This window comes from Sciurus vulgaris (assembly GCF_902686455.1).
Source record: "Sciurus vulgaris genome assembly, chromosome: 15".
Taxonomy (NCBI): Eukaryota; Metazoa; Chordata; class Mammalia; order Rodentia; family Sciuridae; genus Sciurus; species Sciurus vulgaris.
In genome coordinates, this window is record NC_136476.1 from 78889293 (window position 1) to 78961381 (window position 72089).

The 72089-nt window shown below is 39.4% G+C and overlaps 3 protein-coding genes across 3 annotated transcripts; all 3 read left to right on the plus strand.

Annotated features, from left to right (window-relative positions):
• Nucleotides 1-20213: 20213 nt before the first annotated feature.
• Nucleotides 20214-28270, plus strand: LOC306645581 (olfactory receptor 1L3-like; the record flags this gene model as incomplete). The annotated part of the gene is made up of 3 exons (XM_079113485.1): nucleotides 20214-20482; nucleotides 23825-24767; nucleotides 28262-28270. 3 exons carry the CDS (start codon nucleotides 20214-20216, stop codon nucleotides 28268-28270), a joined length of 1221 nt encoding a protein of 406 aa, XP_078969611.1.
• Nucleotides 28271-48406: 20136 nt separating this feature from the next.
• On the plus strand, nucleotides 48407-49342 carry LOC306645758 (olfactory receptor 1L6-like; the record flags this gene model as incomplete). The annotated part of the gene is made up of 1 exon (XM_079113845.1): nucleotides 48407-49342. The coding sequence occupies one exon, from the start codon at nucleotides 48407-48409 to the stop codon at nucleotides 49340-49342; it is 936 nt and encodes a 311-aa protein (XP_078969971.1).
• A 15606-nt stretch (nucleotides 49343-64948) lies between these two features.
• On the plus strand, nucleotides 64949-65884 carry LOC306645756 (olfactory receptor 1L4-like; the record flags this gene model as incomplete). Its single annotated transcript, XM_079113843.1, has 1 exon — nucleotides 64949-65884. One exon carries the CDS (start codon nucleotides 64949-64951, stop codon nucleotides 65882-65884), a length of 936 nt encoding a protein of 311 aa, XP_078969969.1.
• Nucleotides 65885-72089: the final 6205 nt, after the last annotated feature.

A 72089-nucleotide genomic window follows, 5' to 3' on the forward strand; every position in this document is an offset into this window, starting at 1 on the left:
AAAACATTCAAAAAGCTAAACTTTCAGGGCAAAAGTATACACACACAGTAAGTACAGATAGATACAGATGACATGCATTTCTTCGGTCTAAGAAAGAAGAAATGGAAACTCAGATCTCTTAGTATGCACTACATGGTGGAGAAATGGTCTCCCAAAGAAATCCAGTTATGAATTTTTACCAAATGCAGAGCAATAATGCTAATTTGCAAAGCAAATAAACCCTCAAACAGAAAATTAAAATAAAAAATCATGCTAAAATGGGTAAAAACATTGGGGTACCTTATAGAAGCAAACGTAAAATTTCTCCTCAGGGACTTACAGACTCCAATTCATATTAGTCCATAAATAAAAATCAAAGATAAGCTCACTGGTCAAAATTATAAAATACACATGAAATTCATTATGATAATAATCAGCGGCAACAAACAGTAGATTTAATCCCCTCTGACATCATAAAATTAACCAATCTGTTAGGAATTATAAATTACACTTAAAGTACTTGTTGTCTAAAAGAAGGATTAAACATAATAATAATAATGAAGGTATTATAAAGATAAATGAAACAAATTTGAAAAAAAACCCAGAAAGAATTACTAGAAAATAAAAATGTGCACATTTAGAAGAAAGATGCAGAAGAAGGAAGGAGGGTGACCTGAAGACAGCGCAAAGTAACCAAGATGTGAAAAGAGGATTAGGAATTGCAGAGAGAAAATGAAAGGACTCATCTGCATCAAACAACATAACTTTTCCTGTATGCATACATGAATCCACCACAGTGAACCTCAACATCATGTACATCCACAAGACCAGGATCCTAATCAGAATAAAATATATTCCATGTTTACATAAATATATCAAAATAGATTGTACTGTCATGTATAACTAAAATATATATATATATATAAATAAATAAAAACTGGTATCCACATGCAAAAGAATGAAACTTTAACTTACGCCATACATACAAATCAGTGCACATGGTTTAAAGACCTAAACATAAGAACTGAAAACCATAAGACTCCAGGAAAAAACACGGGAAAACTCCTTGACCATGCCTTGGCCAAGATCCTTCAAAAGCCAAAATAACACCAGGACAATCAAACTAAAAGTTTCTGTACAACAAGAAAACAGAAAATATAATGCAGAGATTTAGAGAAAATGTTTAAGAAGAAGAAGTATAAGGAGCTCACCCTCAATAGGAAAAAAAAAAATCTGATTTAAAAAAATGGGCAAAGGATCTGAAGATCCACAAGAGGCCAACAGTTATATTAAAAAGTGCTCAATATCACTACTCATCAGTGAAACGCAAATCGAAGTCAGAATGGCCACACTCTCCTGTCCACTGCAGCGTGATTCACAATTGCCAAGAAAGGAAAACTCAAGCACCTTCACAGCTAAATTTTTAAATGCAGCCTTCTCAAATTATTCCCTTGCCCTGGCAGGAGCCTGAACGTGGTCCCTTCCACAGCATCCTTTAAGAATTTGAGTAATATTTTGCAACCCATTTTTAGTTTCCAAATGCATTTTCTTAAACTATCTTTTTAGTATTGATCCCTAATTTAATAGCAATCTGTTCAGAGAATTTAATCTCTTCGAGGTTAGTGATTGCTTTGAAGCTCTGTGAGACTCACATTGTCACCTGATATGTGCCTAAATGGACCTGTGGCATGGAAGGACAGCCCTGAAAACTAATAATTTGTAGAAATATAAACACATTTGGCATTCTTGGTAGATGAAGGATAAATTATTCACTTTTAAATATTGTGCTATTTTCACTAGTCATTTACCTATACTATGCCCCACTTAAAAATAGAGACTCATGCGTTCATAAGCTAAGTCTCCACAACATAACTGAAGACGACCAATTGCAAAATGTTAGAAAAGTATAACTGGTATGAATTTTATTAGCATGCAGAATTATCATGATGATTTTGTTTGTTTGTTTCTGGGTTTTGGTACCAGGGATTGAACCCAGGGGCACATTATCACTGAGCTACATCTCCAGACCTTTTTATTTTTTGAGACAGGGTCTTGCCAAGTTGCTGAGGCTGGCTTTGAACTTGTGATCCTCCTGCCTCAGCCTCCTGAGTTACTGGGATTACAGATGTGCACCACCATACCCAGCTTCTATTCTTTTTCTAAAATAGACAAATATAATAAAATTCTAAAAATATGCATGAGAATAATTAGTATTTATTATAGTAGTTACCTTTGGGGAAAGAGGAAAGACAGAACCAAGAATGAAATAGCAACTTGAGATTTAATTGTATCTGTATTGAAAACAAAAAAGGCAAAACATGAATTTTGTTAAAGTTGGGGGTTTAACATATGTAACCCATTTTCCTATATGGTGGAATTTTTCCTATAAAGATATAAACAGTAAAGGTAAGAACAAAAACTTGGCCATAAGAACTTTTTTCTACTGGTTATCTTCATTTATTCCTTCTAATATTAAGCACACCTTTCCAACTCAAGATAACATCCACCTCAGTTAACTAAATCACACACTCAGTACATCATGGAAAATCCAGAATTAGGTAATATCTATCTTAGAACTAGTGGAATCAGAGATTTACCTCTGAAGAAATTTTCTAACGCATTAGAGAAAGCAAACAGAGGGCCCAGTACACGTGAATCACAAGCATCAGACCTGTGCACTGGGCCCTGAGACTGCCCTAGGTTGTCCTTCCCTAAATCCAGGCATGTCCCACATTTCTGATTACTGTTTGTTTCCTTGTCTTGCCATAATAAGTTCCAGAGTGAGCTTATGATGGCAGCTCTTACTTTAGACTGATTTCAGGAATCCAGAGTCAGAGAGAAAGTTTTCACGGGGTTCTGAAACAGAAGAGAGAAATCCTCAATATGACTAGAAGAGGCAAGGTGGGGCATGTGGCTCAGTGGCAAAGCACTTTCCTTGCATGCACCAGGCCCTGGGTTCAATCCTCAGTACGGTGAAGACAGCAATGTATAAATAAAACCAGAGCAGAGGAGATGGAGGTAGAGCACTCTTCACTGCCTGTGAGTCTTCAACCTCAGGAGTTCAGTGTTAATTAATTGCAGTGCTTGACTCATGCTGTACTGTCTTTATTGGTTCAAACGTTGCTTGATTGCTTTCTCTCTTGGTTGTAAGGAGCATATTTTAAATGCACATTAATTTACTGTCCAACACAGAGAGTAGAATGCTGATGCTGATTCCTGTCTACTTGTGTCAACCTTCTCCATCACTGGCCTTGCTACCCTTTGCCTGAGGTGGCCAACCTCCAGAATCTTGAGGCAATTATTCTCTTGCTCTGTTTATATGTGTCTGTAGTAATATACATCTATGATTCGATACATCTATAGATATTCAAGGAAAATATTATTAATTTTTAAATGATCTTAAATTTATGAAAAGGCAATAAGCTTTAAGTCATTTGACTTCAGGTCTCAGTATTATATTACTTAGATTCACTGACATTATTGGATATAGCTGTCCTTCACTTATTTTTCAGTGCTATAAAATAGCCCTTTGTATGAATACACCACAATGCATGTATTCCTTCTCTGTGATGTCTTTTTGGGTTATTTGCTGGTTTCTGCTACACTGAGGATGGATACAAGTTGACAGTTTATATATCAGTGCTCCAAGTTACTACCATTCACAAATGGGCAAGTTTCTTGACTTGAGTCTCAGATTACTGAACCATAAAATGGACATGGAAACTACCTTTGCAAAGTTATTGGAAGAATTAAATAAAATGCTTACTAGTGTTTCAAAATTATAAATAATTTGTTCCATTTTATATATTTAGTATAATTAACTTAGCTTTCTAATAAAGTGTCTTACACAATTTTTGCTTCCAAAGTTATTGTTGAACAGTCCTCACCATATCCAATGATCTGTAACAACAGTAGCATTAGATAATAACTGTGGAGCCCTTTGCTATGAGTCAAATACAGTGCAAAGCACTGCACATGTGTGACTGTACTGAGCCTTCGATTCTGTACGTGACTTTATTAAACCTTCAGTTCTATGAGGCAGGCACTGCTTTATTATGATCTTATGTATAAGAACGCTGAAGCATAGAAAAATCAAGCAGTTTGCTTCATGTTATACAGCTAGTCACTGGCAGAACTGCCATTTGTGGACAGAAAATTGGACATCCTGACCACTGCTTTTTCATTTTCCTTCTCCACTAATGAGTGTCATTATTAACACCAAACTTACTGGTATTTATTTTTTTCAAACTCCATATCCAAAATTATTTTTCTCATACAGCACAATTGTTCTTTTAAATAGCAATTAGTGACTATAATCCATGCTTCTGGAAATACTTGAGAGAAGAGAAAAAAGAATGCAGTTTTGGATAATTGTTCCGAATGCCTGAATTTGCCTATGGTTGCCAAAAGACAGTTTTGGCTGAACCAAGTGCAACAAGTTTCATAGGATGTCCAAGATTGTTCATTTATTTACCATCTATTGATTATGAATAATCATCTATTATATTGCTATTTATCTCTAACTTGTGATGAGACATTAACACAAATAATACTAAGACCCTGCCATAGGGAAGCCACAGCATAGGAAGAAAGAAGAATAAACACTGAATACAAAGCAGAGCAATGAGTGACATGATGAATATAAGCATAGGGTCTTGTGGAGCTTCTCTGGAGCTGACCCCATTTCAGCCTGGGATGGTGGGCTGAAGTTATAAAAAGATTCCCAAGGAGATAACCAAACCACAACAGTGTGTGAGGTCTCACAACTCTTCTTTTTAGCATGAAAACTACCCTCCACTTTACTCTGAATGAATACCGGTGGATGTACTCTAACCCGTACGTGCGTGTTCACGTGTATGTGTATGTTGAAGACTATGTGACAAATTTTAAAAAATAATGTTCAAAAGGAAGAACCTAGTCCTAATTGTATGTGTCTCTTGAACTTTCCTTTCTAAAGTTCTATGCTTCTCAAAAAGAAACTTGTGCAATTCTCCTTGAGAGATGACCAAAAGGCATGGTGAGGTTCGGAGACATAGAAATGAAGATATGATGCAGGAAAGAAAGAACACAAACAGAAAACAAAGGATGCAAAGTGCTGGGTGAGTGAGGGTGGGAATCCTGAGGAAGGAGATGCAGACTGGGTGGATGAACTGAAAGAACCAAAGGACACACAGAAGCAGAGGACAGAATGGTGGTCCACCAGGGCTGGGGTCAGGCAGAGGGTTTTTAAATAATTTTTAGAAACCATAAGGAAAACAAGAGGAAGAATTTTTGAAATGAGAAGAGGCAGAAGTATAACTGAGGATAGGAATTTAAAGAAAATTATTAGGAAAGAAACAACTAGAAGAAATTCAGATTTTCCAGGAAAGGAGAAGGGCATGTGGGTGCTGAGTGGGACACAGAGGTGAATGTGGACAGGAGAACAGGAAGGAGGGGTCGTGGGAGGCATCAAGGAGAGAAGGGACGGCTGGGGAGCAGAAGGAAGCAGGGATGGCAACCAAGGGGAAGGGTGAGGAGAGCCAAAGGGATGGCTGTGAGGACGTAAAGGAGAAAAGATGGTGTTGAGCATGGTCGGATCCAGAGAGAGATAGGTTGTTGATAGAGAAAGGCAAGACATGGCCAGGAGGAAGCAGGCTGTAAAAGGAACGCCTCTCACCCTGGATCGACTCTTGCTCCAGCCTCTGTCAGACCTTGGGGATCTGGCCATGGTGCTGAAGGGCATACCAGGGATGCACCTGGAAATTAGGACCAGTGAGGCCCAGTGACATTTGTAAGTCGTGGGGCCCAAGGGATCTTTCCCCCAGAGATGCCTGGGGGCGGCCAGGGATTCTACTGCCTATCCCATAAATCAGGAAAACACACTCTCAGAAGGCTGAAAGCTCCTCAGGTCCCGTCCAATGACTCTGCCACTAGTGCTAATGGACAGAGGAGACAATTTAATTAATGCCCAGGCACCCCAAGGACAGACTCTTGTGTCAAGTTACCCCAATGAATCTCATGTTATCACCCTGTTATCTTCCTATGATGCGACAAATAAGGTATGACATAATGGTCTCAAGAGGGCTTTGGAGTCAAGTAAAACTGAATATGCTCACCATTTACAAGCTCATGAATCTGACAACTAATTAATATCTCTGAGCTCTATTCTATTTATGTGTAAGTTTCAAATAACACTTGATTTTTATAATGATTGTTTTGAGTGCTAGAATATTATATAAGAAGTGTTCAGCATAAATTCCAACAGGTAGTAAAGACCTAAATAATAATTTCTCTTGTTACTGTCACTGTTGTCGATACAATCATGATAAATATTGTGCAGCCAAAGTGAATTTGGGTTCTTCAGATGTAACTAAGATGCACTATGCGTAGCTCTCTGCCTCTAGAAGGAAGAGCTGTGATAAAGTCACCTCCAGATCCAATGTCCAGCCAGCGTCTAGCACAAAAAAAATCACTCAGGAAATTGATCAAGACTAGATAAATAGATAGTGAATGACAGTCTTTCTGCCATTAATCACAATTAAACATAATGAAATGCCAGATCTTGCCAATCATTCAACACAGTGTAGGATTAAATAAAACTGATAGTAGTTTTTCTCTTTATTTCATTTGTTTTCACAGTCAATTAACTAACCCATTCTTCCATCTGTGTACCAGGTTAAATGCCTGTAATTCCTAAACATAGGAATAATACAATGTATTATTAATGTTTTGATAATATTAAAATGGTAATACCAAACACTTATAAGCACTTGAATCCTGGCAATATATAAGTGGGACAGAATAGGCACAGTGCTCATGCAATTACATCAGGGGAGACAGGATCCTGCCCTGTGCTCTCTGACAGCAAGAGCTGTCTTTGACTCTGTAGACCTCTGTCCAGAAACTCAATTAGTGAAATTCCAGAGTAGGCATTTATATATTTTATTTGCCATGGAAACTGAAATGAAGAATAACATAAAAATGAGATCATCTAATTTTAATGCTGTTAAAGAATTCTAAATATTTTTTATAAAGAAGAAAATTTTATTTTTTCTGCAGTCTAAAGGAGGAGAATTCCAAGATAAAGGCCAATTCCTTACAGGTAACACAATGTAAGTTTCCTCACATGCAGAAGTGACACAGGGTAAAAGGAACCTAGTTAGCGCTCTCCAGTCTTTCCAAAGGTCACTGGTTCTATTTGTAAGGGCTCCTTCCTCATGTTTTAGTTATGCCTCTTTGTTCTTCTTCTCTTTTTAGTTATACATGACAGTAGACTTTATTTATGAATCTAACATGACTTTTCTAAATACTTTTAAAATGGTTTGTCCCAAAGTAACATGAAATGATTGTCCAACGTCCTTTATGTCTGTTGAACACTTGAAATCTCTTCTTTGACACATTTCAAATTAAATGAAATCAGGAAACAATTATAAAAGCTTGTATCTGTTGTAAATCCAATTTTGAAATAATCATTTCCATTAATTTTGTTCCATTCCTAAGTCATCCAGCAAATTCCATGTTGAATTTAGAAGTGTTTCTCTACACCTGCCTGAAATGAAGATAAATTGAGATATTGTCTTCCTATTATTGATTCAAGAAATAAATTGAGCGAATAGTGATTATGTGGAGTTAGGTAGTAGTGCAACTTACTAGATTCTTCTAAAAGTTAATTAACATACATTAAACTGATTTTATATGATTGATTACTGGAATAGTTTAGGCTAAGCATCAGGTTTTATTATCAGAAACTAAAAACAAACTTGACATTTATAATTTTAAAATAAGTATTCCCTTTCATTGGTGCATACTAATCATATAATGAGTTTCATTGCACTGTATTATACATGCACATAATGTCATTTGATCAATTTCACTCCCCAGTATCCCCTCCTCTCTCTTCCTGATCCCCTTTTCCTACCCAAATGGTCTCCCCTCTTTTTTCATGAAAACTTTCTTTCCTTTTTATCTCTCTAGCTTCCACATATGACAGAAAACATAAGACACTTGTCTTTCTGAATCTGGCTTATTTTGCTTAACATGATGATCTCAGGTTACATCCAATTTTCTACAAATGACATCATTTTTTCCTTTTTATGGCTAAATGAAATTCCATTGTATGTATATATACAACAATTTCTTTATCCAGTCATCTGTTGATGGACACCTATGTTGGTTTTATAACATGGATATTGTGAAACATACCACTATAAACACAGGAATGTAGTATCTAAAGTATGCTGTTTTTAATTCTCTTGAGTACATACTGAGGAGTGGTGTAGTTGGATCATATGGTAGTTCCTTTTTAGTTTTATTGAGGAAACTCCATACTGATTTCCATAGTGACTATATAAATTAACATTTCCAACAACATTTACTCTTTATCTTCCTTTACATTATTGGCAAAGTTGAAAACAGGAAAAGATTAAGTTCAGAACTGGACTTGAATTTCAAATCTTCATTATTAATGACACCACTACTGATTTAGTTTCATTTAAACAACATCATCTTTTCCATAAATTAGTATTCTTATTGTGACATATGTCTGCAACATTATATTTGAATTTGTGTCTTTATTACAGTTTTAGAGTTAAACTGGTATATTAGTAAATATATTTGTCCTTATAATTTTTTCTTCATACATCTTCTACTAACTTTAAAATTAAACACCTTAACTGAAAAGTTTTTGTGGAATTCATATTTCCTTTTAATGTAATCTGTATAGTGCTTAAGTTTGATGACTATAGTTCCAGATGACTTATCAAGGAGTAATTCAAAATTGACCCTCATTAGATTAATGATATGGCATAAGTCCCCAGGGACCAGAAGGGTGTAGAGGAATAACTTCTATCTCTTGATTACTCAAGTTGTAGATTATGGAATGTTGCAATCACATAATCACCATGAATAAGTCCAAGAACTCTGCTCCACGCTGAGGGTGACTGATAGAAGGTATTTTTTCCACAAAGTGGGAACTGTTTTGAGTCCCAGCACCACTATGTTCAAAGCAGCCAAAGAGAAGCTCAGGACTAAGACCAGCATCATGCTTGTGAGGGATAGGAGCTGAGGAGGAAGACTTGGCCGAAAACATGTGAACTGACCAAGATGAAAAAGGAACACTTTCCTCAGAGACAGAAGAGTTTCTGAGGAATATGAGCAGGAAATGGTTATGAAATAAGAGAGTCAATGTTTGCTGAGTGCTGACCGTCTGACAGACACCCTGCTAGGTAGGACATGCTTTCTTCAGTTCATGCTCCAAATGCATTTTGGGACAGTGCCATAAAAGACATATAACTTAGTGTTTAAATTAACAGGACAGAGGTTGTAATCCCAGCTCTAACACCAACTTTGTGATCTTCCATAAATATTTTAATTTATAAGTGCCTCAATTTTCTCATATGCAAATGGGGTTATAGCCCTGGCCTTATAACACAATTACTATTTTATAAATTTTCATAAAATGTTTAAAACAAGAGTTGACAAGTACTAAACACAATTTAAGAGTTGCTATTACTATTGGAATCCTTCAGCAGTAGGTACTTGAGAGTCTCTGCTGTCTTGTGTAAAGTTTAAAAAAGATCAAGTTCCTAATCTGTCTGAAACAAGCCTTTCCCTAAACACCTACCATAGTGCTCTCCAGTGGCTGAAATGGAGTTGTAAAAACATATTTCTCCATCTTCACAATACTTACCTTTTTATTCCTGGAGAAATGCATTCTTGTTAAGGAGAAAGGGTTTTTAAATGACAAGAATAGTACTTAACACACTCATGGTCTGTTACTCAGATAGTAAGGAAAGAGCTCTCAGTTATTTGAGAGCCTACTTAGTTTAAGAAATTCATTCATCTGTGTATGTTTAATGTACTTATTCATGCACTACAGTTACACTTAATAGTGGGGTTCATTTTGACCTAATCATACATGCATGGAATGTAATTTGCTCCATTTCTGTCCCCAGCATATTTTCATTGACCATCAATTATGGGCATGGGATTCTGGAAGGCATTGAGGATACAAGAATAAAAGATCAGATGTAATCTCAAGTATCATGTAAACAATAAAAGAGAAGTACAGTTAGGGATGAGAAAAGATTTTTTACCCCACTTCACAGAAGCATGACTGAAACTATGAAAAGGAATAGGTCTTCTGTGAATCCTCACAAGTCCTGGAAGGTACAGAGATTCACTTACAACAGCTGACTCCACTGCTGTCCACTAGACCTGTCTTCTGCATGGGAGCTCGGTGTCCTTCTGCATCAAGAGCACCCCTCTTCTCTCTGCTGTGATTATCCCTTATCCCAACAAAACCCTTCCTCCCTAAAGCACAATCCTCCTCTCTAACTGAAATTTTGTACCCTTCAATCAGCCTCTCTCCCCTTTCCTCGAGCATCCCACTCCCAGCTGCTGGTCACTGACCCTCTTCTCTTTCCTTCTCTGAGTTCAAATCTTTTAGATTCCACATGGTAGTGAGATTGTGTGGATCTTTTTCTCTGTGCTTGGTTTATTTCACTTAGCTTTGTCCTGTGGGTTCATCTGAGTTGTCACAAATGGCAGGATTATTCCCTGTTTTAAGGCTGAAGAGTATTGCACAGAATGGTGACTATAATAAATTGTCATGACCAGCGCAGCCAAATTCTCTGATCCAGCAAGGAGCCAAGGGGGATTGGAAAATAAAGATTCACAGACACAGATCTTGAAGAGTAAGCTGGGATCAGGTGGAGCTCTGCTCTCTGATAGAGATGCAGATCTAAAAAGTTACACCAGCAATCTTTATTTATACATGTCTCATTATCGGATTAAAGACTATGCAGCCATGAGAGATTTCAAGATGGCAGACTAGAGGATGGCTGCATTTCATGTTGCTCAAGGACTCAGGATTCAAGAAGAGGAGATATTGAGAGACTTGGGACCAACTCAAAGCCACCGGTGAGGAGGCGTCCCGGATGGGGCAGTAGTCCCGGAATGCAGGGAACTTTGTGAAGTAGAGCTGCCCAATGAGACACCTCTCCCCCTGCTGGAGCAGTGAACATGGACAACTGGGAGCATGGTAGAGGAGGCCGCTCAGCACAGCGCTTGGACTCGGAGCAACCACTGGGGCTCTGGATGGCTGCCCAGAGGAGGAGCGGCGAGGAGAGCTGTTTGGACTCAGAGCGACCTCTCCTGAACACCGGGGGCTGCCCGGACGAGGAGGAGGAGGAGGAGTGCGGCGGGACGCTTGGACTCAGAGTGATGCACCAGGGCTATGGGCAGCGGCCCAGAGGAGGAGGCATGCGGTGAGTTGTTGGGACTCAGAGCGACCACTCCAGAACACCAAGGGGGGAGCTGCCTGGAGGAGGAGGAGGAGCACGGGTCAATTGGACTTGGAGTTACTGTACCAGGGTTATGGGTGGTTGTCGGGAGGAGGAGGTGCACAGTGAGTTGCTTGGACTCCTAGAGACCGCACTGGAACACCAGGTGGCTGTCGGGAGGAAGAGGTGTGCGGCGGGTCGCTGGGACTTGGAGTGACGGTAGGAGGCTCCAGGTGGCTGCTCAGAGAAGGGGCCGCATAGCCAGGTGATTAGGTGCAGAGCAGGACCTAGGCAGCTTCTTGGTGGAAGAGCTGCACAGAGACAAGCTGAGGGGCGGAGTGAAGTTTCCAGGACTGCGGGCAGATTCTCTGAGAAGAGGCAGCCTAAGGAGACTTGTCTGCAAAGGGTGAGGCTCCCAGGCCCAGGAGGTAGGGCCGGGCCCCTGGGAACGTTGCAGAGGAAGGCAGCCCAGGCCAGGTGGTGGCTGTGGATTCAGGGGAACCTCTAGGAGGGAACTGACCAGTGACCTCCCCACCGCATGAGTTTTCCCTGCCGGGTGAGGGAAAAGGACGGTAAAACACAAGGACGGTAAAACCAGAGACACAGGCCCAAACAGGCCTTGCCTCAGCCCGCAGCCTAGTTCCTCTTTGGATGACCATTGGTCAACAAGTGGAGGCACCTCTGCCCACTAGCAGGGAATATACCCCACCTGAAGGCCACCACCCCTAGAGAGGCAGCTTCCTTGTGGAGCACCGCAATCAACTTCCTCCAAGGCTTCAGCCTACTGAAGGCTAAGAGGTGATATACTAGAAATCTTCAGGAACATTATAAGTCAATAGAGGAAATCTCTAATATCTCAGCGGTCCACTGATACCTGAACAATATGAGAAAACAAGGGAAGAAAATGCCCCAAACAAATCTACATGTTACATCAATAAAATCCAATGACAACAAGGCAGAAGAAAACAGAAAGAGAGTTCAGAATGTACATAATTAAAATGATCAGGGAAGCAAACGATGAGATAAAAGAGCAAATGCAGGCATTGAATGATGAGATGAAAGAGCAAATGCAGGCATTGAATGATCGCACCAATCAACAGTTAAAAGAGCAAATACAGGAAGCAAAAGATCATTTCAATAAAGAGTTAGAGATATTGAAAAAAAACAAACAGAAATCCTTGACATGAAGGAAACAATAAACCAAATTAAGAACTCCATAGAAAGCACAACCAATAGGATAGAACACCTGGAAGACAGAACCTCAGATATTGAAGACAAAATATTTGGCCAAACAGAGAAGACGGTAAGAAATCATGAACAGAATCTCCAAGAACTATGGGATATCATGAAAAGGCCAAATTTAAGAATTATTGCAATTGAGGAAGGCTTAGAGAAACAAACAAGAGGAATGAACAACCTATTCAATGAAATAATATCAGAAAATTTCCCAAACCTGAAGAATGAAATGGAAAATCAAGTTCAAGAAGCTTATAGGACTCCAAATACACAAAATTACAACAGACCCACACCAAGGCACATTATAATGAAAATGCCTAACATACAAAATAAAGACAGAATCTTAAAGGCTGTGAGAGAAAAGAACCAAATTACATTCAGGGGGAAACCAATGCGGATATCAGCAGATTTTTCAACCCAGACCCTAAAAGCTAGAAGGGCCTGGAACAACATTATTCAAGCCCTGAAAGAAAATGGATGCCAACCAAAAATCTTATACCCAGCAAAACTTACCTTCAAATTTGACAATGAAATAAAATCCTTCCATGATAAACAAAAACTAAAAGAATTTACAAAAAGAAAGTCAGCATTACAGAACATTCTGAGCAAAATATTCCATGATGAAGAGATGAAAAGCAAAGAAGCAAATCAGCAAAGGGAGGAATTATTCTAAAGGAATTGTTAAATAAAGGAGGAACCAAGTCATGTCAAAAAAAATAAATAAATAAAATTTAAAAAATAAACCAAATGACCAGGAAACCAAATCATATCTCAATAATAACCCTGAATGTTAATGGCCTGAATTCATCAATCAAAAGACATAGACTGGCAGATTGGATTAAAAAGAAAGATCCAACAATATATTGCCTGCAAGAGACTCACCTCATAGAAAGAGATGCCCATAGACTAAAGGTGAAAGGATGGGGAAAAACATACCATGCACATGGACTCAGCAAAAAAGCTGGGGTATCCATCCTCATTTCAGATAATGTGGACTTCAAGCCAAAGTTAGTCAGAAGTGATAAAGAAGGACATTTCATATTGCTTAAGGGAAGCATATATCAACAAGACATAACAGTCATAAATATCTATGCTCCAAACAGTGGCTCATACTTGTATGTCAAACAAATCCTTCTCAAATTCAGAAACCAAATAGACCATAACACAATAATACTAGGTGATTTTAACACACCTCTCTCACCACTGGACACATCTTCCAAACAAAAATTGAACAAAGAAACCATAGATCTCAATAACACAAACAATAATTTAGACTTAATGGACATTTATAGAATATACCATCCAACCGAGAGCAAATACACTTTCTTCTCAGCAGCACATGGATCCTTCTCTAAAATAGACCATATATTATGCCACAAAGCTAATGTTAGCAAATACAAGAAGATAGAGACACTACCTTGTATTCTATCAGATCATAATGGATTGAAATTAGAAATAAATGAAAGAGTAAAAAACGGAAACTACTCCAACACCTGGAGATTAAACAATATGCTACTATATGATGAATGGATAACAGAAGATATTAGGAAGGAAATTAAAAAATTCTTAGAGGTAAATGAGAACAAAGAAACATCATATCAAAATCTCTGGGACACTATGAAAGCAGTACTTAGAGGGAAATTTATTTCATGGAGCGCATTTCATAAAAGAAGTAAAACTCAACAAATAAACGACCTAACACTACAGCTCAAAGCCCTAGAAAAAGAAGAACAGACCAACACCAAAAGTAGTAGAAGACAGGAAATAGTTAAACTCAGAGCTGAAATCAACGAAATTGAAACAAAAGAAACAATACAAAAAATTGACAAAATAAATAGTTGGTTTTTGAAAAAGTAAACAAAATTGATAAACAGTCAGCCACACTAACAAAAAGAAGATGAGAGAAAACCCAAATCACTAAAATTCGGAATGAACAAGGAAATATCACAACAGACACGATTGAAATACAAAACATAATTGGAAGCTATTTTGAAAATCTATACTCCAACAAAATAAAAAATTTCGAAGATATCAATAGGTTTCTAGAGACATATGAATTGCCTAAACTGAACGAGGAGGACATACACAATTTAAATAGATAAATTTCAAGTACTGAAATAGAAGAAGTCATCAAAAGCCTGCCAACAAAGAAAAGTCCAGGACTAGATGGGTTCTCAGCCAAGTTCTACAAAACCTTTAAAGAAGAGCTCATTCCAATACATCTCAAAGTATTCCATGAAATAGAAGAGGAGTGAACCCTACCAAACTCATTCTATGAAGCCAATATCACCCTGATACCTAAACCAGACAGAGAAACATCGAGGAAAGAAAATTTCAGACCAATATCCTTAATGAACATCGACACAAAAATTCTCAACAAAATTTTAGCAAATCGCATACAAAAACATATTTAAAAGATAGTGCACCATGATCAAGTGGGTTTCATCCCAGGGATGCAAGATTGGTTCAACATCAGGAAATCAATAAATGTCATTCACCATATCAATAGACTTAAAGTCAAGAATCACATGATTATTTCAATAGATGCAGAAAAAGCATGTGATAAAATACAGCACCCCTTCATGCTCAAAACACTAGAAAAAATAGGGATAGTGGAAACATTCCTTAACATTGTAAAGGCCATCTATGCTAAGCCCATGGCTAATATCATTCTAAATGGTGAAAACTGAAAGCATTCCCCCTAAAAACTGGAACAAGGCAGGGATGTCCTCTTTCACCACTTCTTTTCAATATTGTCCTTGAAATTCCAGCCAGAGCAATTAGACAGACCAAAGAAATTAAAGGGATATGAATAGGAAAAGAAGAACTCAAACTATCCCTATTTGCTGATGATATGATTATATACTTAGAGGAACCAGGAAATTCCACCAGGAAACTTTTAGAACTCATAAGTGGATTCAGTAAGGTAGCAGGTTACAAGATCAATGCTCATAAATCCAATGCATTTTTATACATAAGTGATGAATCTTCAGAAAGAGAAGTTAGGAAAACTACTCCATTCACAATAGCCTCGAAAAAATTAAAACACTTGGGAATCAATCTCACAAAAGAGGTGAAAGACCTCTACAATGAGAACTACAGAACACTAAAGAAAGAAATTAAAGAAAACTTTAGAAGATGGAAAGATCTCCCATGTTCTTGGATAGGAAGAATTAATATTGTCAAAATGGCCATACTACCAAAAGTGCCATACAAATTCAATGCAATTCCAATTAAAATCCCAATGGCGTACCTTACAGAAATAGAGCAAGCAATTATGAAATTCATCTGGAAGAATAAGAAACCCAGAATAGCTAAAGCAATCCTTAGCAGGAAGAGTGAAACAGGGGGTATTGCAATACCAGATCTTCAACTCTACTACAAAGCAATAGTAACAAAAACGGCATGGTATTTGTACCAAAATAGAAAGGTAGATCAATGGTACAGAATAGAGGACATGGACACAAACCCAAATAAATACAATTTTCTCATACTAGATAGAGGTGCCAAAAATATGCAATGGAGAAAAGATGGCCTCTTCAACAAATGGTGCTGGGAGAATTGGAAATCCATATGCAACAGAATGAAACTAAACTCATATCTCTCACCGTGCACAAAATTAAACTCAAAATGGATTAAGGACCTCGGAATCAGACCAGAGACCCTGCAGATTATAGAAGAAAAAGTAGGTCCAGATCTTCACCATGTTGGTTTAGGACCAGACTTCCTCAACAGGACTCCCATAGCACAAGAAATAAAAGCAAGAATCAATAACTGGGATCAATTCAAACTAAAAAGCTTTCTCTCAGCAAAGGAAACTATCAGCAATTCGAAGAAAGAGCCTACAGAGTAGGAGAATATCTTTGCCAATCATACTTCAGATAGAGCACTAATCTCCAGAATCTATAAAGAACTCAAAAAACTCTACACCAAGAATGCAAATAACCCAATCAACAAATGGGCTAAGGAAATGAATAGACACTTCACAGAAGAAGATCTACAAGCAATCAACAAACATATGGAAAAATGTTCAACATCCCTAGTAATAAAGAAATGCAAATCAAAACCACCCTAAGATTCCATCTCACCCCAATTAGAATGGCGATTATCAAGAATACAAGCAACATTAGGTGTTGGCGAGGATGTGGGGAGAAAGGTACACTCATACATTGCTGGTGGGGCTGCAAATTAGTGCAGCCACCCTGGAAAGCAGTGTGGAGATTGCTCGGAAAACTTAGACTGGAACCACCACTTGACCCAGCTATCCCACTCCTTGGCCTATACCAAAAGGACTTAAAATCAGCATACTACAGAGATACAGCCACATCAATGTTCATAGCTGCTCAATTCACAATAGCCAGACTGTGGAACCAACCTAGATGCCCTTCAGTTGATGAATGGATAAAGAAACTGTGGTATATATATATATATATATATATATATATATATATATATATATATATATATATATATATATACACACACACACACACACATACACACAATGGAATATTACTCAGCCATAAAGAATGATAAAATTATGGCATTTGCAGGCAAATGGATGAAATTGGAGAATATCATGCTAAGTGAGATAAGCCAATCTCAAAAAACCAAAGGATGAATGATCTCGCTGATAAGTGGATGATGACACATAATGGGGGGTGGGAGGGGTTAGTGTTAGGGTTAGAGTTAGGATTAGGGAGGGGGGCAAGAATGGAGGAAGGAAGGACTGTATAGAGGGAAAAGAGGGGTGGGAGGGGTGGGGGGGAGGGAAAAATAACAGAATGAATCAAACAACATTACCCTATGTAAATTTATGATTACACAAATGGTACGCCTTTACTCCATGTACAAACAGAGAAACAACATGTATCTCATTTGTTTAAAATTTTAAAAAAAAGACTATGCAGCCATTATTCTTTGTATTCAGGAAAGTTACAGAAACTAGGACATCCTCTGTGACTTTTCCGTAGTTGCAATCCACAGTTGCAAAGTGCAATGTTAAGAGCTTTGTGTAGCTCTCAAGAAAGTCCATTGTTAATAGTTACTATAAGGCAGGCTCGAACTGGAGAAGCAGAGTCGGTGAAACATTGTGTCTGTCTAGCATAAGAGTTCCTTCCTTCCTGGGGACTGTGTGCCTGAGATCAAGGTCAGAGCTGTTAGGACTCTTGCCCAGGGCCTCCTTATGACGGGCATTGCCACCACAGCTAAGCATCCTGTGCCCTTGCACAGGAGCATTCCCATGCACCAGGCATGCCACAGCCATGAGGTCATCAGAGACCCCCAATCTCAGTCACTGCTCTCCCATCCTCTGGCTCTCCACAATAAATAATAATGCAATATTAAGTCAAAATAATCCTAAAGGTTAATTTTAAATGTTTGCACCATAAGAACAGTAAGAATAGTGGGAGAGGTGTGTATTTTCCATGTCTAATAATCAATTCTGCTGTCATTTATGACCTCCCAACTAGAGAAAACTGCTCCCACTAGGAAAGCATTCTTTTCTTGGTTTCTGACATTCCTCATACCAGTGGTCATGTCTGTTTCCTTTGCCTTCTGGGCTTCTAAGTGCTGTACCCCTTACCCACCCCAGGGCTCAGTCCACAGTCCTCTTCAGTCCACAGTCCTCTTCTTCTTATATACTCTCCTAGCAGGTAATTTTGTCCAGCTCCGTGGATTCAAATATCATCTACATTTTGTTGTTCCTGACTTTTCTGTCTTCAGAAATTCTCTGTGCGCCTCAGGGCTTATCCAACTGCATATAAAACATGTCCACTTGAGTATTTAATAGATACCATAAAATTAACATGACCAACCAAGTCTATCAGACTCACATTTCCTACACCAAATCTTCCCCACTGAGTAGATGACAACATGCTCTGTCTGATGTACATTGCCCGTTTCCTCTCATTTATTGATTAATCCTTGCATCATCCAATTCAATTGCCTCATTTCTTTTCTATTATTTTTCCCAAGATTTATTGAGAAAAATAAATCCACCCATTTTCACAGTTTATCCTTGATTTTTTTCCCTTGCACATTACATCTGGGCCAACAATATATCTAATAGCTCACATACTACAAACATAACCATCTTCTCCTGGTGTTACAGCCACTGTACAGACTGTTTGCTCCTATCTGTTATCAGTGGTCTGCTATATATTAGGGGGTTGCATAAGTGTACAGATAGAATAATTGCATCACTATGAATATTGCAACTGAGAGTTCACTATGATTCGAGAGGTGACTGAACTGAAAGGAGTGTTTTAATTGCCTCCTATTCACCCAGTTAAAATATTACTACTTATTATGACTTAGTGACCCCCAAAAACTTATGTGTTGAGATAATCATTTCAGAGTTGAAATGACTAGATTGAGAGGTGTAAACTAAACAGTGGGTCAATACACTTGAAAGGATTAACTGAGTGATAACTAGGTAAATATGATATGACTGGAAAAGTAGGTCATAGGGCATGCCCTTTGAGGGTATTTTGTCTCTGGTGAGGACAGTGCTCTCCCTTTCTCTGTCTCTCTCTCTCTATCTCTTCCTCCCTTTCTCCCTCCCTCCCTCCTTCCTGGTTACCATGTCCTGAGATGCTTTTCTCTGTCTCACCCTTCTGCCATGCTGTTATATCTCACCTCAGACCTGGAGCTACACAGTCAGCCAATCATGGACAGAGATGTTTCATCTCTGAAACATGAGCCAAAATAAACTTTTCTCCTTTAAATTTTTCTTATCATCATGTCTTTTGATCACAGCAGTGCAAAAGCTAACTAAAGCAAATTGGTACTGAGAAGTGGGATCATAGATGTGGCTATACTGGCCATGTGGCTCAGAAGACTTTGGAGCTGGTTTGGAGAGGAAGGAATTTTGAAACATTTAGAAACGTTAGCTAGAAAAGCTTTATAATGTTGTGAACAGAGCTTAATGGGCAATTCAGGTGGGAGCTCAAAGACCAGAATGCCATTAGAACTATAGACAATAAAGACTATGCTCACAAGATTTCACAGAAGGAAAACTTTTGTAAATTGTACTAGAGATCATTTGTGTACATTCTGGCAAAGAAGTTGTCTACATTTTGCAGATGACCTGAGACTTTCTGTGAGGTTGAATTTAAAGTTGATGAACTAATTAATGTGGTGGAGTGAACTGCAAGGCAGCACAACATTCAGGCAGTGGTATAGATATTGCTGATAGTTTTTTGCAAAATTTACCATGATAATCAGGAGCATAAAGCACAACAGAAAGATTTTTAAAACATGTAGGTTAGCCATAAAAGTGAGAGTAAAACTGGAGCTAAGTAAGTTTTGATAGTGAGAGACATTATAGCCACTAAAAAGATGCTAAGTACTTTGCCCAGAGACAATAGAAAATATGAATTGCAAGCATTTCGGGAATTGGAGAGACTACACCCATCTCAGACTGAAGGGTATAAAAGTAAAAATTTCTTTGAAAGGATGGGGGCAACACGCTTTCACAGGGGGTTCTAGGAAGTTGCTTTATTGTGTAAAATTGTGCAAGCACTCACAGCTACTGCAACTGTGATCTCAGGATGCTTGGCTAGTGCTCAAGATCGTGGCAGACCTTGACATCTACCATGTGGTGCTGGTTCTGCAGGAATGCAGAATGCGGAAGTTAGGGAGTCATGGAGGCTTCCACCAAGATTTCAAAGGAAGGCCTGGGAGGCCAAGCAAAGTGTAGCAGGGTTGGAGTTTCTGCTGTCTCCTGAGAAGGTGATGCATGAAGATGTGAAAAAGAATATGAAGCTGCAATGGAGACCAAGAGATGCCATGGAATATCTACTAAATAAAGCTTCAGGAATCATGTGGGCTGCAACCAGCAAAGCCATCAGGGTAGAGCTACACAAGCCCTTCAAAAAGAACATCGTAATGCCCCAGATGCTGAACATGGAGCTACAGGACTTGTGGGCCACGCTGGATTTTGCTCTTTCTTTCATCCTATTCCGTTCTTTTATGCCCTTGTTTCTCCCTCGTCAAATGGAAATGTTCGTTCTGTACCATTATATATTGGCTATATGTGACTTGTTTTGATCTTTACTCTCCTAAGAATTTTCCTGAGTCTCAAATGAGATTTTGGACTTGGACTTTTGGGCAATGCTGGAACCATTAAGACAATAGTAACTCTTGGAAATGGATTACATGCATTTTTGCATTTTGAGATGGGCAGTACCTTTAGAAATGAGGTGCTCCCCAAAAGCTCTTGTGTGAGGCAATGCAAGAATTTTCAGAGATGCAAGGGTTAGAATATGAGAGGTGTAAACTAATCCATAGGTTAATTCACTTGAATATATTAAATGGATGGTAACTGTAGGCAGGTAGAGTGTGATAGAGAAAACAGATCACTGGGGGCATGGCTTTGGGAGTTGTATTTTGTCTCAGATAAGCAGGTCTCTCTCTCTCTCTCTCTCTCTCTCTCTCTCTCTCTCTCTCTCTCTCTCTCTCTCTCTCTCTCTCTCTCTCTCTCTCTCTCTTTCATTGCCATGTCCTGAGCTTCTTTCCTCCACCACACCCTTCTGCCATGATTTTCTGCCTCACCTCAGGCTCAGCGATATGGAGTCAGTCAACTATGAACTGAACTTCTTAAAACCATGAGCCAAAGTAAACTTTTCCTCCTTTTAGCTGCTCTTGCCAGGTCTTTTGATCACAGCAACACAAAAGCTGACTAAAGCACCACTATAGAATCCAGCAGTCCCATTTCTGGGTATATATCCAAAAGAAATTGAATCAGTATCTCGAATAAAACCTGTGTCTTAAAGACATATTTTCATCCCATTACTGCAGCATTACTCACACTCACCAAAATAAGGAATCAACCTAAGTGTCCATCAATGTAGAAAGGGATAAAGAACAGGTGATAGATATATAGATTATATATCTAGATCATACAGAGAGGGAGATGGGACAATAGAATATCAATCAATCATAAAAAGAAGAAAATCCTGTCATTTTCAACAACATGGGTGAACACAAAAGACATTATTATGCTGAGAGAAATAGGCCAGACACAGAAATACAAATACTTTAATATCTCACTTATCTGTGAAACCAAAACTGTTGAACTCAAAGGAGCAGAGTATAATGGTGGTTGCCAAGAACTGGGAGTTGATGACTGGGGAGATGTTACTTGAAGGTACAAATTTTTAGTCATAAATGAATGAGTTCTGCGTATCTGAGGTACAGCATGGTGACTACAGTTAATAACACTATATTGTTTTTATGAAATTTGCTAGACAATATATCTTTTTATTAATTTTTATTTGTTCTAATTAGTTACACATGACAGTAGAATGCATTTTGACACATCATACATAGAGTATAACTTCTCATTCTTCTGGTTGCCCATGTTGTAGATTCACACCAGTCGTACATAGGGTAATAATGCCCAGTTCATTCTACTATCCTTCCTACTCCATACCCCCTCCCTTCCTTCACTCCTCTCTGCCTAATCCAAAGTATCTCTATTTTTAATCTTAAATATCCTCACCATACACACACACAAAAATGATAATTACGTGTGATGATGGATACGTTAATTTGTGATCATCATTTCATTATATATATCAAATCGCATCATCACATTGTAGTTCAAATACATAATTTTTGTCAATTACACCCCAATAAATCTGGTAGAAAACAAAATTGAAAGGAAGTGAAATGGTTGAATTGAAGAATGCAATGAGAAATCAATAACTGACAGGAAGTGGACACTATGCAGCATGACAGGTGAGAACCCTGATAAGTGGATTCTGTGTGCTTCGACGAATCAAGAAGAGTAAAAGACCTGAGGCCAGTGGCTTTCCCTAGTGGTGGTAGTAAGGAATGAGAATCTAACTCTGAACACCAGACCTGGAGAATGTGTAACAAGGGAAGGGTGACCTAAGATTGGGTCCAACGTTCATTACAACACCTTTAGTTAAGAGGAGAGAGTCACGAGGTCACACCTACTAACCTAGTGGCTCTAACCAAACTTGGGAGGGTTGGAACAGAAGCTACTCTGAGGTAGTTGTCCTTTGGAGAAATGGGGTCACTAAAAGGGAAGCCCAATCTAAGTTTTATAGGCTCAGGGGGGAAATTGGATCCAAATATCAACACCTGGTTACTGTCCTCTGTGTTACTTGGGGCATCTCCCAGGTAAGCCCTTGGAGGGCTTGGAAGAGCTAGAACAGAAACTTATTGTCTAACTTGGATATTTACACCAAGCTAAGCAGATGTTGCACTATAACTGGAAGTTCAAAGAGAGGGATGCAGGGCCACTTGTGGGGGAAGAATACTTGTAATTCCTCTGGATCCTTGGAGACAATTCTGCACACAGGTAATGAATATTTGTTTTCTTACTCTCTTGCCCATTACACTCCAGAGACTTAGTGGTACAGGCTCAGAAGACACTTAGGAGGGAAGCAGGGACTGTGAGTATTTACAGCTTCTAATTGATTTTAAGAACCCAGAAAAGGGAGCTTTTGGACTCAAGAAGCACTAGGAGATTTTCCAAAATTAGATACCTTTTCTGCATGCTGTTTGTTGACGCAGATTTGTCTACTTTTTGACTCATCATTTTGTGGAGCAGAAATGAAGAGATCGGAATGAATACATACGATAAGATGTCCTCTTCAGGTAAGAAATCAATTTTGAGAAACTGGAAATGCCTGATTTCTGAGAGATAATTACTCATCACTTGACACTAAATAAGAGAGTTAGCTTAAGTTCATTTCAATGTAGAAATTTTATGTCTCTAAAGTTGAATCTTCCTTTAACCCAGTCTACTGACTCACATTATATAAAAGCTAGAACAAAATAGGGGGAGAAAGAGGGAGTGGATCCCATGAAAATAAAAGGGAGATCAGAGGAGCAGAGGAAGTGGTTTCGGAGAGGAAGAGGAGGTATGAAAAAAGGCAGGAATGATGGGATGAAGTTGACCAGACCATGTGATATGCACATATGACTATACCACCATGAATTTCACCTTTCTGTGTATCTATGAAGCACTGATTTTAAAAACTATAAATAAATACGAGGAAGACCGTGGAGTAGAGAAGGGGAACTGGGAGAGGGAGGAGGGGAGAGGAAGGGGGAATCCTGGGGATTGAATTGGAGTAAATTTTATTCCACGCTTGTATAATCATGTCAAAATAAACCCCAATATTAAATATAACTGTAATGGGCTAATAAGAATAAACTTTTAAAAGTAAGTGATTCACCTTTGATTTTGCCATACTTGGGGGGGGAGAAAAAGAAGCAGCAGAGTAAACACTCCCTTAATAACTGCTCAGTACCAGGACAAGATGGGAAGATGCATAAGGACCGTTAATTGGCAGTGTTTTCGTCTGTAGGTACACACACGCCTGTGGAATGTCCAACCTGACAAGACTCTCTGAATTCATACTCTTGGGCCTCTCTTCTCGGCCTGAGGACCAGAAGCCACTCTTTGCCCTCTTTCTTAGCATATACCTGGTCACCCTGCTGGGAAATCTGCTCATTATCTTGGCTATCCACTCAGATCCTCAACTCCAGAACCCCATGTACTTCTTCCTAAGCATTTTGTCCTTTGCTGATATTTGCTACACAACCGTCATAGTCCCCAAGATGCTGGTGAACTTCTTATCAGAGAAAAAGACCATTTCCTATGCCGGATGTCTGGCACAGATGTATTTCTTCCTGGTCTTTGGAAACATGGACAGTTACCTCCTGGCAGCTATGGCCATTGATCACTATGTAGCTATCTGCAATCCCTTCCACTATGTCACGGTCATGAACCACAGGCGCTGCGTCCTGCTGCTGGCCTTCTCGGCTGCCTTCTCCTGTCTCCACTCCCTCCTGCATGTCCTCCTGGTGCATCAGCTCACCTTCTGTGCATCAAATGTTATCCACCACTTCTTTTGTGATGTCAACCCTGTTCTGAAACTGTCCTGCTCTTCTACCTTCATGAATGAAGTTGTGGCCATGACAGAAGGGCTGGCCTCGGTGATGGCTCCATTTGTGTGTATCATCATCTCGTACCTGAGAATCCTCTTTGCTGTTTTCAAGATTCCCTCTGTGGCTGGAAAACGCAAAGCCTTCTCCACCTGCAGCTCCCATCTCACTGTGGTGACTTTGTTTTATGGGAGTATTAGCTATGTCTATTTTCATCCCTTGTCCAGTTATACTGTCAAGGACCGGATAGCAACAGTCAACTACACAGTATTGACATCAATGTTAAACCCGTTCATCTACAGTTTAAGAAACAAAGACATGAAACGGGGCTTAGAGAAATTGTTAAACAAGGTTAACTATCAAGTAGGTAGGTTTTGTTCTGCAAAGGTCAATAAAATTCATGGACCCTGATCCCAGATGTGTGTGTGTATGTGTGTGCACGCGCCGCGCACACACACACACACACACACGCACACCTGATATAAATCTGTTGTGGAGAAACAACTCTTGTCAGTTGTAGCTGCACCATGTAGTTTTCTACCTGTGATCTCTGTCACCTCATGATTGCACAGTTAGGATGTCTTGTTTCTGTGTTCCTATTATAGACTCAACTCATAATAGCTCTCCACTCCAGAAAGTTGCATTCCCTCCACTGATTCCATATTTCCTTGGAACCTTTTGTATTTCTCTCTATTAATTCAGTCATTTTTTTACAGACTGCACTTGGATTCATTATACACAAATGGGGTACAACTTTTCGTTTCTATGGTTGTGCACACCATTCGTGTGATCATACATGTACGTAGGGTCATGATGTCTGTCTCATTCCACCATCTTTCAAACCCCTGCCCCTCCTCCCTCTCATTTCCCTCTACACAATCCAAAGTTCCTTCATTCTTCTCTTACCCACCCCCCACCCCTCACCCCCATTACGTATCATCATCCACTTATCAGGGAAAACATTTGGCCTTTGGTTTTTTGGGATTTTGGTCATTTGACATAACAGAGTTTTCATACATTTATCTATAGACAAATTTACATGGGTGAAAAGATACTTATGCAAACCTGGGCATTCTGTTTTATTTGAAACTATAAGAAATTTTTTGCAGGTGTGTGTGTGTGTGTGTGTGTGTGTGTGTGTGTGTGTGTGTGTGTGTTTGAGGGGGGGGGAGTGCTCCCCATCCAACTAAGGGCTCTCCAACATGACTGTGTTCCCTAGTCATGACATGATAAAAACTATGGACTCTTTTTTAAATGTTCACAAGAGCTGCATGCCTTGGGTTCTGGAACCCTAGATTCTCAACAGCTTATACCAATCACCTAACTGTTAGTAGGACAGGTCAATGCCTCTGCATGTGTTTGGGTCTCTACTCTTCTTTCCCTTCCCGTATGTAAGGTGCATTCACCCCCTGACTCTTCCTGAGTTTTCTTGCCTGGGTGCTCTTCTCTCTAGAGATGCTTGTATTGCTACCGTCTCTTCTCTGTCAATCTTTTTCGAAAATAAAGGAAGGCACATTCTATGTAATCTGAAAAGCTTCCTATAGTCACTGGAGACAGAGTAAAACCTCAATGGATGTGAACTATTAATAAGGGCCTTTTGGCTCAAAGTGCCTGTTATTTTAAAAGAGGCTCCTGATTTAAGTAGAGAATGAATTGCATGACTTAATAATCAGATAAATTATTCTATGCAGTTTTCTGCAGTATAGTGATTCTTTCCTAGTGTTTGTATTTTAATGTCTAAGTTAAAAAATTAACTGTTAAATTAATATAGTCTCATGGTATTTTAGATAAAGAGCAGATCTTAAGATGAATGATCTTAAATTTTTTAATTATAGGATGAGATTCTGGTGATATATTATACAGCCTGATGACTATAGCTAATAACATATTGTATAATTTTAAAGAACTAAAGCAATATACTTTTGATGTTCTTACCACAATGAAATGGTATTTGATAGTTATGTTACTGGCCTGATGTGATCATTCCACGGTGATACATGAATTGAAAAATCACATTGTATCTCATAAATATATGCAACTATTATTTGTCAATTAAAAATAAAATAACTTTTTAAAAGAAAATTTAAATACCTTTAATTTTGCCACAATAACCCCTTATCTAAGGCAAGGTAGAATTGGGATAAGGATATATTGTTCAGTTTCATTCCTTTATTACACACATGCAAATTAATTATAACTTCCATGCCAACTTCGATCAATTGATAAGTATTGCTGTAGTAAGAAGACTTATGTGCTGACCTCTGGGTTAAACAAAGAAGAATGAGTAAAATAGATTTCGCAAGCTATGGGCATAGAATAAGGAGCACTGGTACACACAACAAATGAATCTTCAATGCCACAGGCCTTGGTGAGTTGATGTGCAATGGAATTTTATTTCCATACCTTCATTTCTACAGTTTAATTTCATCTTTGGATTTGTACTCTGAGTGCAGAAAAATGCTTGGGGCAATAACCAGTCTTCTACTGTCCAAATATCCAATGTCACCTTAGCCTAGTCTCTTTTGGTCCTGTTTTGGTTGCGTGTTGAAGACAGATCCCAAATGCAGCAAGGTTCAGAGGTGGGGCTTTTGGGAAGTAACTGGATCATGAGGGCTTTAATCCACTGATAGGGGAAGGGACTACAGGGAGAGAGTGGACACTTGAGACAGGTGGGGCATGGTTAGAGGAGGTAAATCTCTGGGAGTGTGCCCTACCTCAGGCCCAAAGCAATACAGTCAGCCAACTGTGGACTGAAACCATGAGCTGAAACAAATCTTTCCTCCTTTAAGTTGTTTTTCTCAGGTATTTGCCACAGTGGTAAAAAGTTAACACAGGTCCTATCCTAGACTCTGTTACTGACATCTACCCTTGTTTCATTCATGACTAGGGCTTGCTTTGGGGATTGGGAACTGGACTTTATCACTCTTCACACCCTCTAACATGACCCATGGAGATACCATGCTTTACCATCCTGAGGCAGTTCCCGCCATATCTCTTTGACATCCTTCTCCTCTCCTTTACTTATCAAACTGGCTTCTGTAACTCTCACCTAATTTGAATGAGCCTCTCTAGACCCTTGGAAAATCTTTATATTATCTGCAGAAAAAATACTTGGAACAAATCCAGTCCTCTACTGTCCAAAAATCCAATGCCACCATTTTCTTTTTTAAAAAATATTTTTTAGATGTTGATAGACCTTTGTTTTATTCATTTATTTATATGTGATGCTGAGAATGGAACCCAAGGTCTCACACATGCTAGGCAAGTGCTCTACCATGGAGCCACAACCCCAGCCTGAATGCCTCCATTTTCTATTGCTCCTTCTCATCCCAGGAACACAGGAGAACCAGGATATCCCTCACTTTGGGAGCAGAGCACATATCTAATCTACTCTCTAAGATCTGCAGATAGACTACAGAGTAATAGCATGGTATTGGCACCAAAATAGACAAGTAGACCAATGGTACAAAATAGAAGGCACAGAGATAAACCCACATAAATACAGTTATCTCATACTAGATAAGGTGCCAAAAACATACATTGGAGAAAAGATAGGTTATTCAACAAATGGTGCTGGGAAAACTGAAAATCCATACATAACAAAATGAAATTAAACCTCTATCTCTCACCCTGCACAAAAATCAATTCAAAGTGGATCAAAGACTTAAGCACTAGAACAGAGACTCTGTACCTAATAGAAGAAAAAGCAGACCCACATCTTCATCATGTTGGCTTAGGACCTGACTTCCTTAACAAGATCCCTAAAGCACAACAAGTAAAATTAAGAATCAATAAATGGTGCAGGGTGCCCGTGCAGACGTCCGAGGTGCCCTGTTTAACTGGTGTTATGCCTTCAGAGACTGTAGCGAGGACTCTAAGATTCTTACAAACACAACCTCCCAGCCTTACAGGGTGTCAGAGTCATGGAATTTCAGCTGGGAACTACCCAGATGAGACCGATGATCCAGGATGACCAAAGTGTTTGTCAGATTCAACTCCAGCCATGGTTTCCCTGTGGAGGTCGATTCTGACACCAGCATCTTCCAGCCCAAGGAAGTGGTTGCTAAGCGACAGGGGGTTCCAGCTGGCCAGCTGCGTGTGATTTTCGCAGGGAAGGAGCTTCAGAATGACTTGACGGTGCAGGTGCCTCCACTGTCCCCAGGAGCTCCAGATCCCAGGCAAGCCACACTGGAAGGAGTGGAATTCAGGAGGAGCCCATCCGGACCTTAGCGTGGCGTGGAGATCAGGATCCTGTCTCACAGAAAACCTGACGAACGAAAGAGACCACACACCTTGAAATGTTATTACTATTCACTGAAGTCCTGGCTTCAGATATTCTGTTGTCTCCATTATCTAACTCTGATTCCTCTACCCAGTTGACATGACGTCTGACATTTGGTTTAATAGAGCTGTCATGCCTTAGAGAAGAATGTAAGAAACAAGAATTTGTGTCTGTACCAACTACATCAGTCCCCCAACCCTTGGATTCTTCACTCAAACTCCACCTTTCCTTCTTCCCTTTTACCTGATAATTGTCACAACTCTGACATCATTGTTGGAGAACAATAACAATTTTATATGAAAAAGTTCTTTGTAAGTTTGTATACCAAAGTCACTTGTGGTAAATAAATAGGAAAGTATATGTTCTCTTTCATTTAGTATTTATAGATGGGCTTGGTTGATAACTTACATAGTAGATTAATCTCAGTAGGTACCTACTCTTTTGTTTTCTTTTGCTCTGAGTTAAATGACAGATAAATGTGTGCATTGCAGTAGTTTATTCTACAGATGCACCCAAGACACAGAAAGGAAACTTAAGTGGGAAAGGAACAGTTATGCTTTCCTGGTGTGCTGTGCTCACCTTTCAAAGGATCAGGTTTACTTTGGTGAGACTATCATCCTCCTGAACCGTTTAGCTGCAGAAACCTAATTAACGAAATTAACCTTAGATAAGTAAGTGCGGCCACGATGGCCTTCCTGAACCTGTGCTGAGAGACTGTCTGGTCCTGTGCTAAAGCAGAGGACACAGACTCATAGAATGGAAGCAAAATCTGGAGGTTCCTGATTGGTTGTGCACACTCATGATTTATAAACTTAGTACAGGGCTCTAGTGTCCATGATTTTTAGATTAAAAAATTATATTTGTTTCAGCTCATTGTGTATATGGATCTTGACACAATGACACATCTATCTGGGGGATGCAGATCTCAGTAAGAAATTCTAGTTTTCGTGGGTAGATTTGTTTGAATTAGGTTTCATTGTAGGTTTTATTTCTCCACAACCAGTTTGTCTGGTCAGTTTGCATTCAGAGGTGCCCCTCAGCTGAGATTTAATATGTTGCCTAATGATGGCACAGAGCTCTGCTTTTTAAATTAATAAAGTGTCCTGACATTAGAGCGAGAAACGAGGAACGTGAGAATCCATTGATATTCATGCTTGAGAGTACACCACAAACTCTCTCTCAAACGTATGGGCTTTTGAAAGCTCAATACAGGTTTTGCCAAAGATATGTTCTGTTCATTTTTATATCCTTAAGTATTTCAGAGGGAACTGGATCTGTGTGTTTGCATTCCATTTATGCATAATTCATCCAAACACGGGCTTGAGAGGAGAGGAAATAAAAACAAAAACTTATTTAAGATATTCTCGAGTTATTTAAATCCTGGACACGGAACACTTCAGAACCCACTAAAGTGGAGAATCAGTGTCCTCAATCTACCTGTGTACTCCTCAGAATCAATTCTCACTGCACAAGTGAGATGCATTCTGTTCGCATAGCAGCCTAAATAGCTTTCATATTTTCTCTTCACAGAGGAGTTTTGTGATATCATCCCACGTATGCTCTTTGCCATAGATAACAGAGAAGGTAAAGCTTCTAGAATGTGACTGGCTGAATGAAGTCACTGGGATCACCACTAGACTTGCCCTTGCCCTGGTAAAGAAGTGGCTCTGAGTCACTCCGGTCAGACCGTCTGGGTTGCAGTCATCGAAGTTCTTTAGTCTTGTTTCCCTCACACATAAAATGGAGATCGTGAAAGCACCTGCATTATAGTAGAAATATTTTTAGTATTAAATAAAATTTTAACTAGGAAGGACTGACACAAGCAAATTATGGGACTATTATTAGTTTAATTCTATATTAAAAAAAAGAATCAATAAATGGGATGGATTCAAACTAAAAAGCTTCCTCAGCAAAGGAATCAATCAATAATGTGAAGAGAGAGCCTACAGAATGGAAAAAAATCTTTACCACACACATCTCAGATAGAGCACTCATCTCCAGGATAAAAACACCCCCCAAAAAAAACCCAATCAATAAATGGGCTTAGGAACTGAACAGACACTTCACAGAAGAAGAAATGCAATCAATCAACAAACATATGAAAAAATGTTCCTCATCTCTTGCAAGTAAAGAAATGCAAATCAAAACTAAGACTTCATCTCACTCCAGTCAGAATGGCAATTATCAAGATTACAAGCAATAATAAGTGTTGGCAAGGATGTGGGGGAAAAGGTACACTCATACATTGTTGGTGACACTGCAGATTGGTGCAACCACTTTGGAAGGCAGTATGCAGATTCCTCAGAAAACTTGGAATGGAAGTTTTGACCCACCATTTGACCCAGCTATCCCACTTCTCAGTTTATACACAAATGACTTAAAATCAGCATATTACAGTGATGCAGTCATATCAATGTTTATAGCAGCTCAATCCACAACAGCTAAACTACGGAAACAACCTGAATGCCCTTCAACAGATGAATGATAAATAAAATGTGGTACATGTACACAATGGAATATTACTCAGCCTTAAAGCAGAAAGACATTATAGTATTTGCAGGTAAATGGATGGAACTGGAGAATATTATGCTAAGTGAAACAAGTCAATCTCAAAAAACCAAAGGTCAAATGTTTTCTCTGATAAGCAGATGCTGATTCATAGTGGGGGGGGTGGGCAGGGAAGAATAAAGGAACTTTGGATTATGCAGAGGGCAGTGAGTGGAGGAGTAGGGTGGTGGGGATGGAAAGGACAGCAGAATAAGACATTATTACCCACACACATGTATGAAAAACAACTTTAATAAAAATAGATTTCTAAAAAATGAAAAAAAGAGCTTTATAAGAGCTTCTCTGGATTTATTTAAGTTTGTTCATTCACTGATTTTTCTTTAAATTTTTTTCTGGATTCCCAGTGCTGCCTCCTGAAAACCAAGCATTTACACCTTTGCTTACTAACATATCTATTGGCTAACTTGTGACCCCCCTGAAATGTTTATGATGAAGTCCCAACTCCCAAAATCTCAGAATGTGATTGTATTTGAAGATAAGACCTTTAAAGAGGAAAAATTAAAACGAAGTCATTGGGATGGGCCATAATACAATCTCACTAGAAGGGACTAGGACGTGCAGAGGGAGAAGCGTGTGAAGAAGGCACAGGGAGGACGTGGCAAATGTCAAGCCAAGGAGAAAGACCTCAGAAGGAACCAGCCCTGTCAACACCTTCATCTCAGACTTCTAGCCCTCAGAGTTGTGAGAAAATGTTCCTGTTATCTAAGACATTCAGTCTGCGGTAATTTGTTACAGCAGCACTGGAAAATTAACATAGCATCTTTAATAATTCTGCAGGTAATAACTGAATAGTAAGCAGTATTTAATGCCTCAAAATTTTGACTCACAATATATGCTGCAGCATAACCTTCATTCTGAGCATAAAATCGGCTTTCAAAACCTGAAAGTCTCTAATTCATGGATTATCTAAGGGAATATAATTATAACCTCCAGCTCAAACCGTGAGAGATGGAGGTACAAAAGTCAACGTAGAATAGACAGAGAAGGGTACCTGATCCAAGCCAAAGCCACAACTAGGTAGAGAATTACTTTGACCAAAGGGAGAGTCTTAACCTCCTACCAATCTCTGTAAAGGCAGCATCTGTGACAGCTCCTGTTGCTGCCTTCTTCCAACACAGGCAAATTCCCCTTAGTAACATTTAACTTGATCTGAATTGAATTTAGCCAAATTATTTTCCAGTCCTTTCTAACGTTGGTAATCCATCCATTCCTGAAGCTGAGGATTTGTCTTTTCTAACACCCTAACATTAGTGTTTGGTTTCTAAACCAGTCCATCTATATCAGGTGGGCAGAACAGGACTCTGAAAGTGACAAGGACACTGATAATTTGTCCTTTACTGTGGTAATGGAGTAAAACATTTGTTCATCCAATAAAGATTTGTTGGACACCCACAGAGCCCATACTAAGCATATGGAAATAATATCCACAAAGACCTTCTTATCTAAGAGCTGAGAGTCTCCAGAGTCTTAAAAGGGATATTAAAATGGGGATAGGGATGAGAGCACCTTCTTATTGCTTAGACCATCTGAAGCTACCAGAATTGATCATCTGAAAGCATGAGAGCTATTATAAAGATTTAAGAAAAGACAAAATAAGTTAAGAACCTCAGATGCACTGCTACATAAGACAAAGAATGGGGAATCAGGTATACCCAGGACCAATAGCTAAAAAATATGTTCAGGAAATAGCAGATCATCCTGGGTTCAGTCAGCTATTCAGCAACTGGTTTACGGGCCAGTTTATCGGCCAGCCTCTGTGCTGGAAACCCTGGGGTCATACGAGAGGGCACAATACTATGCTTAATCATATCCACAGAGCTGCTTTCTTCAGGGGATTTCAGGTAAGGTCTTTTTGCTCCAGTGAACTACGAATGCCTCAGGGTCCAAACTCAACCTCAATGCACTCTTGCTATGTTTTAAAGAGGAGTCATGAGAAGGCATGAGGCTGAGGAGAGGAGGCTAAAGACACACATTCAAATTCCCCTGTGGTAGACGGGACACAGATGCCTAATAACAGGGCTTTGGGAGAAGATATCATGTTGTACCAGAATGGCAACCATAGTCCAAAGTCAAGAATGAAGGCTCTAATCTCTACTTTTTAAAGGATGCTCTGGGCGTCGGAACCCAGCACCTCCCCTCAGGGACTTGTGGAAAGTGCCAACAAAAGCTCTATAACAAAAGCTCTATACCACCAATAACCATGCCACCTCTTGCTTCCTTAGTCAACACATGAAGAGGAGCAAGAGGGGAAGGATACTGACTTTGACAAAGAAGGATTGTCTGCCCTCCCCAAGACCTAGAAGGGAAGCACCTCAAAAATCATTTGGGAGATGAGGGATGAATGCATTATGAGAAGACTGGTATCTAATTCCTTGACTGGGTGGAGGAATTGCCAGCAGGTAGATCTATTAGTTTGTTGACAGTCCTCCATGTCCACAAATAATAAATATAATTATACTGATTAAATAAATCAAAATGCCATCTGTAAAAAAATAATAATTTAAAAAAATAAACTAAAAGAAATGGGGGAAGAAATAAATCAAGTTTGTTGATCTTTTCTATTCATTTCGAAAAGCCTTCCCCTCTAAAAAGTTATAGGCTCCTAAATGCAGTTCTCTTCCCTAGTTTTAAATAGTTTAAAGCTAGATAAATGCCACAATTTTATTTAATATCTCTATACATATCCATTACTATGATACCATTTACTATCACTAATTTGAAATGCTATTTTTAAAATATTGTATATATACACATTTGTCTCTCTCTGGGTCTCAATTTTGTTTATTATGTTCATCTATTCCTATGCCTTTTAATTGCTATAGCTTAAGGTATATTTTTAAGTTTTGTAGGCAGGAAAGTCCCTCACCATTGTTATTTTTAAATTCTTCTTGGTCATTATTAAACAATTTTTTTCAGAAGGAAGTTTAATATCAGTTTGTCAATTCCACAAAATTTCTTGGGATTTTTTATTGTATATATTTAAGGTGTTCAACATGGTGTTCTGATATACGTACACATAGTAAAATGTATATGACTCAGGGTAATATTCTAACACAATTCTTCAAGATACTGCCCCAGAAGGATGGACTTAGAGCTCCCTGTCTTACTCCCTCCCCACCCTATTTAATCCCCACCGATGCCCAGAGAAAGATGAGGATTCACCTCAGTGGGCTGACCCTGGTGTGCTGGTGGGTTACAATTTCTGCCGGGTGGAGTCACCTGTATAGTATAATATCATTTCTCAGGTGTTATTACCACTTTCAACCAGAACAAAAAGAGAGGTTGTTCCCAAGGGGGAGGAGTGAGTCATAGAACTGTGACTAAGGCCATAGTCTCTGGCATCTCAGCTTCAACATTGACTAGCTTTTGCTCATGAGCAAATCACTGTACTTAATCCCTCAGAGTCCTGTGTTTTGCTTCTTGTGGGGTTTTTGGTTTTGTTTGTTTTATGCATAGATTTTTTACTTGTAACTTGACTACATTCAGCAATAGGTCGATGCAGTTTAAAATAAAGATACATTTGTGGTGATGCCAGACTGACTCTTAATATCAATACTCCATTTTAAAGTGTTAACCCTTTTCAAATTTTGGCTAGAAATCCACATAAAACTGACAGTTCTCTATTTTCATGAATCTCCCTTTTTGCCACTTAGAGGCAGCCAATATTTGCTGATCTTGAAGCTTTGAGTACTTCTACCATTCTATAAGTTTTCTTTTTTAATATATTTTAATTGACACATAATAATTGTACATACTTTTGGGGTACAGTGTGACATTTTAATACATGAATATAATGTGTGATGATGGTCAGATTAGGGTAATTGACATACCTATTATCTCAGATATGCATCTTCTTTGTGTTGGGAGCATTCAAAACTCTCCTTACTAGTTTTTTTTTTGTTTGTTTGTTTGTTTTGTTTTGTTTTGTTTTGTTTTTTCTATGCTAGAGATGGAACCTGGGGCCTCACAGTCCGTGATAGGCAAGAGCTCTACCCCAAGCTAGATCTCCAGCCCCTCTACTAGCTATTTTGAAATATTCCATTAATTGTCATCAACAATAATTAACCTACTGAACCATAAAACATTAATGACCTATGTTTTTATATATGTTTATTCACAAAACGGTCTCACTACCCCACTGTTGTGACAATTAGGTGGCTGGTGTATACTTAGATCTATGCTGGGTTCATAGTAAGCCTTCAGTCAATATTGTTATTGACATTGTCGCCCCGTTCCTTACCTACTTCTTTCATAATGCTAAATATGTTAAAATGGTGGACCTGGATTTCAATATCAAAGAAGATAAATCATCACTGCTTCCTACCCAGCATGGGTTTTGTTCAAAGCTACTTAAACATAGTCAATTTAGAAACATTGTAGCTTCCAGGGTTCTCTGCCCTGGAATTCAGAGCAATATCCAGAGAACAAGGAACTGTTACTTTGTTTCCAGGTTACTATTATCCCTACAGAAGCGCTTCCTTTAGCAAGTTCTTGGAAAGAGGTACTGAGACCTTGGTGTGGGATCCAAATTTAATTTAGATCCCTGGCCATGATGCCTTCCTCTGAGTCCCATCACCTGGTGTACTGGTACATGCTTCTTATCCTATGATCTTAATAAACTTAAAGATGTCAACTGCCGTACACTCAGTTATCATAGTAAAGAACAGGTAACTACTAGTCTCAAGTGCCTTTGCAGACCCTGGGGAGAAAGTGGAGACCTCTGAGGCCAGACCCTCACCTGTGTGAGGATGATGTCACCAAGGACAGTCCTGCAGTCCCCACCCCTTCTTGCTCCTGTTTCAGTAGAGGTCTGAGTAGGAATAATCAATGTTCTGATGGAGAAATAAATGAGTCTGCTCCTGTAAATGAGAATACGTTTCTTGACCAGATTGTGTGCTGTGTGTTTGGTGCCTGGAGAGTCTCGGGACCCATGTTGGAACCAGTTGTGGCCAAGGTCACATGGAGAATGACTTCATGTGCTAAGAGGCTCCAGGCATAATTCCCAACCCACCATTCACCAAGGAGAAGCCAAAACTTTTACTTCTGGGCTCTGCTTAATTAAACCTTCAGGAACCACCTTGAGCAGTTAATTAACATCAAAGAAAAGGAGTCTAGGGGTTCTCAGCACATCCTCCCCAGAGTCTCGTTAAGAAAGCCGAGGTTGGACCCGTCCCTCGGAGGCAGCGTCTGCAGTGATGGTGGCTCAGAAACTTTCTGACACAAGTCATGGTGAGGCCTCCCGCTTATCCCCCTGGGTGGCTCTCAAGGGGCTGCATTCTGCCCTCCTCTTAGAAAAGGAAAAGAAGACTCAGAGGTGCTGCTTCTCCCCACAGGAGGCCAGTCTCCAGGGTATCCCTGGAGGGAAGCGCTGAATTACCAGTCTCAGGGGAAAGTGGCATTAAACCAGTCGCAGTCTGGGCTTTCCCCCGTGTTCCTGAAGAAGACTGTTTTTGAAGCATTAAAATCAATTCCTGCGCTCATTTTCATCCCCTAATTTAAAGCCTTCCTAACAGTGTCTGCTTTAAAGCAGTGGTTCTCCTCCCCTCCACACATTCGGAACCACCTGGGGAGTTTCTTAAAGGTCCCGAGGCCCAGGGCACACCTCAGACCACACAGGTCAGAATCTTGCGGCATCAGTGTTTTCAAAGCCCCCAGACAGTCTCCAGGACCAGCTGAGACTGAGATCCACTCCCTGTTCTCCTTAGAGGACCCCATAGGCTTGTGAAATTGCTGAGAACCACTGTTATGATTTTAAAGGTCGGAAAATTAGTGATCTTCCCCTATTTCCTAGCTATGTTTTTATCTATCATTGCTTTTGGTTTTGTTTGTTTGTTTGTTTTTGGTAGGGGCAAGGGTGAATGTGCATCAACATTTTGTACAGAGGACACCAAGAAGGCACTATCTTAAAAATATTTAAATTCTCTTTTTCTGGTCTCCTAGATTTCTATTTTCCATTTTCTATTTTTCCCATAAATCCACAGATGTCACATGAATAAAGCATGTTGTGAGATGCAAAGAAAAGTTATAAACACCAAAAGTCTCCATTGAGTCCCCCAAATTCCCTTATTTACTTAAATAAATCTGCAAATCCAAAGACTGATAACCTTTAAATTATATCATATAAGTACATTATCTTGAAACTTGAATTTTCACCTAACAAGATGCCTTGAAGATGGTTTCATCACTACTCTCTGCAGTTCTCACTATTGTTTTTAACTGTCCCATACTATTTTAATAATAGTCAATCATATTTTATAACATGGAGTTACCTTAAGTTAAGCATGTTCATATTGGACATTTAGATAATTTCTCTTTTCTCTACCACCAGGCAGTGTGCAGTACAGTGAAGGAGGTTGAGATCAGGACCAAGCAACCAGGGTTGGAATCTTCTCACTGCCATTAAATACGAGCTCAGCCCTCAACTTGTACACATTACACAGCCTCTGTTTCCTCTTCCATAAAGTGTTGATAATGATTTGACTGTGTTGGTCTGTTGTGAAGATTAATGAGGTAACACACTTGTCCAACAAGGACAGCTGTAGCTGGGTGTGATGGCACACGCCTATAATCCCAGCAGCTCTGGAGGCTGAGGCTGGAGGATTGAGAGTTCAAAGCCAGCCTCAGTAACTTAGCAAGGCCCTAAGCAACTCAGCAAGACCCTGTCTCTAAAGAAAATATTTAAAAGGGCTGGGAATGTGGCTCAGTGGTTAAGTGCCCCTAGGTTCAATTCTGGGTACCAAAAAAAAAAAAAAAAAAAAGGATGGTTATAACACTGCAAGTTTTAATGAATGACAGCAATACCTTCTTTTATATCTTCCAGTGGGTGTAAGAAGACTTCTTAAATTCTCGTATCAAATTTTACACTTTTTTTAGTTGATTCCCTCAGATATTTGTAGCATTCACATTATCTATAATTATGACTTTCTCCTCTTCTGTTTCAATAATTAACATATTCTTTTTTAACCCTTCTAATAAGATGTATCATGAGAAAAATATTCAATCAATAAAGGGAAGAGGCACGGGTTAGGAAGGATAATAGAGTAAAACAGACATTATTACCTCATGTACATGTGTGACTGCATGACCCACAACATGTATGCTCAGATTTTGAGAAATTATACTTCATTTATGTATGATTTACCAAAATGCATTCTACTGTCATGTATAACTAATTAGAACAAATAAAAACATGAATTAAAAATAATAATAATGATTGGTGGGTTATATTGTATTGAATTGTGTTCTTGTATTGGACAAAATTTCTAGGAGGTGTGACATAGTTGCAATGAGGGACCCACATTTACTTTTATCTTTTTTCTTACTTTTTGCCACATTTACTTTGTTTCTGACTTTGGTGAGATTGCTCAGGTGTCTCAGCATTATAAATGATGTTTACTACAGGTTTATTTAATCTCCAGTTCATCAAGTTTGGAAGGTTCCATTATATTTCAAACTTATTCAGAATTTTTTGCATTCTACTGTCATGTACAACTAGTTAGAACAAATAAAATAATTTTTTAAAATAATTTTAAATTACAAATCATATTAATAATCTTTTATTAATTTAATAATTTATAGTAATAATTTAATGATCTTTTATTTACTTATTTATTTGTTAGCTTGTTTATTTATTTTGGTACCAGGGATTGAAAGCAGGGCACTTAACCACTGAGCCCACATCCAGAGCCCTTTTTGTATTTTATTTAGAGACAGGGTCTCACTGAGTTGCTTAGGACCTTGCCATTACTGAGGGTGGCTTTGAATTCACCATCCTCTTACCTCAGCTTCCCAAGCTACTGGGATTACAGGCATGTGCCACTATGCCTGGCTTAATCTTTTAATATTTTTAGAGGCCATACAGTTTTCCCTCTCTAATGCACTACTGTAGTGAAACATATTAATGAGCTTCCTGATACTAACCCTGTTTTTGAATCCCTGGAATAAATCCTAGTTGGTTATGATGTATTCTTTTATTTTTAACAATATTCTGCATTTTTGTTTATTAACATTATACAGAAATTTTGCATATTTTTCCCAAGTGAGGTTGTCCTATTGCTTTTCGTCTTAATGTTTTCTTTGTCTGGTTTGATATCATACAGACCAGCTTAAGTTGTTTATATGCTATGGAGCAATTTACATGACATTACAATTATTTATTTAGCAGTATTTCCTGGAATCCATAGGTTAAATGATGCACATATGATATCTTTATTTATAAGTCAATTTTTATTCAGGCAAAATTCATATAACATAAAATTAACCATAATGAAGTGTACAATTTAGGCACATTTGGCACATTGTGATGTTGTACGCCAGCATCTCTCTATCTAGTTCCCAACATGTTCATCATCTCAAAGGAAACTCTGTTCTAATTAAGCATTTTCTCCTCATTGCTTGTCCCCCACCAATCATCTGGTAAATATTAATCTACTTTATGTTCTGTGGATTTATCTATCTTAAGTATTTCATATAAAGGGACTTTGGCAATAGGTGACCCTTTATGCCTGGTTTCTTCCATTTGGCATAATGTTTCTGAGGCTGACTCATGTTCTATCACATATCAGTACTTTATTCTTCTTCACGAATAGTCCAGGGAATGCACACTCCAGTTTGTTCTTCCAATCATCAGCTGATGGACATTTGAAGTGATTCTACCTTATGATCCCTGTGAATAGAGTTGATGTGAATATTTGTGTGCAAGTACTTGTTTGACAACTTGTTATTAATTGTTTTGGGTAGTTAACTAGAAGAAGAATTGCTGGGTCATATGGTAACATGGTAATCCCACATTCATGTTCTGAGGAAACACCAATCAGCTGCACAATCAGCAATGTGTGAGAGACCCATTCTGTCAAAGTCCTCACCAACCTGTTCACCTCAAGACCACTCTTGTCTGCCTGGAGTTTAAGGAACTCACTCACAGTCACATATCTAGTGTGAGGATTGATATACACAGTGAGATGTGTCCACCGAGCCACTATACCAGAGGAAGCCGATCTCACAGATTTTCTCGCCTTGATTAAACTCTTAATTTCAGTATCTTCATACAAAAAGTAAAAGCTGAGGTTCACCCAGAAACAGATTTATATAAGGGAGTAAAGATAATATAATAGGAAAAAGATAATCTTTCCAACAGACAGTTCTGGAAAATTGTCCAACAGCCACATGGTAAAAAAAAAAAAAAAAAAAAAAAATTAATCTGGATACAAGCCTTATGCCCTTCAAAAAATTAACTCAAAATGCCTCACAGACCTAAGTATCAATTGAAAAATTATAAAATTCCCAAAAGATAACAACAAGAGAAAAACCTAAATGTGCTTGGGTATGGCAATAACTTTTTAGATAAAATACATAAGACAAGATCACTGAAAAAAATAACTTAAAAACTTCTGAGAAAGACATTGTCAAAAGAATGAGAAGACAACTTATAAACTAGGTGAAAATATTTGCAAAAGACATATCTAATAAAGGACTATTATCCAAAGTATACAAAGAACCCTTAGAACATGACAAGAAAATAAATAACTGGGTTGAAAAATTGGCAAAAGGCCTAAAAACACGTCTCACCAAATAAAATGCACACACAGCAAATAAGGATACGAAAAGATGCTCAATGTCATATGTCATTAGGAAAATGCAAATTACAACATTGAGATTCCACTTCATAGGTGTTAGAAGGCCTCAAATCAAAACTATCAACGACAGCAAATGCTCCAAGGAGGTGAAGCAAGAATTTCCAATCTTTTCTCAATGGGGTGAAAAATCGTATAGTCACTCTGGAAAACAGTTTGGCGGTTTCTTATGAGACAAAGCACATGCTCACTATATGAGCATATTCCCATGTCATAGTCCTTGCTATTGACACAAATAAGTTGAGAACATATGTCCGAACAGAAACCTTCCCACAGATATTTATAGCAGATTTATTCATAATTGGCAAAACTTGGAGGTGACCAATTTGTCCTTCAATGGGTGACTGCATAAATAAACTGGGGAGCATCCAGACAGCATAAAATTATCAGTGCTTAGAGGAAATTAACTTATCAAGGACATGGAGGAAGTTTAAATGCACATTACTGAAGAGTCCTTCATATGGTATGATTCAATTATCCCGCATTTGGGAAAAGGCAAAACTGCGGAGACAGCGAAAGCATTAGTGGTTGTCTGAGGCTGGGGCAGAAAGGGAGAAATAGCATCGACAAATGGTGCTAGGAAACTGGAAATCCATACGTAGCGAATGAAATTACACCCCTATCTCTCACCCTGCACATCAAGGATCTAGGCATTAGACCAGAGACCCTGCTCCAACTAGAAGAAAATGTAGGCCCAACTCTCCACCATGTTGGCTTAGGAACCAGCTTCCTCAACAAGACTCCTAAAGTGTAAGAAGTAAAATCAGGAATCAATACATGCACTACATGGGATGGTATCAAACTAAAAAGCGTCTCCACAGCAAAGGAAACAATCAAGAGTGTAAAGAGAGAGTCTACGGAATGGGAGGAAATCTTTGCCACCAGTACCACAGATGGAGCATTAATCTCCAGGATATATAAAAACAAAAAACTTAACACCAAGAACACAAATAACACAGTCAATAAATGGGCAAAGAAACTGAACAGGCACTTCATAGAAGAAGAAATATGAATGGTCAACAAATGTGAAAAATGTGCAACATCACTAGCAATTAAAGAAATGCAAATTGAAACCACACTGAGATTTCATCTCATCCAGTAAGAATGGCAATTATTAAGAACACAAATAACAATAAGTGTTACTGAGGATGTGGGGGGAAAGGTACACTCATACATTGCTGGTGGGACTGCAAATTGATGCAACCACGCTGGAAAGCAGTACGGAGATTCCTCAGAAAACTTGGGATGGAACCATCTTTTGACCCAGTTATCCCATTCCTTGGTATATACCCAAAGGATTAAAATCAGCATACTACAGTGACACAGCCACATCAAAGTTTATAGCAGTTCAATTCTTAATAGTCAAGCTATGGAACCAACCTAAGTGTCCTTCAACAGATGAATGAATAAAGAAAATGTGATATATATACACAAGGGAATATTACTCAGCCATAAAGAAGAATGAAATTATGGCATTTTTCAGTAAATGGATGGATGGAACTGGAAACTATCATGCTAAGTGAAATAAGCCAATTCAAAAAAAAAAAGGCCAAATATTCTCTCTGATATGTGGATGCTTACATACAATAAGGCAGCATGGGGAATAGACAAAGGGGAATGAAGGGAAATAGAGGAGGGATGAGAATAGGAAAGACAGTAGAATGAATCAGACACAACTTCCTTATGTTCATATACGAATACACAACCAGTAAAACTCCACATCATGTACTCCCACAAGAATGGGATCCTAATTAACATAAGTTATATACTGTGTCTGTTTAATAGGGCAAAATTTTCTGTCGTGTATATCTAGAAAGAACAAATAAAAACAGAAAGAGGTGAATAACAGAGGATTTTTAGTAAAACTATTCTGTATACTATGGTAATAGATAGTCAATGAATATTTGTCCAGACTTACAGACTGTATAACACCAAGAGTGAACCCTAATGTAAACAGCGCACTCCTGTGATAATGATGCACCAATGTAAATTTATCAATTGTGACAAATGTGTCACTACATTGGGAGGCGTTGACAGTGGGGGAGGCTGTGCATGTTTGGGAGCAGAGTTACAGGAAACTCTATTTTAGGATCAATTTTGCTATGTACATAAAAGTGCTCTAAAACACAAAGTCTATTTAAAAACCAGGAAAAAACATCAGGAACCAATTTTTTTGGGCGGGGGGAGGGTGCTGGGGATCGAACCCAGGGCCTTATGCTTACAAGGCAAGCACTCTACCTACTGAGCTATCTCCCCAGCCCAGGAAAAATATCAAATGTCATTATTACTGTGCCATTTATGGATGTGGAGCTAACAACTTGCCAAAAGTCACCTATTTAGTAATTGGGAGAACTGGGATTCAAACACAAGCAGTCTGACTTACATAAATGAAGAAACAAACTGTTTAAGAAATGCAACCAAATTAAACCTGAAAAAGTTTAAGTACTGCAAAACCTACACAGCCTCTAAGACACAGGCAGGATAAGAATCCAGGCAGACTGGCCCCAGAGCCCACACCTTAACCCCTCCGCACAGCACGGCATCTGCATACAGAGGGTGCCATAAATATAGACCCAGAAGTTCAGGATTGTCAGAAGCCATCCCCGCTGGTTCTAGACAGGTGCACATAAGCCTAAACACAGACATTCACAGCAGAACATGCATGCACTAAGAGTATATGCATGTTTATAACACACATGTTCACATGCGCAGACACATATGCATGAACACACCTCCACCCCTGCTGCTTGCATGACTCAGATTCCCTTCCCAGGTGTAAGAAGCTACACCTCTGAGCCAGCTTCTCCATGGAATGCTCTCCTCCTGGGAAGACCACAGCCCAAACCCCCAGGGCTCTGCATGCACAGGACAGGCCCCTGAGTCTCCCTTCCTCTCACCAATTCCCACTGTTGCTCCTGAGGCTAGAACAGCACCTCAAAAGGCCTCCTTCTTCAGAGATTCAGAGTCTGACCTTACACACCTGGCAAGCCAGAAACCTGTCCAGGACCCTGAATCTCCCTTTCATGCCCAGGTAGGCAGCAGGATGAGGGGTCTTTGGTAACTGGGACTGGGGGACCAACATCTTCATATGATCTTCCTCCCTCTTCCTGATACTAATCTTCTCTCCTCCATCTCAAAACCCAGGAAACAACATCTTTCCCTCTATTTTGTCCTCTTTCTCCTTTGGGCAAATAGCAGAACTGTGAAGTACCTGCTCTGTGCAGGACACGGTTGTGGGCACTGGTCCTGCCTTGAAGGGCACAGCCCACATCCTGCAGTCGAGACCCACAGACTGGTCTCCTCCAGGAAATGGCTGAGCAGAGGAGCAAGTGAAGAAGACAGTGAGGACAGAGCAGGGGTCAAGAGCACATGCTCCTGAGCTGGACTCCACCAGCCTCTGGCTGTGTCTTTGGTCCAGGCACTTCAGTTCTCTGTACCTCAGTTGTGTGTGACCTGTACAATGGGGTGTTGGAAAGATGAAATCGCTTACCTTATGCAAAGCCCTTAAGCAGTGCCTGTCACGTGTGAGTGCTGTTTAATTAGCAGCTCTTAAATATTACCATAATTGAGAATATCCATGGGAAGGGGCTGCAATGAAGTGGGCATTTCCAGACAAAAGGCATCTGGGCATTGCCAGCTCAGCAGAGGAAGACCCAGGATCGGTTGCAGAAAATCCCATGTTAAGCACCTTCAGTTGATCAGATTCACACCAAAGGTAAGATAAGGCAAAAGGATGACAAGTATTCACAAAAGGAGTTTCAGGGGTGCATGTTCCATGTCAATTTGCCCTGAAGAAAGGGTTTCATAGCTGCGAAAGCCAGGGAGCTCATCTTAATCTTCCTGGTGTTGCTACTAGGGAAGAGGCAAATTGCTCATGGCAGAGCTGGAGCCAGAAACATGCTCCTGACTTTAGCTCTACCCTTGTCACAACAGCCCCAGGGAAGCACAGTTATAAGACATCCCATTAATTACCAAAATCTATCCATATTTATATATAAACATATGTACATATTTGTATATATGTGTGTATATATATATATATGAATGTATATGTGTGTATAAATGTGTATATATATGAATATATGAAGAATTTTTCTTGATTTTTAATGTGTGTATATATATATACATTAACATCATATGAATTCTATATACATGTGCATATATACTATATATAAACACACACATTGTAATAGTTTGTTGTGGAAGAAAAGCATTGTGGATGATATTATCTAAACCGTGTGTATAGTGTGTATATAAATCTATGCAGACCAAAACAAAAAAAAAACTTCAAAATATGCACACAACCCTCATTCTGTGGAAAGTGCAATTAGAGGGAAACCTCAAATTATAAAATTCATAGAAAGACTCATGCCCCCATTAGTTTTTAAATGCAAACAACAGTCTCACCACAAATAGTCTATAAGATACTACATATTAATTAACTCTATTTAACCATACCATAACGTATACACAATCAAAATATCACATTGCACATCATAAAAATATAAAATTTTTACACTTATCCTTTCAGTTAAATAAGAAAGAAAGAGAGTGAGAGGAAGGAAGGAAGGAAGGAAGGAAGGAAGGAAGGAAGGAAGGAAGGAAGGAAGGAATGAAGGAAGGAAACATAATGTAAAGGTCCATATGGAAGTTATTCTTCATTCCACGTCTCCAATGTCACTTCAAAAGGCAACAACATACACATCAACAAAACCACAGCAAGCATAACATATGAAAAAAGATATCTTCATTACAAAAATGGGTTTATAGTATATGCATTATTTCACACTTGCTTTGGTACAATAACTGTGGTAACACAGCTTAGCTCTGACATCCAGCTGCCTAAACTCAAATCCCAGATCTGCACGAATTAACTGCCGGAACAGGTAACTCACTTAACTCCACTAAACCCTGACTTTTTATCTATACAGTAAGAAAAAAATATAGTAACCTAATTCTTAGATTTGGAGGGGAAACACGGTAAAAAGATGTGTAAATTGCCTACTTTGGGGTGCAGCACATTCAGTGCTAACAAATGTTGGCTGACATTAGCCATCTTATCCCTTTAGAAGCTGGCTGATATTTTGGTAAAAACAATACACTATATGTTGTGGATTAATTCAACTACATGTGTATATATCGGTTATCTGTGGATTATTATTCATTGTTGGTTTGGTATGATAAGCAACACATAATAAAGATGTGACACCCATTAATGACCATTTCTAATGCTTTTTTTTTCTTTTTGTAAGGGGCTGGGGACTGAACCCAGGGCCTTGTGTTCGCAAGGCAAGCACTCTACCAACTGAGCTATATCCCCAGTCTAATGACCATTTCTAAAGGACTGATTTCTTTAAGTGGAATAATTAAATAAAGATAGACTTTTCAATCCTGACAGATTACCAAAGGTCCAAACCAATTTGCCCTCTCATTCACAGCATATGTGAAGGTCTCTTTGATGAGTGAAAGCTGTATTTCAGTCTAATCTGTATTTTCTGATCACCAAGGATGAACACATGCATCTTCTGCATTAACAGTGTAGCAGATGTTTTCTCTGAGTCAAGAGCTTAGTTTCAGCTGCTGTTTTCTCTTTGCTTACAATCTCTTGGCATTTCTTTCACATTTTTAGGTCATTCTTGCCCCTGCATTTCATTTCTTGCTTCGAATGCTCTTCCCATCCTGACACCACAGAAACTGCTCCTTTAATTTTAGCTATTTATTTTCAAGGGCATAAATTTTCACTTTTAGATTGTTCTTTCATCTGGGTTTTATTTCTACGCCTGGGTTGGATAGAAATTTAGGTTTATTTTCTTGAAGTGTTCCAGTTGTTATAAATATTATCCAACAGCCCAGACTGTCTTCATTGTGATTAGTGAACTTTTATTATTTATTAAGCTCAAGATAGACCATGATCAAAATTCATGTATAAAACATATATACGAAATTATTTACTTTTGTCCATTTTAGATTTTTGTACATGTATGTGCCATTAATTTATTGTTTGGAATTATTCTGTGCTTTGACTTGGGGTTAAGAAATGTCCCACCATTATTATAACATTTTATAATTACCTTCTCTGTCACTAGTCTTTACCCCTATAAATGAATTTTAGGAAAATCTTCTCAAGTTCCATTTAAAATTCCACTGGGGTCACACTAAATATGTATTGGATTAACTAAGTTGAGAAGAATTGGCATTTGTACACATAAAATTTTACTTTTCAGGAATAAATATCTCCCTTTCTTCAGACTTTCATTTTGTATTATGTTGTGTGTTATTCAGAGAGTTCTGAGTTCTTTTAAATTTCTTTCCTCATTTTCTTTTTCTTGCTTTTTAAAATTTGTTTGGGGATTTTTATTGTTTGTGTTGTTTTATTTTGTGTCCTTCAGGTTTATTCCCAACATTTTTGCACCTTTGTTCCCATGCATATTGAACCTTTTCTCCCATTACATTTTCTAATACAGGAGAATATTAATATTCTGAGATGTATCGTACACCTAACTGCTTTTCTGAAATCTTCATAGGTTTTAAAAGGTTTTCAGATGATTATCTTGAATTTCCTTAGTACACAATCTTGTCACTTAAAAAGAATAACAATTCCACTCTTTCTAGTATGTATACCTTCTATTTCTTTTATTTTCTTTTTCACTGTCTTAATCAACCAACAAAACAATTTAGTTTATTATAAGATATGGGGCTATCCTTGTTGTATCCTTTCCATGATATTGGTAAGAATTTAACTCTAACATTCTAAAGCTTATAATACTATACTGTTTGAATGTTTAGAGTGAGGACATCTTATAGTTTGGTAATTAAAAAGAAAACATGTTTAAGGATCTCATTTCAGTAACAAAGGCTATAACCAGTAGTGCCCCTGTTTTGAAGGCATTTCTGAACCAAACTTTTACAAAATATCCAGATATCATTCAAACAAAAATGTTTAAATAAGTATTAAGGAAGTTCTGGTCAGAAGACAGAAAGGTTCTCATCTGACTCCTGTGGCTATCTAAGAATATTAATTTATTATTCTGTTCAGTACTGTATTATTCCCATGAGCAGCACCACTTCCAGCACTGTGGAAAGAAGACTCAGAACAAAAGGACCTTGTTCCTGGGAACTGTAACTGACACAGGAGAGACTCAGCATTTCTGTCTCTAAAACAAACAACAACCAAAAAGAGAAGTTAAGAATTGATCGAGGAAAAAAAAAAAGAAAGAAAAAACCAAAAAGGAAATTTTAAAAATGAGATGACAAAAATTCAGCAAAATCAGGCCACATAGAAGTTCCCAATAACACACGGAAACCTTTGTTTTCTAGTTTAGTAAGAATCTTGGAGTGTTCTGAATTGATCCCTCATCAATTCACTATGTTTATCTGTAATTTCATAAAATGAACCTACTTTCAAATGCCTAACAAATGACAGTGTGCTATGCTTACAGGCTTGAGCTCAGGGAAGAAGCTGTCCCAATAGATCACCCTGCTCACCGGTCCCACCACTTCTCCAGAACCTGTCCAGACACATGGAGTTGAAGAACCAGAGCAGCAGCACCTCGGGCTTCATCCTCCTGGGCCTCTCCTCCAGCCCCCAGCTGCAGAAACCCCTCTTCGCCATCTTCCTCATCATGTACCTGGTCACTATCGTGGGCAACCTGCTCATCATCCTAGCCATCCACTCTGACTCCAGGCTCCACACACCCATGTACTTTTTCCTCAGCAACTTGTCCTTCATGGATATCTGCTTCACTACGGTCATCGTGCCCAAGATGCTGGTGAATTTTCTAGCAGAGTCAAAGGGCATCTCCTACATAGGCTGCCTGGTCCAGATGTACTTCTTCATGGCCTTTGGGAACACTGACAGCTACCTGCTGGCCTCCATGGCCATCGATCGGCTGGTGGCCATCTACAGCCCCTTCCGCTATGATGTGGTCATGCACCCACGCCACTGCCTCCTCATGCTGCTGGGCTCTTGCACCATCTCCCACCTGCACTCCCTCTTCCGGGTGCTTCTCGTGTCTCGCCTCTCTTTCTGTGCCTCCCATGTCATTAAGCACTTTTTCTGTGACACCCAGCCTGTGCTAAAGCTGTCCTGCTCTGATACCTCCTCCAGTCAGACTGTGGTCATGGTTGAAACCCTGGCTGTCATCACAACCCCCTGCCTATGCATCCTCTTCTCCTACCTGAGGATCATTGTCACTGTGCTCAGAATCCCCTCTGCTGCTGGCAAGTGGAAAGCTTTCTCTACCTGTGGCTCCCACCTCACTGTAGTGGCCCTGTTCTATGGGAGTGTCATCTATGTCTATTTTCGGCCCCTGTCCATGTACTCAGTGGTGAAGGACCGGGTAGCCACAGTTATGTACACAGTAGTGACTCCTATGCTGAACCCTTTCATCTACAGCCTGAGGAACAAAGATATGAAGAGAGGTTTAAGGAAATTAAGGGACAGAATTCTCTCATAGAAAGAACAAAATGATGCGATATCATAATTGGGAGATGACCTAGGAGGTTCCCAGGTTACCCGTCCCCCTAACTGTTTTCCACAAGGCACTCAAAGAGGACATGGGGGTGATGCTGGATACCAGTGGGCGCTGAGTGGAACAGAACACTTGGTTTCTCTCCATGGCACTGACCAAAGACACTCAACACCCAACTAGGTATTACTGGGAATCTATATGCTAGAAAAACTGTTCCTGCAATCCTCAGTGGTGGGAAGTCGTGAATGAACTTGGGCATGTCTGAGACAACTCCAAGAAAAGGCAGGCCCTTTGGAGAACTTTTGGTGCAATTTCATTGATCCAAGATTGCTCCATGCTTTGACAGACATCCTGCCCAGAGAGAATTCTGTGATACTGCAGGATTTATTGGCTCAGAAAGTCCTAGGTTCAAACACAACTCCCTGCAGGTAGAGAGAAATACCAGCGCCCCAACTAGCCTTGTGGCATCAGCTGCCCAGAGGAGAGAGAATTACTGCCCAAGTGATAATTCCCCAATCAGGCAGACTTCCCCACAGCTTCTCCCTTCTTATTTACCTTGAAGAACTCCTCCTCCACCATAAATACCTTTGGTGTGTTTCACTATAAATAAAGCATTTGCGGGCTTTTCCCTTTGTGAGGGTCAGAACCATCAGGTCTCTTCCACCTGTCAAGCCACTGCTTCAAAAATATCTTCTGTGTTTTTTGCTTTATATTTTAATATTAATTTTCTAGCTTTTATTTCCAGCTGGCCCACACCTCTGAGGTTTACTTATTCCTTCCCCATGCGGGCCAGGTGGAGACTCAATAGACTGATAACTGTACAAAGGCATAGCGTATCTCCAAATAACTCTTTGCAAGGAGTTGTAAATTCTGTTTTTAGAAGAAGAAATTATATGATCCTGGTAGGGAATTTGAAAAGACATCTTGGATAAATGAGCTAAGGCCATTCTCAAGACTAGACTGAACACTGACAGAGGAAGCTTCAAAAGATAAGGAAACAGGCAGAGTATGTCAAACATTAGAAACCAACCCATCATGCAGAGACAACAAACATAGCAGTGTGTTTCAGTGACAGGGCAAAGCCCTGTGAGGCTTCTTCAGTTTAAAGGAAGGAGAATAAAGCCAGAAAGGCAGAAGGAACTGCACATACTTACCCTTCCCACCCACACTTACGTGTCATGACACGTGGCTCCTCAGTGATGGGAATCAGCCCTTCTCCCATCTCTCTTAATTCCTCCTTTGTCCACATGTACTGCATCCTCACTAAGCTGCCCTTCCACATACTGGAAAAAGCAATGTCTATCAGGCAGGCAGCCTCAACTAGTTTGTGCTATGGAAATAGCAACTTAAAAACCTGAGGACCACAAGGCAAAGCTTTACTTCTTATTTACACAACATGTCCACCATAGAAAAGTGTAAGGGTGCTGCTCATTTTAAACATCAGGGACCCAAGATTATGGGCAGCCACCATTATAAACATTAGCCATCCTTTGTCAGAAGCTGAGAAATGCTGCCGAAGATTTTACACTTCCAGGGAAATACTCTGTCCCCAGGAGTGACCCACATCACTTCAATCTAGAACTCATTGTCCACAACTAATCTCATGACCCCATCCAAACTCTGGGAGTCTGGACGAATGACCCAGCCATGCACTTGCAATACCTAGAGCCAGGGTGTTTGGTAAGCAGCATTAATGACTGCTACACATCTAGAATAATATGCAAACCCCTCAGTGTGGCAGTTGCTTCAAAAAGTCTGATTATGCTACTGTCAATAACAATAGTAATGTAAGACTTTACACTCTCTCTAGGTCCTTCTTCCTCAAATATTTCATTGCATTCTCTCTCAAAAGGTAAAACATTGATTGCAAACTCATCCTTATCTATGATTTCCTGGAAGTCTTCAGTATTTCCCAAAAAGTCCTTGGTACTTCCCACTGTCTCTTACTGAAATTCTAACAGTAGATAACTCACTGAAGTCATCAATTGCTTTTAAGATACACAACCTAGGAAGGAGAGTCACTTCACAAATTAGAAATCATCACACCTGATGGGGATGAATGATCTGAGACCACATTTCATGTAGGGAGGCAGGAGCAGAGCATGTGAGGGGACCAGAAAGATGAAGAGTAGTGGGGAGAAATACAAGACCCAGAAGAGATCATTTCAGCAGAGAGATGAAGAATCAACCCTCAAAATCGAAAGAGGAACAATCCCAAGCCCTCTTCTGATTTCAGTGATTCTGCATTCTTCCATAACCTGAAACAGCTAGTCTTTGGTCACTCTGAGCACGAGTCAGTCCCAAGGATAATCCAGTCTAGCTGGATGCATCCTGCATAAAATACAGATGTCGGGATTTGAGGAAGCTGGGATAATAAACTATCTTGATTCCAATGAAAATTTAGTCCTTTAATAAATGATAGTTTTCACTTTTGGCCCCTTTGAGGGATCTTAATTCAATTTGTCATACAGGAGTAGCATTGTAGAATTTTGCCCATTATAATTCTACCTTATCAAGATATTTTAAACTCACCGACACATGAATTGCTCAACGTTTGAATGTTGCTTTCCATAGTCCCTTTCTCCCCATTGTTGATAATAATAATCATATCCATTCAGTGCTTCTTATGACAAGCTTAACGTTTTACCTGCTTGATTAAATATCATCCTCAAATAACATGCTGGGTGCTACTATGTCCCCATTTTATAGATAAAGAAACTGAACCTCAGAAAGATAAGGAATCTTTCCCAAAATAAAAAGTGGGAGAGCCAGGATTCAAATGCAGAGGTTTCTTACTATAGTTTGCTTGTAACTACCATATAATATTATTTTTATTATATATATAAATAACACAGGAAGAGGCCTGGACAGTCAGTATCAAAACACTATACACTTTCCGAGAACATAGGCAGCAACAATTCTTGTTTATTTTCTTTTCTACTAGCCTGAGACGAAACTAAAATCTTAGATTATAAACAATATATGTAGAGATAAACTTTTCCAGGAGCAACAGAGGAGGAAGAGACTGAGGGGAGGTAGGCTCAGCTTTCTAAAAGTTACATTCTAAAGGGGTGACAGCATCCAAAGTCCTACATGTGCTAAGACAGCATGCTGGATATGCAGCAAGATACACCTAAGCCAGGTGTGGTGGCACAAGGCTGTAATCCTAGTGGTTCAGGAGGCTGAGGCAGAAGGATTGCAAGTTCAAAACCAGCCTCAACAATCTAGTGAGGCCCTAAGCAACTTAGTGAGACCCTGTCTCAAAATAAAAAAACAAAATTAAAATAGTTGGGGATATGGCTCAGTGGTTAAGGGCCCTTGGTTCAATCTCTGATACCAAAAATAAATAAATAAATAAATAAATAAATAAATAAATAATAGTAGATTTCAAACATTACCTGCACAGTTCATTTTGAAAATATTGCTAAGACTGTTATATATTATTTGGAAAGGAATCCTATTATAAGTGCTTCCATAATCTTTGGCACCTCTCAGGCATGATAAGAGGGAAAGGGAAAGCTTGCTCTAGGCCAGTGACCCACAGACCTCTGAGAATCCCAAAGACTCTGTCGGCACAATGGTGATACTAAGATTCTATTTGACTTTTTCACTCTCATTGTCTCATGTGTGCACACTGGAATTTTTCTGAGAGCTCACTTGACATGTGATGATCTCATCACTCTCATAACTAATAGAATGTCTAGTGTATGTTTTATTGTTTTCTAGAATGTTCTTATATAACAGGTTTAAGACCTAGATATGGGGCTGGTTGTGGCTCAGTGGTAGAGCGCTTGCCTAGCATGCTTAAGGAGGCACTAGGTTTAATCCTCAGCACCACATTAAAAAAATATTTAAAATAAAGTTATGGGGCTGGGGATATATCTCAATTGGTAGAGTGCTTGCCTCGCAAGGACAAGGGTGTAGGTTCAATCCCCAGTACCGCCAAAAAAAAAAAAAAAAAAAAAAAAAAAAAAAAAAAAAAAGACCTGGATATGTACATTTTAAAAGATTCATTCATCTGTTTTCAGTACTTCTACTGTAACCTTATTTGCTTTATTGATCACTTGCTGTAATTTCTGTAATTTCATCATCATCTAGTGAATTATTTTGAAATCTAATGTTTTCCTTTACCTTTATGAAAACTTGGTAGGAAATAAGTAAGTCTAGCCCTTGCACTTTGCCAAAATGTGCTGGATTTGTCCATCCATAGACGGGTCTTGAGATAAGCTTTTATCTCAGTCAAGCCACCACTTGATGCCCAAATAGCCCAAATCCAACCTCTCTGCTTTGCCAAAGGCACTAGGTCGGCCCTCTCCCATCCTGGACAGAAAACTGGGTGGGGTCTGAGGCTGGGTGCGGAGGAGGGGCTCAAGCCAGATTGAATATTTCCACTATGCTTCTGAGAGTGATCAAATTGACTTTCAATTAGGATATACTACTGGTACCTCGGGTGCAGCACTTGCACTGGAAGTATCACAGAGCTCTCACCAAGATCCACATGCTAGCTACTGTGAGCCAGGCCTCCTTTCTTCACTTCTATCCACCACAGATGTTTATTCATTAACATATAAATGGAAAAAAAACATATAAATGTATACAGAAAATGTGGGGGTGGATGTATACACACAGCCATAAAATGACAACATGGATCTTCTTTGTGAACAAGTCCTTCTTCTTGATAATATAGATGAATCTGGAACAGGAACAAAACGAGGATTCTACTTCTACCATTCCTAGTCAACATAGAAGTCTTAAAGCAATTAGGCAAGAGAAAGAAATAAAAGATATCCCACTGGAAAAAGGAACTCTTATACACTGTTGGTGGAAGGTAAATTAGTATAGTCACTATGGAAATCAGTATTGAAGTTCCTAAAAAAAAGGCTAAAAACAGAACTGCCATATGATCCAATTATACCACACCTTGGTATTTATCCCAAAGAATTAAAGACAGCATACTTGAGAGATACTTGCATACCCATGTTTATTGGAGCACGATTCACAATAGCCAAATTATAGAATCAGCCTAGGTGTTCATCAATAGATGAATGGATTAATAAATATCTGTATATATAACCAGTAGAATTTTATTCAGCCACAAAGAAAAAGACAATTATGTCATTTGCAGGAAAACGGAAGGAACTGGAGACTACAAGTTGGAACCAAAATACGGTACCGAATTGTGAACTCAGAAAGAAAAGTATCATAGTTTTCTCTCATATTTGAAGCCAGAGCAAGGGGGGAAAAAATAGGAAAAGCAGAGATTGGGATGCCATGAAGTTAAAAAGGAAATCACTAAGGTAGAAGAAGGGGGTCAGGGAAAGGAGTACTGGAAGGGAAAGGAGGTATTGGGAAGTAAATTTCACCAAATAATGTTTTATGTATATAAGACTATGCCACAATGATTACCCATCATTCTGTGTAAACAATATGCACCAATTAAAAGTGAAATAAAAGACACCCCTGATTTTAATCCCCAAACACATATATATAGTTAACCTCACACTCATATATATAGTTAACTACTCATTGAAGATGAGATTAACATCCAGAATATACAAGGAACACAGAAAGTTCAACAACAATATCAAATTTTAAAATGAGACAGTAATCCAAATAGACATTCCTCAAGAGAAAGATATACAAATGCCAACAGGTATATGGAAACAAGGCTCAGCACTACCCATCAGGGAAATGCAAATCGAAACCACAATGAAATATAATCTTAACTCAATCAGAAAATGTGTATAATCCAGAAAGATGGAGAGAATGCAGAAACAGAACCCTCAAACTACCATGCGGTAATGTAAAGTGTACAACCATTGTGGGAAGCAGAATGGAGGCGCCCAAAAAATACTAACAACGGAAATACCAGCTGAGCCAGCCAACCCACTTCTTGTTCTAGGTCCAAAAGAAATCAAATCCTGATATCAAAATGATACTGCACATCACGTTTGTTGAAGCACTAGTCATAATGGCCAAAATATGGAATCAACCAGCATGTCCATCTACAAGTGAATGGTAATGTTGTACCACTAGTAAGTGAAGGGCAAGAATTCAAAATCAAGGAGTCACTCCAAAGTCTGCTCTCTTAACCCAACAGTAACTCCCTCCAACCTGCCTCCATTCTCTGCCCCACTAAAAACTCAAAGTTCCATGCCTTCACCAATCACCACACCAATCTCAAGACCCTTCCTGTCTGTCTAGAGTTTAAGGAATTCACCCAAGATCACACAGTTACTGAGTGTACAGCTGGGATATAAAGTGAGACCCTGGTTCTCCAGAGCTCACTCAGCCCATACCAGAGTTCAGACCCTGGCTCACCACTTCACCTTGGGTAGACTCTTACTTTTAAAATTTCATAAACAGAGACAATTTATCTCTGACAAAGAAGCAAAGGCAATACAATGGGGAAGAGTGTCTTCAAAACAAATGGTGCAGGGATGGACATCCATGCATTAAAAAAAAAAAAAAAAAATCTTGACACAGACGTTCCATGCTTCATAAAAACTAACTCACATGAATCACAGACCTAAATTTAAAAAGAAAAACTACAAAATTCCTAGAATATAATGTAGAGGAAAACCTAGATATGCTTAGAATAGCAATAACTCTTTAGATAAAGCACCAAAGAAGAGATCAGTGAAAAGATAATGCATAAGCTAGAATTCATTGAAATTAAAATCTTCTGCTCTGAAAAGAACACTGTCAGGAGAATGAGAAGACAAGCCATAAACTGGGTGAAAATATTTGCAAAATATAAAGCTTGTAAATGACTGTTAACCAAAATGTCCATAGGTTTTTACCTTAACAGTAAGAAAACAAACAACTGAATTGAAAATTTGGCAAAAGACTGAAACACACACCCTCCAAAGAAAACACACAGATGGAGAATGAGCTTATAAAAGGATGCCCCATGTCATTTGTCATTAGGGAAATACAACTTAAAGCAACACTGAGATGCCACTACACAGTTATTAGAATAGCCAAACTCCATGACATCAACAATAACAAATGCTGGGGAGAACTCAGAACAGGAATTCTCCTTGATTGTTGGTTTATTCATAATTGACAAAACATAGAAGTAATCAAGATCTCTTTTATAAATAAAGTTGGAACATTCAGACAATGGAGAAGTGTTTAGTGCTACAAAGAAGAGTATTAAATCATAAAAAGACATGGAAGCAGCTTAAATGTGTGTTACTAGGTGAAAGAAGCCAACCTGGAAACCACTTATACTGTGTGAGTCTGATTATACTACACTTCAGAAAAGGCAAAACTATGGGGACACTAAAATGATCAGTGGTTTCCAGGAGCTGGGGGCCAGCAGGGGGTGAACAGATGAAGCACATATATATTTTAGAAAAGCAAAACAATTCTCTGTGGTAGCATAGTGGCAGATATATATTTATAATTCATCCAAACTTATAGAAGGTACAACATCAAGAGTGCATCGTAATGCAACTATGGGCTTAGGTGATAATGATGTCTAAGTAAAAGTCCATCAGTGGTAACAAATGTGCCAGCTGAGGTGGCAATGTTGGTAGCTAAATAACTTGCCCAAATCCACCCATTAATAGTTGGAGGAACAGGGATTCAAATATAAGCCACCTGCCTTAAGAAATTGAGATAATAAAATGTTTGGAAAATGCACATGGAAAACAAAAAAAAAACTGGAGGCTCAAAAAGGTTAAATATTTGTAAACGCTCCACAGCTCGTAAGACACAGGAATCTCATCAGTCTGACTCCCAGGCCTGCACCTTCAAACCTTTTCCCAAAACACTCCACCAGATGCAGAGAACAAACCTCCGGCATGTCACGGGCCAGTGCCTCTCCCCCAGGCAGACACACCTAAGTCTAAACACAGGCATGCACAAGCAGAAACCCACATGTACATAGAGCACACACGTGTCTAACACACCTCCACCACTGCTGCTGCATGGCTCAGATTCCCTTCCCAGGTGTAAGAGGCTACACCTCTGAGCTAGTTTCCCCATGCTAGTATTCTCCTCCTGGGAAGACCACAGCCCAAACCCCCCGAGGGTTCTGCATGCACAGGACAGGCCCCTGGGTCTCCTTTCCTCTCACCAATTCCCACTGTTGCTCCTGAGGCTAGAACAGCACCTCAAAAGGCCTCCTTCTTCAGAGATTCAGAGTCTGACCTTACACACCTGGCAAGCCAGAAACCTGTCCAGGACCCTGAATCTCCCTTCCATGCCCAGGTAGGCAGCAGGATGAGGGGTCTTTGGTAACTGGGACTGGGGGACCAACATCTTCATATGAACTTCCTCCCTCTTCCTGATACTAATCTTCTCTCCTCCATCTCAAAACCCAGGAAACAACATCTTTCCCTCTATTTTGTCCTCTTTCTCCTTTGATCAAATAGCAGAACTGTGAAGCACCTGCTCTGTGCAGGACGCGGTTGTGGGCACTGGTCCTGCCTTGAAGGGCACAGCCCACATCCTGCAGTCGAGACCCACAGACTGGTCTCCTCCAGGAAATGGCTGAGCAGAGGAGCAAGTGAAGAAGACAGTGAGGACAGAGCAGGGGTCAAGAGCACATGCTCCTGAGCTGGACTCCACCAGCCTCTGGCTGTGTCCTTAGTCCAGGCACTTCAGTTCTCTGTACCTCAGTTGTGTGTGACCTGTACAATGGGGTGTTGGAAAGATGAAATCGCTTACCTTATGCAAAGCCCTTAAGCAGTGCCTGTCACGTGTGAGTGCTGTTTAATTAGCAGCTCTTAAATATTACCATAATTGAGAATATCCATGGGAAGGGGCTGCAATGAAGTGGGCATTTCCAGACAAAAGGCATCTGGGCATTGCCAGCTCAGCAGAGGAAGACCCAGGATCGGTTGCAGAAAATCCCATGTTAAGCACCTTCAGTTGATCAGATTCACACCAAAGGTAAGTTAAGGCAGAAGGATGACAAGTATTCACAAAAGGAGTTTCAGGGGTGCATGTTCCATGTCCATTTGCCCTGGAGAAAGGATTTCATAGCTGGGAAGGCCAGGGAGCTCATCTTAATCTTCCTGGTGTTGCTACTAGGGAAGAGGCAAATTGCTCATGGCAGAGCTGGAGCCAGAAACATGCTCCTGACTTTAGCCCTACCCTCGTCACGACAGCCCCAGGGAAGCCCAGTGTGCTATCAATTACCAATCAGAGATGGTCATGAGGTGACCACAGAAGATGATTTCAGATTAGGAGAACCACAAGGCATGGGGACCATTCGGGTAAGAAACAAACTATATGAGGAGACAGTGATGACACAGTAGAAAAGATATGCAAGCAATTGGACAATTGTTCAGAGACATGAAGAAAGAGAAGATCTAATCCTAGGAGCAATGGTGGGTGAGAGGACTTGGAGACCCATACTTCACCCTCACACTGTGTAGCACAATTAATTCAGGAAGTGTCTCATTTCTAACATTCAGTTAAATTTGGACACTTTAAAACCTCATGAGATCAACTGGACAGATGTTAGCGCCTTCTCGAAATGAATAAATTCAATGCTTACATAGGCCAAATAATTATTTTAAGGCTTCTCAACAGTAAAATCAAAACCAGAACCTAGTTCTTCTGGCTCCAAGTCCAGGGATCTTTCCACAACAGTGGGACCTTTAAAATGGGCATTAGAGAGGGAAGGAAAATTTTAGGACAGTCTAAGACTAGTTTATTCCAAACCATCTGTCCAAGACTTCAGGAAAGGAGGACACCAGGCTAACAGTTCTTGTCAAATTGGTCAGTCCATTTCTGAAATCGTTGCTGAAAGCTGATTCTCTGCATCCCGGTTGTCTGTGTTCCATGGCAGATACTGTGGGTTCCCCAAGGCTGGTAGGCTCCTCAAAGATGTGTTGAATCTCTTCAGTGTTGTTCCACTTCTTCCCATATTTTGGAGAGGAAAGTGAGATCCGTAGTAAGGAATGAGATCAGACAGCCTGCCCCCACCATCTGGGGAAACTCACAGGACATGGTGTCCTTGAAGAACAACAAGTTAGACTGACAGGACTGTGCTTTAAGAGATGAGAAGGGACAATAAACCAGAGCTATCAAATGGCAAAATAGGAAGGCAAACTCCTGCTCATGAATTTTCTAAGTCAGTGTCATTCCACAGGTAATTGGACCACCTCCAGATACTGTAAGCTCCCTCTCTGGAATTGCGGAAATTAGACAGCCACTTTCCTGGGGTGCTAAAAAGGCAAAGGTGAAAGGCACAGGGATGTAGAGGCCAATGACTCCAAGTTAAGCAAAGCTCTGAGAACCCTTCCTACAGCCCAGGAGACGCAGCCTGCACTCCCTCCTCTAAGAGCTGCACTGGCCAGTGCTGCCTGGCCAAGCTGAGCGAGGGAGCAGGAGGCGCCACAACTCGAAAGATTCTGAATTATGAGGGAGGCAGAGCCAGGCATCCTGGAAACTAGTGATTTCCAGGAGAAGAAAGTAGAAACAAAAAGTGGGGCAGAAACTAGCTGAGAGCAGCCTACAGTAGGGTTTGATGAGAATCTGCCAAGGAAAACTTTGAACCTAAACTAAGAAGGAAATAAAACTTAGGCTGATATCACTTTCTTTAGAACCAAGAAACATATGAGGGAAAGCTATAATCTGACATAGGAGTAGAAACTAGACAGGTTTCAGAGCTGAAAAGAGGATTCAGCCTATAAAGGACCCTGCAGAATCCCTGAGCAGAATGTATCCCTTCGAGGAGACCATGCACCCTGTGCTGCTGACCTGTTTGTCTCACGGCCCACAGTGAGAAGAGGGTAGACAGGGGGAGCAGAGCTGCTAAAACCTACAGTCCAGTAGAGACCCCAAGGTCACGTACTGCTGCTGCAAAATAAGAGTCATTTCAGTTTGGGATCCAAAGAGGCAAAGTTAGGAAGACCTACAGTCTTTCCTCTCTGAAAGCAAGAAAAGAAGAGATCAAATGGCTTTGTGGAATAGGAGGCAGAATTAGGAGAAGGAAGGAAGGAAAGTGCAAGGACCACAATATGTGAGGCACAGGATGAAGTAGGAGGAGCAGGTCAGCAAGGAGGGTGAGGCACCTGGCAGTCACAACTTCCACCTGGCAGTTCAGGAAGGGAGGGACAGAGCAGTTTAAAACACAGACATTGAAGTCAGGATTGGCTGGGTTTGAGTCAGTTGGATACACCCCTGACCACTTCTGGGACTATCTGAACCTCAATCTCCTTATTTGTGAAAGTGGGGACAATAGTGCTATGTCCATATGGGGCTACTGAGGATTAAACGAAGCTGGTGCTGAGCCACAGCCTGTCCAAAAAAAAAAAAAAAATGTAAGCTGACTTTTCTCTTCCAATTGAGTCACTTTCCAAGAGTCCTTGCTCATTCAGGGGATACTGCATGGATGACTGGGAACGCCCCAGGATATTACTCACCCAGCATTGTTACCCCATTTGGGAAGGGATTTCTGTGCTTCCATTTTGTTCTCTCTGGTTTCATGTGGGTCATAAGCTAGAACAACGATATGTAAGTGATGAGTAAGCAAGAAATGGAAAACCAACCTGAGTGGACAAATGTCCAGAATATAAAAATTCCAATGGTGAAAGTTCAAAAAGGATAGAAATATTCTATATTTCCCATCCATCCAGGAAGGGAATAAATACTTCCTAAGATGATATGTTGTGATTTAAAAGTCTTAGAAAGACTCCCAGTCCCATCTGGTCCTTCCTGACCACTAATTCATGATAAACCCCATAATTAAAATGTCATTTCTACAGTTTATGGGTTAGCAATCATACTAACCACTTGCTCAACCACCTTGTGAGTTTCCAAGTGACAGGGGGAGGGGGGGATAGAAAGGAGCATGTGTGTTTACACACACACACACACACACACCTTGTTATTGACAGATACATAGAACTGAAATGACTCCCCCAAGGCATGAGGAAATACACAATGCTATCAGGTCCAGCTAAATGGGAAGAGGCTAAGCTACTGCCATTGAGAAACATCACACAGATTCATGAATTCCAGGTTTAAGTCACTTTCCAAGTGTCCTTGCTCATTCAGGGGATACTGCACAGATGACTGGGAACGCCCCCAGGGTATTACTCACCCAGCATTGTTACCCCATTTGGAAAGGGATTTCTGTGCTTCCATTTTGTTCTCTCTGGTTTCATGTGGATCATCAGCTAGAATAAAGATAATCAAATAGCCTATGATCACCAGAGAGAACAATGTCCCAGGAGTGAGGTAGAAAGACACGTTGAAAGAAACAGGGTGAGATGAATACCTTTACCAGAAGGAGTATGAAGGGAAGTTGTCTCAGGCTGGAGGTATGAGCAAGGATTTTCAATGTCATGAACTCTGACCTAGCATTCCAAATCCCAGAATCTATTGATATATGTATGAATATAATATATGTAGTATCTTATATATGGCATATAGTGTATACTTATATATACATGAATATCTATAAGAATTTTTCTCTTTAATTGATTTCTTAAAGTTGTTTATACATATTAATGTACTACATACACATACACACACATTATAATAATCTGTTGTGGATAAAAAGCATTATAGATGACATGATTCCACTCCTGTTTATAGTATGCATATAAGTCTATGCAGAGAAAAACCATACAACCCTCATCCTCTGGGAAGTGCAATTATTAGAAATTTTTGTATTACAAAATTCAAAGAAAGACTCATGGCCCCATTAGGTTTTAAGTGCAAACAACACAATCTGAACACAAAAATAAGTATGGAAGATACTACATATTAATTAGCCCTATTTAATCATTCCATAATGCATACATATTTCTAAATATTATATTGTACACCACAAATATATAAAATTAAATAAGAAATATGTATAAAATATAAAATATTTAAAATTAAAATATATAAATACATATATAAAATTGTATGTATACAAAATATATAAAAATTAAATAAGAAAGAAGAAGGAAACATATATAATATAAAGGGAAAGTTACTCCTCACTCCATCTCTCCAATGTCACTTCAAAAGGCAGCAACATATGCATCAACAAAACCAAAGTAAATATAACATATGAAAAAATATATCTTTGTTACGAAAATGGATTTATAGTAAATGCATTATTTCACACTTGCTTTGATCACTGAACAAAATATCACAGGTGGTAGATACAGTAACAGTGGTAACACAGCTTAGCAATGAAAAGCTACAGCTCTGTCACCTGGCTGCTAAACTCAAATTCTAGCTCTGACACTAACAGCCAGAATAGGTAGTCACCTAACTCGCTAAATCCTGATTTTTTTTAATCTATAAAATAAGAAAAATATTAGTAACCTATTTTCTAGGATTTGGAGGGGAAATATAGTAAAAGACATAAAAGTGCCTACGTTGGGGTGCAGCACATTCAGCGTTAACAAATGTTGGCTGACATTAGCCATCTTATTCCTTTAGAGGCTGGCTGATATTTGGTAAAAACAATTCACTATAAGTTGTTTATTCATTCAACTACATGTGGATATTTAGATTGCTTATGGTTAATTATTTGGAGTTTTTTGCTGTTATTGGTTTGGTATGATAAGCAACATGTAATAAAGATGTCCCTGACTTTGTGACACACAATAATGGCCATTTCTAAAGGACAAATTTCTTTAAGTGGAAATATTGAATAAAGACATGTAGATTTTCAATCCTGACAGACTACCAAAGGTCCAAACCAATTTGCCCTCTCATTCACAGCATATGTGAAGGTCTGTTTACTTTGGGGTGGTAGAAAAGGAAATCTTTACCAAGCCAAAGAGTGAAAGCTGTATTTCAGTCTAATCTGTATTTTCTGATCACCAAGGATGAACACATGCATCTTCTGCATTAACAGTGTAGCAGATGTTTTCTCTGAGTCAAGAGCTTAGTTTCAGCTGCTGTTTTCTCTTTGCTTACAATCTCTTGGCGTTTCTTTCACATTTGTAGGTCATTTTTGCCCCTGCATTTCATTTCTTGCTTCGAATGCTCTTCCCATCCTGACACCACAGAAACTGCTCCTTTAATTTTAGCTATTTATTTTCAAGGGCATAAATTTTCACTTTTAGATTGTTCTTTCATCTGGGTTTTATTTCTATGCCTGGGTTGGATAGAAATTTAGGTTTATTTTCTTGAAGTGTTCCAGTTGTTATAAATATTACCCAACAGCCCAGACTGTCTTCATTGTGATTAGTGAACTTTTATTATTTATTAAGTTCAACATGGACCATGATCAAAAAAAGTACATACAAAGATATTTACTTTTGTCCACTTTGGATTTTTGTACGTGTATGTGCCATTATTTTATTGTTTGGAATTATTCTGTGCTTTGACTTCAGGTTAGGAAACTTCCCATCATAATTATAACATTTTATAATTACTTTCTCTGTCCCAAGTCATTACTCCTCTAACTGAATTATAGTTCTTACTTCCTTTTTCTCTTTTTATTTTCCTTTGCTTGCTTTTTAAAATTTGTTTGGGGGTTTTGTTATTTGTTTTGTTTCATCCCTCATGTTTATTCCTGACAACTTTTAAGACTTCCTTGCCATTTCAACTGAAATCTTATCCCATTACATTTCCTAATACAGGATGAGTATTAATATTTTGAGATTTACCTTATATCTAATGACTTTGTTGAAATCTTCATAAGTTTTAAAAGGTTTTCAGGTGATTGTCTTGCATTTCCTTAGTACAAAATCATATCATTTAAAAGAATAACAAGTCCATCCTAGAAGGTATGTATACCTTCTACTTCTTTCACCATTGAGTGATAGAGCTTAATACAGGAAATGGGGCTATCCTGCAGTATCTTTTCTATGATATTGGTGGGAATGGAACTCTAACATTCTAAAGTTCATAATCCTATACTACTTGAATGTTCAGAGTAAGGATATCCTATAGTTTGGTAATTAGAAACAGTAACATACTTAAGGAGCTCATTTCAGTAATGAGCCATTCCTGATAGTGTTCCTGATTTTGAAGGCATCTCTGAACCAAAAAATTACAATTAAAGTTTCCATATCATATTAGTCAACCACAAATGTTTAAACAAATATTAAGAAAGTTCTGCTCTGAAGACAAAGATCTCATCTGAATTTTATGTCTGTCAAAGAATAATAATCAATTATGGTGTTCATTACTGTACTGTCCCCACTACAGCACCACATCCAGCACTGTGGAAAGAAGACTCAGAACAAAAGGACCTTGTTCCTGGAAACTGTAACTGACACAGGAGAGACTCAGCATCTCTGTCTCTAAAACAAACAACAACCAAAAAAAGAAGTTAAAGAATTGATCAAGAAAAAAAAAAGAAAAAGAAAAAACCAAAAAGGAAATTTTTAAAATGAGATGACAAAAATTCAGAAAAATCAGGCCACATAGAAGTTTCCAACAACACACGGAAACCTTTGTTTTCTAGTTTAGTAAGAATCTTGGAGTGTTCTGAATTGATCCCTCATCAATTCACTATGCTTATCTGTAATTTCATAAAATGAACCTACTTTCAAATGCCTAACAAATGACAGTGTGCTATGCTTACAGGCTTGAGCTCAGGGAAGAAGCTGTCCCAATAGATCACCCTGCACACCAGTCCCACCACTTCTCCAGAACCTGTCCAGACACATGGAGTTGAAGAACCAGAGCAGCAGCACCTCGGGCTTCATCCTCCTGGGCCTCTCCTCCAGCCCCCAGCTGCAGAAACCCCTCTTCGCCATCTTCCTCATCATGTACCTGGTCACTATCGTGGGCAACCTGCTCATCATCCTAGCCATCCACTCTGACTCCAGGCTCCACACACCCATGTACTTTTTCCTCAGCAACTTGTCCTTCATGGATATCTGCTTCACTACGGTCATCGTGCCCAAGATGCTGGTGAATTTTCTAGCAGAGTCAAAGGGCATCTCCTACATAGGCTGCCTGGTCCAGATGTACTTCTTCATGGCTTTAGCAAACACTGACAGCTACCTGCTGGCCTCCATGGCCGTCGATCGGCTGGTGGCCATCTGCAACCCCTTCCACTATGATGTGGTCATGCGCCCACACCGTTGCCTCCTCATGCTGCTGGGCTCTTGCACCATCTCCCACCTGCACTCCCTCTTCCGGGTGCTTCTCATGTCTCGCCTCTCTTTCTGTGCCTCCCATGTCATTAAGCACTTTTTCTGTGACACCCAGCCTGTGCTAAAGCTGTCCTGCTCTGATACCTCCTCCAGCCAGATCGTGGTCATGACCGAGACCCTGGCTGTCATTGTGACCCCCTTCCTGTGCATCCTCTTCTCCTACCTGAGGATCATTGTCACTGTGCTCAGAATCCCTTCTGCTGCTGGCAAGTGGAAAGCTTTCTCTACCTGTGGCTCCCACCTCACTGTAGTGGCCCTGTTCTATGGGAGTGTCATCTATGTCTATTTTCGGCCCCTGTCCATGTACTCAGTGGTGAAGGACCGGGTAGCCACAGTTATGTACACAGTAGTGACTCCTATGCTGAACCCTTTCATCTACAGCCTGAGGAACAAAGATATGAAGAGAGGTTTAAGGAAATTAAGGGACAGAATTCTCTCATAGAAAGAACAAAATGATGCGATATCGTAACTGGGAGATGACCTCGGAGGTTCCCAGGTTACCCGTCCCCCTAACTGTTTTCCACAAGGCACTCAAAGAGGTCATGGGGGTGACGCTGGATACCAGTGGGCACTGAGTGGAACAGAACACTTGGTTTCTCTCCATGGCACTGACCAAAGACATATTCAATACTGAACTAGGTGTCACTATTATCCAGATGTCATGAAAATAGTTTTTGCAGTCCTCCATACAGGGACTTATCTATTAGGAAAATGTATCGCCAAATAACTCTTCTCACAGAGTTATCAATCCTGTTTGCTTTAAAAAATACATCGGTCTCACAGGGATCTGGAAAGACATCTTGGATGAATGAGCTAAGGCCATTCTCAAGACTGGAATGAACACTGACAGAGGAAACTCAAAAGATGAGGAAACATGCAGAGCATTTCAAATATTAGAAACCAACTAAACATGCAGAGACATTAAAAGGCAATGTGCTTAGTGACAGGGAAAAGCCCTGTGAGGCTGCTTTAATTTGAGAGTAAGGTGAATAAAGCTGGAAGGACAGAAGAAACTGTAAACACACTCTTCTTACCTACTGTTAGGTGTCAGGACAGGTGGATCTTCAGTACCCAACTCCTTCTCCCATCCCTCTTAATTCTTCCTTTCTCCAAATGTCCACCATTCTCATTAAGCTGTCTTTCTGTATCACAGCTAGGTTGTGCTGTGGAATGAGCAACTTCAAAACCTTAGGACCACAAAGTGAAAGTATTACTTCTCATTTTTATGAAATGTCCACCATAGAAAAGTGTAAGGGTAGAGCTCATTTTAAGTACTCAGGGACACAAGATTATGGGTCAACAATCGTTATAAACATTAGCCATCCTTTGTCGGAAGCTGAGAAATGCTGTTGAGGATTTTTCACTTTCAGGGAAATACTTCGTTCCAGGAGAGACTCACACCACTTCTGACTAGAACCTCTTGTCCACAACTAATCTCATGATCCCACCCAAAGCCTGGGAGCTAGGAGGCATGGCCCAACCATGTACTCACAAGAAAAGGAGCCAAAAATATTTGGTGAGCAGCATTAATGACGGCTACACATCGAGAATAACACATAAACACCTCGGTGTGCTAGTTGCTTCATACAGCCTCCCCAACTATTAATTCACATATTTTCAGCCAATTGATTTTTGACAAAGGCATCAATAACATACTTTGGGGGAAAGGTTTTCTCTTCAATAAATGGTGGAAACTTTATACACACACACACACACACACACACACACACACACACACAAAGAATGAAGCTAGACCCCCATTTCTCACTATATACAAAAAACAACTCAAATGGATAAGGGACCTAAGAGTAAGACTCCCACATGTAAAACTATAGGGGAAGACACTTCAAGACAATGGTGCAGGCAAAGATCTGGAGGGAAAGTACCAAAAAAACACAAGAAATAAAAGAAAAACTAGACAAATGGAATTATCTCATATGAAGAAGCTTCTTCAGAGGTTGGGATTTAGCTCAGTGGTAGAGCACTTGCCTAGAACACACAAGGCCCTGAGTTTGGTCCTCAGTCCTTGAAAAAGAAAGAAGCTTCTTCACAAGAAAGGAAACACTCAATATAGTGAAAAGACAACTATCGGAATTCTGTATGTGATGGCCCACGTCTGTGATCCCAGTCCCGCTGGAGACTGAGGCAGGAGAATAGCAAGTCTGAGGACTTTATGGACAAGTGAGGCCATGTCTTATAATTAAATTTTTTCTAAAAAATTTAGAGCACCCCTGAGTTCATCCCCAGTACATGTATCTCCAACTATTCATTGGACAGGGGATTAATATCCAGAATACGTAAGGAACTCAGAAAGCTCACCAAAAACAAAATCAGATTTAAAAATGGAAAAGTAATCCAAATAGATATTTCTGAAAAGAAGACACACAAATGATCAACAGGTATATGAAAAAAATGCTCAGAACTAACCATCTGGGAAATTCAAATCAACCACAATGAAATATTATCTCAACTCAGTCAGAAAATGAATAATATCTAGAAATCAAAAAGTAACAAATGCTGGTGAGGATGGAGAAACAGGAGAACCCTCAAACACCATGTAGGAACGTAAAGTGTACAACCATTGTGGGAAGCAGAATGGAGGCACCCAAAAAATACTAACAACGGAAATACCAGCTGAGCCAGCCAACCCACTTCTGGTTCTAGGTCCAAAAGAAACCAAATCCTGATATCAAGATGATATCTGCACATCGCGTTTGTTGAAGCACTAGTCATAATGGCCAAAATATGGAATCAACCAGCATGTCCATCTACAGGTGAATGGAAAAGGAAATACAGCATACGCACTCAGTGCACTACTATCTAGCCCTAAAAAAGAATGAATTCCTATCCTTTGCAGCAGTGTGGATGTGTGGGACTAAAGGACTATTATGTTGAGGGAAATAAGCCAGGCACAGAAAGACTAACCACATGTTCTCACGCACACATGGGAGCTAGAGCGTTACCTCACAGAAGAGAGTAGAAGGGGAGAGAAGGGAAAGTACCAAAAGGCACTTAGAGGAATAAGTTCTAATGTTCTGCAACCCAGGAGGGTGGCTATAGTTGACAACGTGTGCACATTTGATTAAGAAGTGCAAGAGAGGACTTCAAAGACTCCAAATGCAAAGAAATGATAAATATGTAAGGAAATGTTCCTTACCTTGCTGGGATCGTCACACATTACATACATGTATGGGGCTGTCACGCTATACTCCACAAACTGTACAATTAATATGTGTCAAACAAAAATAAATTTTAAACAGAAAAGGAGAGGAGTAGTCAGAACATATATTCCACTTAGAATGTGGCCATTGGAGGTGACCATGGGAATTCTGTGACGTGCTGGTGGATCACTCATGCAGAGCTTACAGCGAGCTCCTACTCTGAGACCCTGCAGTCCTGTCTCCATGGGAACACACAGTCCTCAAGAAGCATCAGAACCCAGTCGACTAACTCCTCAGAGCTCCACAGGGCAAAGTAGGGAATGCAAAATGGCAGGGATGTGGATATTAAATGGCAGGGACACTCTGACCATCATCGTCGTTATCATGGATGTTTCCTGATTGATAACTATGTGCACGGCAGGACTAGATACAAAATTTTCAGGACTCAATGTAAAACAAAAGCGTGACGCCCCTTGTTCAAAAAGTTTGACAGTGACAGTCATGCACAGGCCCTTCTGAGCACTGGGTGCACACCCATGAATTTAACACTGGTGCCAGGCAATCTAACTATTTAGAAAACAAATCTTATTTAATAAGATAATGAGGTAAGAATGGTTATTATCTCTGTTTGATAAATGGATAAAATGAAGCATACAAATACTAGCAATTTTACTATTATACAACTAGTGATAATCTAGACACAGACCGTCCACAGTTCATAAAAATTAACTCAAATGAATCACAGATGTAAATGTAAAATGAAAAGCTATAAAGTCCTAGAGAATAATATAAAAGAAAACATAGGTGAGCTTGGGAATGTCATTAACTCTCTAGATACCACACCAAAGACAAGATCAGTGAAAAAATAATGCATGAGCTAGAATTCATTAAATTAAAAACTTCATCATGTACAACCAGAAGAATGAGAAATTATACTCCATTTATGTGTGATGTGTCAAAGTGCACTCTACTGTCATGTATAACTAATTAGGACAAATTAAAAAATTAAAAGCTTCTGCTCTAACAAGAACACTGTCAAGAAAATGCGAAGACAAGTCATAAGCTGGGTGAAAATATATGCAAAATACATATCTGATAAAAGACTGTTACCCAAAATGTCCGTAGAAGATTTTTAGTTTAACAATAAAGCAACTGTATTGAAAAATTGGCCAAAGACTAAAACACACACCTCACTGAGAAAACACACAGCGGGAGAATAAGCATATGAAAAGATGCTCCCTGTCAACAAGTTCCTTCCCAATTCAAAAAAATTAATGATAAAAATGGCCTTGTTTTATATTTTTTCAAATCTCTTTAATATCTAAATTAATAGGAGAGCACTAGAATTTTGTGTTTCTGCATTCAGTCTGTTGTAATATGATGTTCTGATTTTTTTTATTTTTTATTTTTACAGGCTGCATTTTGATTCATTGTACACAAATGGGGTACATATTTTCATTTCTATGGTTGTGCACAATGTAGATTCACACATTCGTGTAATCATGCATGGACATAGGGTAATGATGTCTGTCTCATTCCATGATTTTTCATACCCCTCTCCCTCTCGTTTCCCTCTAAGTAATCTAAGGTTTCTCCATTCTTCTCTCATCCCCAACCCCCATTATATATCATCATCAGGGAAAACATTTGACCTTTGGTTGTTTGGGCTTGGCTTATTTCACTTAGCATGATATTCTCTAATTCCATCCATTTATCTACAAATGCCATAATGTTATTCTTCTTTATGGCTGAATAATATTCCATTGTGTATATATACCACAGTTTCTTTATTCATTCATCTGTTGAAGGGCATCTAGGTTGGTTCCACAATCTAGCTATAAAGGGTAGTTGGAATGTGTGATCTGAAATTTTATCAATGAAATTTTTATATTCTGCTGCAGTAAAAAAAAAAAAAAAAAAGATGCTCCGTGTCATATATCAGGAAATGCAATATAAAACAACACGGCTATTAGAATGGCCAAAACCCAGAATAGCAACAATAACAAATGCTGGAGAAAACTCGGAACAGGAATTCTCCTTGATAATTGTTGGAGTGCAACCCAGCACAGTCTTTTTGAAAGAGAATTTGACAATGTCTTACAAATTCTAATGTGCTTTCACCAGCACATCTAGCAATCGCACCCCTTGGTATTTACTCAAGCATTGAAAACAAGTCCACACTAAAACCTACACGTGGACATTTGTTGCAGCTTTACTCATAACTGACAAAGCATACTATAATCAAGATCACTTTCAGTAGGTGAATTCATAAATAAACTTTGGACATCTAGACAATAGAATAGTGTTTAGTGCTATAAAGAAAAGAGCATCAAGTCATGAAAAGACACAAAAGCAGTTTAAATGTGTATTTAAACACCTAGAGTGAATCCTGATGCAACTGTGGATTTAGGTGATTAACTGTGGACTTAACGATGTTAAGTAAAAGTTTGTCAGTTCCAGTTCTGGTGATGCTGTTGCTAAGAGGGAAATCTATGAACAGGGGCCTGTGGGAACTTTGTATTTTCTGATAAATTTTGCTGTGAATCTAAAACTTCTCTAAAAAATAGTCTCCTTAAAGGGAAAAATAATTTTTTAAATCTATTTAAAAGTTGTGATTATGGTGCCTTTTATAGAGGAGGATAAGTGCATAAGTGAGGCTAAATAACTTGCCCAAATCCATCCATTAATAGTTGGGGGAACTAGGATTCAAATATAAGCCACCCGCCTTATGAAATTGAGGTAATAAAATGTTTGGAAAATGCACATGGAAAACAAAAGAAACACTGAGGCTCAAAAAGGTTAAATATTTGTAAACACTCTGCAGCTCGTAAGACACAGGAATCTCATCAGTCTGACTCCCAGGCCTGCACCTTCAAACCTTTTCCCAAAACACTCCACCAGATGCAAAGACCAAACCTCGGGCATGTCAGGGGCCAGTGCCTCTTCCCCAGGCAGACACACCTAAGTCTAAACACAGGCATGAACAAATAGAAATCCACATGGACATAGAGCACACACGTGTCTAACACACCTCCACCCCTGCTGCTGGATGGCTCAGATTTCCTTTCACAGTGAAGAGGCTGCACCTCTGAGCCAGCTTCCCTAAAGAGCTCAGTGAGGACACCAGTAAGGTTCCCCTCTCCTGGGAAGACCACAGCCCAATCCCCCAAGGGCTCTGCATGCAGACAGGACAGGCCCCTGGGTCTCCCTTCCTCTCACCAATTCCCACTGTTGGTAGGACAAAGCCAACACACTTCTAAGGCTAGATCAGCACCTCGAAAGGCCTCCTTCCTCTGAGATTCAGAGTCTGACCTTACACACCTGCAAGTCACAAGCCTGTCCAGGACCCTGAATCTCCCCTTCATACCCAGGTAGGCAGCAGGCTGAGGGGTCTTGGTAACTGGGATTGGGGGACCAACATCTTCATATGAACTTCCTCCCTCTTCCTGATACTAATCTTCTCTCCTCCATCTCAAAACCCAGGAA